This window comes from Festucalex cinctus, chromosome 6 (assembly GCF_051991245.1).
Source record: "Festucalex cinctus isolate MCC-2025b chromosome 6, RoL_Fcin_1.0, whole genome shotgun sequence".
In the NCBI taxonomy this organism is placed as follows: Eukaryota; Metazoa; Chordata; class Actinopteri; order Syngnathiformes; family Syngnathidae; genus Festucalex; species Festucalex cinctus.
Genome location: NC_135416.1, coordinates 22296807 through 22360349, shown reverse-complemented (window position 1 = coordinate 22360349; position 63543 = coordinate 22296807). Strand labels below are relative to the sequence as shown.

At 38.5% G+C, this 63543-nt stretch overlaps 4 protein-coding genes across 17 annotated transcripts in view; 2 read left to right on the top strand and 2 right to left on the bottom strand.

The window, feature by feature from the left end:
• Positions 1-17656: 17656 nt before the first annotated feature.
• Positions 17657-32256, bottom strand: fbxo8 (F-box protein 8). 2 transcript variants are annotated; one of them, XM_077524984.1, is made up of 8 exons: positions 31839-32256; positions 30313-30415; positions 28982-29065; positions 27508-27652; positions 27258-27384; positions 26984-27102; positions 22750-22946; positions 17657-19492 (listed from the first exon to the last, which is right to left on the bottom strand). In XM_077524984.1, exons 2-8 carry the CDS (start codon positions 30413-30415, stop codon positions 19305-19307), a joined length of 963 nt encoding a protein of 320 aa, XP_077381110.1. In that variant the 5' UTR covers positions 31839-32256; the 3' UTR covers positions 17657-19304. The 2 variants fall into 2 exon arrangements, with proteins under 2 accessions (XP_077381110.1, XP_077381109.1); XM_077524983.1 differs by lacking the exon at positions 31839-32256 and adding an exon at positions 31445-31576.
• cep44 (centrosomal protein 44) lies at positions 31702-39009 on the top strand. The gene is made up of 5 exons (XM_077524985.1): positions 31702-31720; positions 32487-32584; positions 33643-33790; positions 36094-36233; positions 38114-39009. Exons 2-5 carry the CDS (start codon positions 32493-32495, stop codon positions 38136-38138), a joined length of 405 nt encoding a protein of 134 aa, XP_077381111.1. The 5' UTR covers positions 31702-31720; positions 32487-32492; the 3' UTR covers positions 38139-39009.
• A 5356-nt stretch (positions 39010-44365) lies between these two features.
• dctd (dCMP deaminase) lies at positions 44366-58503 on the top strand. 3 transcript variants are annotated; one of them, XM_077524657.1, is made up of 6 exons: positions 44366-44507; positions 44676-44775; positions 47739-47874; positions 51524-51640; positions 52874-52970; positions 57995-58503. In XM_077524657.1, exons 1-6 carry the CDS (start codon positions 44473-44475, stop codon positions 58077-58079), a joined length of 570 nt encoding a protein of 189 aa, XP_077380783.1. In that variant the 5' UTR covers positions 44366-44472; the 3' UTR covers positions 58080-58503. The 3 variants fall into 3 exon arrangements, with proteins under 3 accessions (XP_077380783.1, XP_077380782.1, XP_077380784.1); XM_077524656.1 differs by lacking the exon at positions 57995-58503 and adding an exon at positions 56053-56384; XM_077524658.1 differs by lacking the exons at positions 44366-44507; positions 57995-58503 and adding exons at positions 44517-44598; positions 56053-57221.
• A 2245-nt stretch (positions 58504-60748) lies between these two features.
• Positions 60749-63543, bottom strand: part of tenm3 (teneurin transmembrane protein 3) — a 289706-nt gene continuing 286911 nt past the window's right edge. For all 11 annotated transcript variants that reach the window (XM_077525263.1, XM_077525258.1, XM_077525259.1 and 8 more), the window contains one exon: positions 60749-63153. In XM_077525263.1, coding sequence (XP_077381389.1) covers positions 62398-63153 — 756 coding nt within the window. In that variant the 3' untranslated portion in view covers positions 60749-62397. The remainder of the gene's footprint in view (positions 63154-63543) is intronic.

The window sequence follows — 63543 nt, the reverse complement described above, 5'->3', positions numbered from 1 at the left end:
TAAAAAATTGCAGTATAAGCCCATTTCTAAAATAAATTTCATACAAACAATTGTAAGGATTTATACACTTGCTGTAATTTAAATTCAAATACAACTTTCTATCGAGTCCAGGCTCCAGCCTTCCTGGGTGGAGTTTGCATGTTCTCCCCGTGCCCGCGTGGGTCTTCTCCGGGTACTCCGGTCTCCTCCCACATTCCAAAGACATGCATGGCAGGTTAATTGGGCGCTCCGAATTGTCCCTAGGTGTGCTTGTGAGTGTGGGTGGTTGTTTGTCTCTGTCATGGCCTGGGTCGCATGCAACAGAGTCGCGCCAGAGTTCATGACTTGTCTGTTTAGGTACTGATGTAACAAGTGTCTGTTTACAAAACATGATGTCCGTGATGTCAACCTTTAATCCTTTAGGTGATGTCGGAACCTATGTGATGTCGTTCTTTCGTCCTTTACGATTCACTGTCTGTGGGGGCAGTCTGAGGATTGTGGATGGTTTGCCGGATTATTGTCCAACTGTCCTGGGTATAGCGTCCCTGAGTTTCTGCCTCTCGATGTGAATAAATGGAGAAAATCTTATTTGTGTCTGCATTTGGGATCAAAACCTTTCAATACACAACAGTCTCTGTGTGCCCTGCGATTGGCTGGCAACCAGATCAGGGTGTACCCCATACTGACCAAAGCCAGCTGGGATAGGCTCCAGCACTCCTGTGAGCCTTGTGAGGACAAGTGGTTAAGAAAATGGATGGATGGATGGACGGATGGATGGATGGATGGATGGATGGATGGATGGATGGATGGATGCAACTTCCTGCGTGCTTGAGTCAATTCAAAATCAAATTCATCCATTGAATTGAATTGAATTGAATATAGATGTGTAGGAATGCACGCAAACTTAAGCTAACAAACCTCTCTTTAACTGAGAAGTCATTCTTCGTCACACCATCTGCAGTCAGGGCCTCATGAAATAAAATACACACATAGCCAGAACCTTGCTCAACACATTCATGACACAAGCAGTCTATAAAGTCTAATTAGAAAGTACTGTTTTGCTAGGCTTATATTAAGAGATAATACCATTTTATTTGCCGTTGCTTTGCTTATGATATGGTGATGGCCTACTTCTGTCTCATGCATTCGCTAGCTAACAGCCAAAAACAATTCGAGCCAGACACGGGGCTCCGCATACGCACTGCGCGTAGGGCACCAACTGCCTAAGGGGGCACCAAAAAACAAATCAAGCCCGTAAAAATAATCATATTAGTAATTATAATATCAGTGTCTAATATTTAAAATAAAAGCTTGTAAAGCATGTTAATAAATACAAAAAATAACGTAGCATTATTTACTCGACAAGCGGTATCGCTGGTTTACGTTGGTGCCCCCCCCTCCCCTAGTAGTTTGTTCCTATTAGGGAGAGGGGGAGGGGGGCGGGGTGCACTTTTGCTCCAACGGAGCAAACTACTAGGGAAAGGGGGAGCGGGGTGGGGTGCACGTTATGCTTCAATCGCAAATTTGGCAGAAGTTTATTCTTGGATATCTGGACATGTCATCAAAAAGGCATCTAGAATTGGGGGCGGAAAAGAAAAAACAATGAGATGATGCTCGCGCGTCACTTGCAGGTATGACAATGACAATTTGTTTATTTTGTAGCAGCTACGTTTACATGACCACAGTTAGCAAAACAAAACAAAAACACTCCAAACCGCCGCAGTGGAATGGTTGTGACCAGCACGTTCATTATACGGTATGTTAAATGAAATGTGACGAGACAATATTGTTTCATATAGAACGGCCAAGAGCGGCATGTACTGGTGAAAGTGTAATTTGAAAATAATAATAATCATCACGTTAAGGCTAAGTAGATTTCCTCATTTCATATTCATAGTTTTAACATTATGTCCAGAATTTTTACATAGTGCCCTATCAGTCCTTCTCTAAAAAGGTAGATTATTAAAATTTTAATGTACCTGTGTTTTAAATATAGGCCTGCACAATACCATAATCCTAATCAATTTAGAAAATGTTTGTACCATGGTTGGTTCAAAACCATATTTCATTGTAGAATCCCTGAATATTGTCTTGTATTTCTGAATACAGGATCAATGCTTCAATATGTTCAAGGAGCATTTCATACCCTAACATAAATGCGGAAATTGCACAAAAGCTGTCATATGATGACCTGATAGCCAATTTTGCAGCCCAGAAATGTAGACATGTGCCTCTGTAGGGCCTCTACTAACTTGCTTGCACTTTGTTTATTTCCAGATGTTTATTTTTTAATAGTAGTGGCATTGAGTTTTATTTTAATTCATTTAGCTTTATTTATTTGAGTATTTGGTGTCATTGTTAGTTTTATAAAGACTTATTATTTCTCACTTATTTTTGTGAACATTTTTAAAACTTCAATATTGACACTTAGAAGTAGGGCTGGGTATCGATTCAGATTTCCAGAATCGATTTAATTCGATTCACAAGGGCCCGATTCAATTCATGATTCACAACGATTCTCGATTCAGTTGAGGAATTCATGCAGCACATATTTTAGACAGTCAAAAGTACCAATGCTGCAAAGAGTAGAAACTTCTTGCTCTAATTTAATGCATTAGTAAGAATATGAATATTTACATTAGGAATTGAATCCATTGCAGTTACATTAATCTGTTTCATTTAACATGGCCTTATAAAAACAATAAATAATAATTTAAATAAATTACAACCACAGCACCGGCTGTGTAAATAAATTGACAAAAATGGGGGGGTTGATATATTGATACATGGTTTTATGTATCGATATTGGGATATGAAAAGGTGTATCGATATGATAGCGTTATATCAATATTTCAAACCCAGCCCTACTTACAAGTTATTTTGTTTAATAAAGCAAAACTGACAAATACTCAGATATTGTTCATTTCTACCAGGGGACGGGTGATGGGGTGTGCAGACAGTGTTTTTTACCACAAAACATTTATGCTTAGGGCACCAAAATGGCTAGCTGATTAGAGCCAACGCAGTTTTGCGTACTGCGAATATTGACCCATTCATTCAATTCATATCTTAAAAGCAAAGACACAAAAGTCAGTTAATATCTTCATTAATTTAACAATGTTTTTTTGTTTTTTTGACTTAGACTTGGTCCTCCTTGTACTGAATTATGAATGTGTGTGGGAAAGGTTATGGATACGTCAGCATTTTATTTCATTGACTGTGGATGACATGATACACAATAACTTCTCAGTCATGTTGTTTGCTTTCGATGGTGTGAAAATAATGGATATAATTGATATTGACTGCAAGAATCAAAAGCACAATACTGAAGACCAATTCTTACCAAATTTGGATTCAGACGTCACTCTTGACCACCCCTGGCTATCGCATAGCTCTGTCACTGATGTTGATTGATTCACTTTGCTTTCTGTAAGTAGATTAATTGATTACTCCCTCTAAATTGTGGCCTGTTCTCTTGGGGTAATATGCAGTAAAATAAAAACAATTCAATTAAATGAAATAGCCCCACATGGGACCCAAAAGACGCCAGTCCACCAGGCATCTGTCCGATATGCCACATGGCATGACAGTCCAGTCCTGTCATAGCCAAATTGCATTCTTCTATTGAAAACACAAACATTCTGACAAAAAAATAATAATCATGAATGAGGAAATAAAATAAACTCAATAGTTTACTGATAATTTTAAATGTGAGACAAGTGCTGCTTACATCCAGCCCATCAAACAAGTAGGAATGTTTCAGTTTGACAGACTTCTACTGTGAGGGGTTGGGGTTGACCAACAGGAGAATCGGGTGTCCTACTCCATCATACGAGGTGAACACGTTCCAAAATATTGAAGCAAGGGTTTACAGTGAGTAAGTGTAAAATCTATTGCCAAACACTCTAAGGTTAAATTGGATTTTCTTCAATTTGAGCAGAAATACAGTAACATGTCGTGAGACCATGTTTTAAAAAAACAGGCTTGGGAGGACTTCTACAAGAGAAGTATTCTCCTATAAGCAATGAAAGATGCAAAAATACATTGTCATGAATAGGGATCCAAAGATAAGCGCAATATCGTGATATTAAATTTGCCACAATATCGTCATTGTCATGTTCACAATATTTAAATGCAACACATCTGTTAAAAAAAAAGTCAGGTTGATTTACATTTGTGCAGTTCTAGCACCCTGTGGTGGCTACTTTTTTTAGTGCAATGTAATTTTCATTAGGGATGTTTTGGCCCTTCTATGTTTAAAATCTGTGCTAATTGTCAGATGAAGGGGAACGTAATATACCTGTGAAGCAGATCAATATGTGGAGGAACACAATGTGTGCGTGCATTAACAACCTAACATAATAACATAATAACAAAACAATTATAACATAAGATTACAGTTATGTACAAAAGCACAATATTGTGCTTTTTTTTTTTTTTTTTTTTACAATATTGTGACCTTTTTTAAATATTGCCAACCTCCCCACAATATCGTGATAATTATTGTATCGTGACCTTCATATTATGATAATATCTTATCGTGTTGTTTGGATATCGTTACATCCCTAGTCTTGAATGGCTGAGGTAGAAAAATTGTTAGGAGACCTACCAAACATGGCTATATTCGGCAATGGGTTGATATGTATTCCAAACAGGTCTGAGATTCATCCAAAAATGACCTCCAATAATTAACTAATTTAGGGCAGGTCCAGAACATGTGAGTCAGGGTTTTGCGTACACCTACCATAGTATTCATCACCACAGTATCTAGAAATATCCTATGAAGCAGGGGCGGACTGACCCACGGGGGTACAGGGGATTTCCCCGTTGGGCCGCAGGTCCGGAGGGCTAGTGAGCCGGGCCACGAAAAAAAAAAATGCGCCCCTTGTGTTTTACAATTCACATAGCCATCGTTTAAGAGAATATATGTACAGCCAGCCCACTATTTTATAAGTACAGGCAGACTCGCCGACACCATGTAAACAAAGCCACAACAAGACCCCAACAGCCGTGCAACCGTGCTCACCGGCCACCACTTGTGAGGAGGACACACACGGCTGGCGCCTGGTGGAGTGAGTTGCCCAAGTCCGTGTCAAACACAAACTCAGAACAATTCTGGCCAACTGATCGTTTATATTTCGTCGCATTGTCGCTTTGTGACCAATAATAAGCAGCGCTACAGCAGTAAATTAACTACAAACGAGCGCGTCAGCCCACAGGAGTGCACGATCGCACCAGCCCCCCCAAAGTTGTACAAGCTTGTTACTAGCAAGATATAGCGAGGGAGAAAAGAGAGAAAAATGTTGAAAAGAAAGAAGGCAGGTGAGAAGGAAATTAGTGGTGTTGAAAAAATAAGATGGAAGAAAATAAAAACTGCAACATGAAAGTGCAGCCAAATGCTTTTTAGTGAAGGAAGGGGCGCAAAGACGCTGAGACAGGTTCCAGCAGCACGTCGACAGGTGGGCCCGGTGGAAAGCACATTCAATATGGCTCAATATTAGACAAGTAGTCCATACATTTAATGCAAATGATTTGGTAATGGAGCATCATTGATTGGTTGTTGTTTAGTTTAGTTTAGTTTAGTTTCACATCACAGTTTGCAGTTAAGGAATGCTTCCAAATTAAGTTATGTGGAGAAATTAGCTGGATTATTTTCGTAAGCGTGGGAGAGAGATATTTACGTGTTTTTTTTCTTCCATCGATTGCTATGTGTATTAAAACATTATATATACATTATCATTAGCAGCAGAAACATCAGCTATTAAGGCCACTAGTGGAGGAAGTACTGAAGGAAAACATACGCATTAATCATGGAAACGTCATTGAACTGATTATCCTGCTGAGCAAATTTGATGTGACTCTCAAAGAGCATGTTAATCATGAGTGTAGTCAGAAAAGCAAAAGCCAACATGAGACCGGGACTAAAGGCAGAGGATCACTTGTTACGTTGTGCTCGAAGACATATGTCAACAAAGTCATTGACGTAATCAACAAATTCATTAAAACAAAAACAAAAGAAATATCAATTTTTAAAGAAGTAAGGGAGACAGGAATGTTTCTGTGCAGATTGACACCACACAAGATATTACCTCCACAGTGTGCTGTGATCGTACAATATGTCACTGATATGATCCATGAGAGGCTCAGGTGGGTCATCAAGCGGGTACTATTTCGTTGGGCTACTCAGAATGGGATATGGATGTTTTGTTTTGTTTTTGTTTTGTTTTGTTTTGTTTTTTTTGGGGGGGGGGTTGTCTCAATATTTTTGATTCTTCTTTTTCTTTCCCTCTTTTATTGATTACTTACTCTATTATTGATTATTGGTTAATAGTTGTATGTTTTGTTCATTGCATGTTCAGTTTTGAAGATTTTGTCCTGGTTATCTGACTAAACTAAACTAAACTAAACTAAACTAAACTAAACTAAACTAAACTAAACTAAACTAAACTAAAACATTGACAGTTTTGTTGACTAAAACTAAAATTACGTTTTCTTGGACAATAATAAAGACTAAAATGCTAGATTTAGTCAACGAAAAAATGGACTAAATAAAAATGGGATGAGGTTGACTAACTGTGATAAAAACTAATAAGCGTGACAGAAATTGGACTAAAACTGAGACTAAAATGGCAGACAAAATTAACACTACTACAGAGCATGCTGATGATAATTTGATTCAGGGGAGGAGGGGGTCATGGAAAACAGGTTGGATAGGGGCTCCCGAGGACCAGACTTAGGCACCCCTGTAAGTCTTTAAGCGTGTATCCGCCATTGGCAGGCTGTCTGCAGAGGTCACTGAACCAGCTACAAGCTTCATCACGCTATCCAATTACAAAAAAAAAACAAAAAAAAAAACAAAAACACTGTTCTGTCGTTCACTGCATTCACATTATTTTACTTACCACAATACACACTTTACTAGGTATTTTAACAAGCTATGTAGTAGATTTGGGCTGATAAATCTGTTGCTGGTGCAGATGGCTGCTTTAATTAGATGTTTCTTTACCTGGAGGCTCCGTATCCAGACATAGAGTAGGATATTATGATCCCCCCCCCCCCTCCCCCCCCAACCCCAACCCCCCCATTCCACCTCCCTAACTTGTATGTTCGCGTGTGTGTGCGTGTGCATGTTTGTCTGTGCTCCTGTCGTTGTAAGTGGCGGGAGTTGCTTTTGGAAGTTTTATGTACACACACACACACACACACATACACACACACACAAAATAAAGCAGAATAAAGCAGATCACTTAAAGGGATACTTGACTCATTGAACAATTTTCTGTTACGTTCTGAGGTTGGATCCCAAAAAGCGCAGACACAAATAAGATTTTAACTCTTTATTCGCATAACATCGAGAGGCGTAGAACAAACTTGACCAGACGAGAAACAACAAGAATGCATCAAGAATCACAAGACACCAAACCCCTTTGGGCTGTGGAGATGCACACAGGGACAGAGGTAATAATCCGACAAACATACACTTCTCGATTTGGCTTAAATAGACAGTGAATTGATCGGATTGGCTGTGGCTAGACATTAGGGATGTAACGATGTCCAAACATCACGATACGATATTATCACGATATGAAGGTCACGATACGATAATTATCATGATATTGTGGGGGCGTTGGCGATATTTAAAAAAGATCACAATATTGTAATAAAGAGAGCTCATACTAAAAAAAAGCACAATCTTGTACTTTTGTACCTAACAGCAATGCATATAAACCACCTACAATCTCTAATAACAATATTGAGGCACTTACTTGCTAATGCAAGCACACATTGATCGCTTCACAAGCAAATTAGGTTCCCCTTCATCTGACAATTAGCATAGATTTTAAACATAGAAGGCCAAAACATCCCTAATGAACATTAAATTGCACTAATAAACTAGATACTAGAGGGTGCTAGAACTGCACAAATGCAAATCAACCTGACTTTTTTTAACAGATGTGTTCCTTTTAAATATTGTGAACATGATGACAATATTTTGGCAGTTTTAATATCACAATATCACGATATTGCCCTTATCGTGACATCCCTAGTAGACATGTGGGTAACAGGACTGACATGGAATTATCTGATTGGCTGTTGACCAGAAAAAGAGATTAACGATTCTTGACATCACATAGCTCATGACATCACATAGCTGAAACCAGTTGAAACTAGATGCCGATTACATCAGTTCAAAACATCAGTTCACAACAGACACTTGACCTCACGGTCATGACCCAAACATGACCTTTGCACGACCCAAACTTAACCCTGGCGTGACCCAGTCATGATATTTTCAGCAGTGAAAAGTTAATATTTTTTCTGTAATTAATGTGGTAACTTCATTATTTTTCATGTACAATTAGTACCTTTTAAAAAGTAATTTTTCTACTTGCTGCCGACTGATGATGATCATCTGTGCTGAGGAAGTAGGTAACGACCAATCATGGCTCAGTTTCCTGACCAAACCCTGAAAACAGGTGAGCCATGATTAGCCGTTGCCTATTTCCTCATCACAGTCGACAACAAGGAAAAAAAAAAAAAAACTTTTAAAGGTAGTAATTGTACATGAAAAATAATGAAGTTACCACTTTAATTATAGACAAAATATTAACTTTTCACTGCTGAAAATGGCTCAATGAGTCAATTTAATACTACGCCCTACATGAACTATATTTACAAACATTTTACAATCGTGTGAGTGTGAAGATGAATGTGACATCTTCCAGCCCTGAGGTACTGCGGTACTGACGGTCATGTGGAGTAATGTTCAGAAGCAGAAGTCATACTAACCAGGTAAAATATATTACTACTTTCCTATTAACCAGGTTTTGGCACCATCTTTTGCTATTACAAAAGAAAGAGATCAAAATATACTGAGATTCTGCGAATAGATGTTGATAGGTTCCACCATTTGGTCACAAAGAGATGAATTTGTGAATTGTGAACCACAAAAAGGCGGGAGTTCACCATTTAATCTTTTGTTATGCAGAGTTTTGCGCTCTGGCTTCCATTTCTCAACGCATGTCAGATGTTGTGCAACACTTAGCAGCAGATGGCAGAGCCACACAGCACAAGCACAGGCGTTGTCATTCATGATTTATTAGTTTAAAAGAAGTGCAAAGACACAACGTTGTAAGACGACTTTTTTCTCTGTCCTGTGTTCATCTGCTAGGAGATTTAGTGCAGTGAGAGCAGCTTCAGACAGCTAAGAGTGGGGAGCTTGTGTTTTCATCACAGACAGGAAAGAAGGAGGAAATTGAACGAGGTGATGACTGAGCAATATGGAAATGCAAAAAATATGTTACTGGCGATGAGACAGACAAGAAAAAAATGAGATGAAGAATACACTTCATCATATACGAGTGACAAAGACTTGAAATACAGTAGAGTGAAAAACCTAGGCCTACAAAAAAAAATCTAAAAACTAAATATGACTTTTATCATTACATATAGATAATGTAAAAACAAAAATACAGTTGAGCGTCACAGATCTGCACTTAGTACATGAGCTCGGGGCCAGAGTGAGCACAAAGCGGGATAAGATGAAAAAGCCCTTGTTTCCACTCGAGAGACGCTTTTCTGGCAGATCCACTCTCGACGGTTCTTTTCCATCACAGAAAGTGAGTTGAGACACTTCAAAAGCTGACGTGATGGCTCATTGCAGCACTTTCTTCCCTAATACAGCCTGCTTTACAGATGCCAATCAGGCAGTTAACTCTCAAGGGGCATTTGAACACTTCAGTTCTGATGTGGTGCTTGAATGGATTTGGCAGAAAAGGAATGCCATTATACATTAAAAGAAAAAAAAGGGGAAAAAAAGCATGTTCCATATATGGTAATATCTTTTCAAGATATCAGTAACAAAGGAATAATAATACAGTGAAGAGTTACAAAATGTTCACCTCCTGGAGGTTGGCTATATTTAAAAATAAATACATACATAAATAAATAAATGAAAAAAAATAACTTTAGGTGGCAAAGGAAAATTAAAAAAAAAAAATTATTCCATAGCCAAGCTGCATTAATTAAAGTATTGAATTTGGGTTTGTTTGATAGTTTTTGTAATCATTGAAATTGAGCTGTGAACTACACCATTGTACTGTATGTATCTCTGTATGAATAAAATATTGAATATAATAAGTATAGCTTGAGTAAAAGCTGCAGAGCTGTCAAACTATTACGTAATCACAATTAATCACCTAATTAAAAAGTTTATTCATCAGCATTTTTTGCCATCCAAATTTGAAGAGCACCTGTTATGTGTTAATTCTTTCAACATTTAATGTTATGAGGACATCTTCAACATTTTTTGATCCACTGCACACTCTCATCCTCTTCTTTTTCTAATCAGTAAATTACTTGCATAATTTAAAATGAATTACAATTAATTATTAAAATTAAAAAAAGATCCCAGTCGTTTAACATGAACAAATATTCTGAATGTTATACGCAAACATTTATTAAATGCTTTACTTTAATGCATGCTGTCAAGCTAAAGGATCATCTACGGTCAAAATTTAAAGTGTGATTAATCTGCATTAATAAATGATTAATTTTCATGCTCTTATCTGACATAAGTAATTTTTTTTTAACTTTGCCTTTAAAAAAATTTTTGTTGAGTTTAAAAAAATGTTTAAAAGCAAAGTTCAAAAAAATTACTTATGTCATATAAGAGCATGAAAATTGTATATATGAGTATGAGATATGATTCATATATGTATTATGGTATATGTCTAGGAATTTCATGTACATATATTGCTGGCAAATGTACACATGTCTGTGCATTTGTATTCAAACCAGGTTTATACATTTTATTTTTAAAAATATTAACCTAGTATTGTATTAATAAAGAAATAAGTCTAAATATATAACGTATAAGGAAAAAAAAAAAAAAACTGGACTAGATAATTTTTTAACTTCTTCCTACTCCCTTTTGAACATGTAAACTGTGATTGATTTTATGGGTTTTTTTCTTTTCCTTTTTATTTTTTGTTTCTCTGCTGTTTGTATGTTTATATATTCAATAAAACAAATCGAATCAATTAATATGATCATTTTTGGGATTAATCAATGAGTTAACGCTTTAACTTTGACAGCACTAATAAAAGGACTCCTCACAATGATCGTGCAGCATTTAACAAGTTCAGAGGGCGTTTACTGATTCCAGTCACCTTCAAAATGAGTAGCTACTGAACATAAAAGTTTAAAAACTCTAAATTGTTGATTCGATATTACATAATTCAGAGAACACACCGGCATGCTGAGGGAGGATGATATTTTACTGAGCATAATGTTTTGTGTACAGTGAATGGTTGGTTGTCACAAACACTATGCATAATACTTTTTGAACAAGCCTAGATTTGATATTTCTGTATATATTTCTATTATAGACTCCTTGTGCATCTTTGCACTGTACATAAAATTTTGTTGTGCAATGTGCAAAGTATTACAATCTAATCTGTAGTAGACTACAATATTTCAAAACTCTATTTACACATTAAATTGAACTCATTTGCTCCCAATAACGTGTAAATACGTTTTTTTTTTATGTTTGAAGTGTCCCAAAGACGTATTAAATGATTTTTTTATTTTTATTTTTATGCGAGAGCATACAGAAGGCTTTGATGCAGCCTCTCAACTGCAAAGAACGGTTGCAGAAATGGTAGTTATTACACAAACGGCCAGCAGGTGGCAGCAGAGCAAAGGAGATCAACCAGGGCCATGTAGAAAAAAAGCTCAATTACTTACAATTTTAAATAGATTTGTGAAAACTGATGAGACTTAGCTCTCTTCTAATGCTAAGTGCTGCAAAACGGAAACAGATAGAAACATACTTTTTTTTCCTGATGAAAGAAGAGACTTTAATCTTTCTTTTGATAGGTTCCATGCTTTTATAGCAATTGAACACAATATTCTGTTGGCCTTGCAAAATGAGTCAAAATTCAGTAAAACAGCCGGGAGCAAACGGGATTGCTTCTGTGAAAATGGCTGGGAGTGAATGAGTTAAGTATTAGTAATTAACTACATTTATGTGAAAAACAGTTCAGGGAATACATTATATTCTTAATGAAGTAAATTTAAAAATATATATGTTGTAAGGGCCCTCACTAGTTTATACACAGCATTCTGATAAATATCCTGTTTGTGGAATATGATGATAAGTTAAGCAGCAAAATTCACCCGTTTTTATACATTGCATGGTGTCGACTGAAAATGACATCACAGGGGTCAACCAATCACGGCTCATCTTCAGAAAGCAGGTGATCCGTGATTGGTCGTTACCTGAGCCCTACGCACTCCTTTGATTATCACATTTTCTTTTCTTTTTTTACTTTCAGTGTTGAGTCTGCTTTTGGATCTGAGAAACAGCTAACCGCCGAGCATAACACTGACCTTGAAACTTAGCTAATCTTGGTTGTTCGAGTGCCGTCAAAACTTTGCCAAAGTTTCATGGTCTTCTCAGGGAGTTGAAAGAACTCATGATGGACTTTGATGTCATGACCAAGAAAGCCAGATGTTCCATCTCAATGATCGTCATGTTCAGCACAGTTGACAAGGTTGTTATCTGCTTCCACAGTCTGGTGTGAATTGGAGATAAGTTTGTACCATGAAGTTTGCATCACAAAAAGGCAGTCTCAACCTTGTGCATGTGTCATGGCTGCCGGTCTTGCAAAGATGTATAGAACGCCACATGGATATTTCTGCTAAACAAGGAGTTGTAATGCACAACACATTTTTGGCGTCAGGCCACTTGAAACTGGCGGGCCAAGTTCTCCCCTGATGGTAATCCTTGCGTGTCTTCAGTTTTTTTTTTTTTTCACATTTGCCACTTTTTAATATAACGAAGGTCATATTGACCCTGCCCTCTAAAAAAAAAAATATATATATATTTGTACATGGCCCTAATACGCCTTCGTAGAGAGGCACTAAGATTGAATGTGGTCGGTTAATTCTAAACAAACACAGCCAAATTATTTCATTTTTCTATTTTTACTTTCTGTAAAACGCTTTGCGACAGCTAAGGCTGTTTGAAAGCGCTATATAATAAATAAAAATTACTTGACTTGACCCCAAAAAGGCATTTTATAAAAATCAATCAATCAATCAATGTCTCTCAAATTAACGATGGAAATAGTTTTGAAATGACTTAAAAAAAAACAAAAAAACCTGGCATTTGAATATGTTGTGCTGACTTTAAAACCGCTATGTTAATGTATGTACGTAGGCCTATGTATGTGTATGTATGTATGTATGTATGTATGTATGTATTTATGTACATATACATACAATATACGTTACATGCATTTGTTAAATATTTATTTAAATGTTTGTATTTATTTATGTATTTATTTATTTATTTATTTATTGGTTCAGCTGTAGCTCCGTCTGAAAGAACTTGGTACATCCGTCCATCCATATTCTTGACCGCTTATTCCTCACAAGGGCCATGAGGGGTGCTGGAGCCTATCTCAGCTGGCTTTGGGCTGTAGTTGGGGGACACCCTGGACTGGTTGCCAGCCAATCGCAGGGCACACAGAGACGAACAACCATCCACACTCACAAGCACACCCTAGGGACAATTCGGAACACCCAATTAATCTGCTATGCATGTCTTTGAGATGTGGGAGGAGACCGGAGTACCCGGAGAAGACCCATGCAGGCAAGGGGTGAAATATGCAAACTCCACCCAGGAACGCCGGAGCCTGCACTTGAACCAGAGTCCTTAGAACTGGGAGGCAGACGTGCTAACCACTCAGTCACCGTGCCGCCAGAACTTGGTCCAATTTAAAAAAAAAAAACAAAAAAAAAAAAACACAATGTATACACTGGAGCGTGAGTGGAATTTTCACTTGAGGGACAAAACTTATTAGTCAACAACTTACACTCAACGCCTTCCACTCAAGAAGCAAAACACTGGACTAGATTTTCACCACTATAAGCACAAAGTAAGCCTCAAACTTTTTGTAAAACAATAGTCACAGTGATTTGCGAAGCATGAAACACACTTAATATACATTAGACACAGAAGTATATCATAATGTCACTTCCTTGCGATCCCAAAACACTGACTGACAAATCACACTCACTTATGATGAGTTGATGAAACTACACACACTTTAAGTGTGTAAACACAAGATTGCTTTATTGTAGACAAAAACCAATCAACCAAAATGGAAGAAGTCAGAGGAAGAAAAGCGAAGGTAAGAGGTTGGAGGACGAGCAGGTGGTAAAGGTCAAGGAAGACCTGAAATTGGAGGAGAATGACCTCAAAGAAGAAGTGGATCACATTTGTTCAATAAAAAAAATTGTGCAACACTATCCATCCAATATGGATTGACACTGAGGGAGGCTCGATTAAAAGTTCAGCCAAATCGTACCAGATTTACACTGGCATCCGTCAGGATATTTCCAACAAGAATAAAGGTTAATGGTTAAAAAAAAAAAAAAAAAATGCCAGTGAGGATATGGCCTACGATGTTGATGAAATTCTCTGGTCAGTTCCAACTAGACCAATAGATGTGTAATATTCAAATAATTTTATTCAGATTTTTTTTTTTTTTTTTTTTTGTACTGGTACTACAGTATGTTTGTCTACTTTCTGGGCTTACAGTGTTGGGACATGTTTTGTTGTGATTGTTTACATTGCCTGATTTTGGTTATATGCAGAGAAATAAATCCCATTTTCAATAACGTGTATCGTTCATCTTGGATTTTATTAAATTCCCCTGTTGTATATTTGTACTTTCTTTGTGTACTTTGCTTACAGGTACCGCTAACAATTTTTTATTTATTTTTATTAAGACAAACAGCAGAGTGTAACTGGTTCAATTAGGATTAAACTTCACAAAACCGGTGTATTTCAACATAAGATGGCTTATATACATGTATTTATAGTTGTTATGACTGATTAATTTTGCACAGGATGTGAGATGTTCTGCATCTCGTGCTTGTGCTAATTGTGTGTAGTACAGGGATGGGCAAACTCGGTCCTCGAGGGCCGGAGTCCTGCAGGTTTTGCTCATCAGCAAGCTCTGCATAAGCCTGATAACGATCCTGGTGATTGGAATCAGCTTGCGTTAGAAGAGGGAAACCTCCAAAACCGGTCGGACTCCAGCCCTCGAGGACCAAGTTTTCCCACCCCTGCTGTCATGTTTTCAAAATCCGAGCCCTGTTTTCTAATTCATGTTTAAGCAATCGTAAAAACCGCAATATATACACTAATAGTGTATTACAGTGATACACACAGTAAGAGTACAGTAGAGTGTAGTGTAACATGAAGTGAAAACAAAAATTACTGATATCATTAAAGGCCCGGTCTGCCATTTTCACTCAGGAAAAGGCACTTTTTAAATACAGGATTTAAACAAACAAACTACTTCTCAATTTACAGCTATGGGATTCTCTTAATGTCTGGTGGTGATTTTTTTCTTAAAAACCTGTATTTTGCCATTTTGTGTTTGTTTCGTAAACAGCGGGACGTTTCTGTGTTTATACACCTTCAGCCAATCGCAGAGCGGGGGGTGGCGAGTCGCAAACGGGGCCGGGCAAATTTGTCGGCTGCGTGACGCCACTCCAGGAGTAACTTGACAGCACGCACGGATTTTTTTTTTTCTCACTCACTCACTCACTCACTCACTCACTCACTCACTCACTCACTCACTCACTCACTCACTCACTCACTCACAGAAGCTTACGTGTGAATGAGTGAGTGAAAAAAAAATCCGTGCGTGGTGTCAAGTTGCCGCGGAAGTGACGTCACGCAGCTGACAAATTCGCCTGGCCCCGTTTGCGACCCCCCCCCCCCCCCCCCCCCCCCCGCCACCCCTGCTCTGCGATTGGCTGGAGGGGTATAAACACTGTCTTTCCACAGAAACATCCCGCTGTTTACAAAACAAACACAAAATGGCAAAATACAGGCGGGTGTTAGGACAAAATCACCACCAGACATTAAGAGAAGCCCAGAGCTGTAAATTGAGAAGACGTTTGTGTGTTTAAATCCTGTATTTAAAAAGTGCCTTTTCCTGAGTGAAAACGTCAGACCGGGCTTTTAATAATACTTTTAAAAATCATTCACAAAACCTGTATGCACAATGAAGACACACTGTGTTAATAAAGTGTTAATAACAAAGTTGGGTTTTAACTGTAGTGACAGTAGCAGCAGTGCCAGTCCAAGCACTGTTAGTGTATGTAAAGGCAGGACATATGTGAACAAGAATTAATGGTGTGAGTGTGTGTGTCAAGTGTCATGCGTGTATGTGCATGTTTTTGCCTCAGTGTCAGCCCATGCTGATGTAGTGCAGAGGCTTTGAGCTCGGGAGGCCATCCATCATCTCTTTCAGGCTTAAGTGTGCCTCTCCGGACCAAGACGCCACCAGACGGTGACCCGAGTTCACCGTTCTGGGCTGGCCTAAATAAACATCAGCCGCCGTCGTCATTATCATCATGATCATTATAATTGGGTCAACATCATCATCAGAAAAGATAGAGTAAACAGTGCTAATTGCTAATGTTACTTGTGAGATATACTCGTGAATTCAGAATGCACCAGGTGACATTAAAATATCGTCCTGAATTATATATCATTTCTAAGTGCATTCATCTCTGATATGAGTGCGATTTGACACCCAAAAGCACACCTTTTTCCTGGGTATCTTGCACTCCATTCATATTATTTAATAAAATTCTCTACTGCCTAGGTTGTATTTTACTGTATACTATATGATTTTTTTTTTTAATCACAAGCATACCATTGTGAAAAATAATGAAAGTCAGTGAATAAGATATCCACAAAAAAATTTGGATGCTGCTGCCCTAATGATCAAAGCTTCCAAACTTCTGTAAGTATAAACAAGCATTAGGTAGTTTTTAACCCTAATCCTCCTTTTTATTCGGGATGATTATCATCGGGGTTTTTTTCCCTCTTTCAAATGGTCGTTTTTTTCTTTTCAGTTGTCATTTCTTTTCTATTTCTAAAATAAATTAACCAAGGGAAAAGGTGTGTCTGCATGATGCAAGGGCACATAACCTTGCCCTCTACTTGCTTCTCATTTGCTGTGCATAAAACCATATATTCCCTCCCCACTTACTCTCTCTCTCACACACATACACACATGCACACGCACACACAGAGGTCAAGTGTCAGAGGTCATATTGTGTCTGGAGAGGATTTAGTTTTTGGCTGCTTGATCTAGAACACACACACACGCACACTGATAAATACAGGCCTACCATGGGGGCGCACAATGTTGGAGTATTCAGTCTCACTGAGAATTTATTTACTGGAGAATTGAGGTGCAACGATTAAGGACTGGTATGTCACCCTCTCATTTTTGTGATTATTTATGTTTTCATTTATAGTTACTGTATATACATCAAGTAAATTTTGATGATATACTGGGGAAAACAAAAACACTAAATACTGCAAGGTTAAGTGTGAGTGATGTCTAGCTTCACAGTATTAATACTACTATTTATATTCCACTGGGATACATTGAATTTACTACTTCAGAGATTTTAGGGCAGGGTTAGGTTTAGGGACTACCCAGAAAATTGCCTTGTGACGGTTTATCATCCACCAGACATTTCCAGTTTAAAAACAGTTCAACGTATCATGTACAATATTTTCACATGGTACATATCTTAGCTAAAGTATAAAAGCACAGAAACTACAAACATGTTAGCAAAGACAAGATTTAATAATAACTAGTCACAAATTTGTGTGATACATTGTGTCAGTTACAAAGCATTCTAAACACAAAGGAAATAAAACACACCACATAAATGGCTTCCATAATTTAGAAAAGCTATACTTCATGAAGTGTTCATGTTTAATGGATCGTCAACACAATGTATATAATGGCAGATATGCCTCAATTTATCATCAAACTAGGACGTTCTTGACTTCAATGACTCTGAAGAGAGGGGAAATAAAATACAGTTGAAGAAAAAAAAAAGGCATTGGCCATTAATGTAAAAGGTTAAATAAGCACAAATACTTCTCAACAACATAGCAATGAAAAATGCTAACGCATTTCTGACAATGGCCATTTTTAAAGTTTTGATTTTTGAGGCGGACATTTTTGATTACCTAACAAAGTCTACACCCACTTCTTGCCTCCCAAAAAATACCTTATTGACTTACAATTTTTTTCTTTTTATTGTAGTGTTGCCCTGCAGAAGTCATTTTCCTCTAGCTAAAAAAAATAAATAAATCAATCAATTTTTAAAAAGTACATAACATTACTACCCTGCAAACACTTTCTAATGTTCTCTGTGGTGTCAGTTACACTGTTATTTTATCTATACTGTAATTGAAAGTGTTTTTTTTTTTAAAGATACTTATGGCATGAAAGTGAGCTACACTATATGGCTGGATTTCAGCAGCAATATTTCCAGACAAACTGAAAGAGAAGGATTATGCTATACTTAAATTACCCACATGGCAGCAAAAAGCTTCTCACTGAACCATATGCACCAATAACTACTGCAGAAAATCCATCCATCCATTTTATATACCACTTGAAATCAGAGTCACGGGTGTGCTGGCGACTATTCCAGCTGACTTTAGCTGAGAAGTCGGGTACAGCCTGGAGTGGTGTACTAAGGAAACATCAGCATTAAAGTAAACAACTAAAGTCTTCATGTTCTGTGTATTTGCCTTGTGCATTAAAGTAATGACCCGGCCATTCATTTTCTTAACCCTCACAACACAAGGGTCGCGGAGGTGCTGGAGCCTATCCCAGCTGGCTTCGGGCAGTAGGTGGGGTACACCCTGAACTGGTTGCCAGCCTAAAGTGAAGACATTTTTAATATATATATATATATATATATATATATATATATATATATATATATATATATATATATATATATATATATATATATATATATATATATATATATATATATATGAAAAAAAAAAACTAGTTGCTCATATTTTTGGGTTAAATAGAATATAATTGTCCAACTGGTTACCATGATGCACTCGGAAACAGTCTGAGGGCAGCTCTCCAGTTCAACTTTCCACCACTTAGTAGTAGTACTTCATCAGTGCAGTGTCAGAGCTTAACTTCATGATTTAAATTCAAACCATCCTCCTCTGTTACAATAACAGCAGAATAGTCAGATAGTTTTGGTGGCAGCATCTCTCTCACAGTACAGTGGTATATTGTTTTTGTTTGTAAATCGTGTAGAACTACCCAAAACATTATATATATATATATATATTTATATTAATATATATATATATAAATATGAACCCAAATCACAGATTCCTCTTCTTCAGTGCATTGTGATTATTTCTATTAGACAGCTGGTGAGATGAGTTACGCAGCCACGTGGCCAATCAAGTAGATGTTGTCATAAAGATGGCCCACAAAGTCGTCCGAGACATTATGGGCCGCTCTGCGAGTGTTCCTGATGAACTCCCTCTTTGACATCTTGTTTTTGACGTGAGGACTGGTCAGATCAATGGACAACAGGATGAGACTGTAGCACAGCACATATACAGCATCTGCAAAGAACAAAACGGTATATTGTAATCTCAGGCTAAATAAATAAATAAAAAAACTTAGTCGTCTTAAATGTTGTTCAGAAGAGAGAACATTGCAGACCATAAATATCAAATTTGCTACATGCACAATCACTCGCAAGAGGAAGCACTATAATGCTAGGAAATTTAGAAGGCAACAACACGCCAGTAAATATCGGACTGCACAACACAAGTACATGAAATGGTAAATGGTACTTCATTTATATAGTTAAATATTAAATAGTAGGGAAGTAACAATATCCAAACATCACAATACGATACTACTATCACGATATGAAGGTCACGATACGATAATTATCATGATATTGTGTGTGTGTGTGTGTGTGTGGGGGGGGGGGGGGGTATTTAAAAAAGGTCACAATATTGTAGAAAAAAAAAAAGAGCTCACACTAAAAAAAAGCTGTTTTTTTTTTTACATAACAGCAATGCATATAAACCACCTCCATTCTCTAATAACAATATTAAGGCACTTACACACATTGAGTACCTCCAAATATTGAATCGCTTCACAAGCAAATTAGGTTCCCCTTCATCTCACAATTAGCACAGATTTAAAATATAGAAGGCCAAAACATCCCTTACGAAAATTAAAATGCCACCAGAGGGTGCTAGAACTGCACAAATGGAAATCATCCTGACTTTTTTCACAGATGCGTTCCCTTTAAACATTGTGAACATGACGACGACGATATTGTGGCAGTTTTAATATCACTATATCACGATATTGGCCTTATCGTTACATCCCTATTAAATAGTGCTGTCAAAGTGAAGAGCCCAGTCTTTAATATACAGGTCTGAAACTCCAGTCCTCGAGGGCCGCAGTCCTGCATGTTTTAGAGGTTTCTCTCCTCAAACACAGCTGAATCATATAATGAGGATCATTATCAGGTTCCTGCGGAGCTTGCTGATGAATCAGGTGTGTTTGAGGAGAGACGACTCTAAAACATGCAGGACTGCGGCTCTCGAGAACTGGAGTTTGAGACCTGTGGTTTAATATAAGAAAACCCACAATATATATGATTAATGACACAAAAAAATAGCACATTAATCATGTATTCACGCAGATTAATGACACTTTGAATTTTGACCGCAGATGATCCTTTAGCTTGACAGTGGATGGTTACGTTAAAGGTAGCACCGGTGCGCAACAAACATAACTACATGCATTAAAGTAAAGCATTTCATAAATGTTTGCGTATGACATTCAGAATATTTGTTCACGTCAAACTATTCAACTTTTTATTTTTTTTTAATTATGCAAGTAATTAACTGATTAGAAAAAGAGGAGGATGAGAACGTGAAGTGGATCAAAAAATGTTGATGTCCTCATAACATAAAATGTCGAAAGAATTAACACATAACAGGTGCTCATCAAATTTGACAGGAAAAAAAAATGTTAAGAAGCCTTTTAAATTAAGCGATTAATCACAATTCTAAGATGTGATTAATTTGATTAAAAATGTAATCGTTTGATAGCTCTACTGTAATATTAAAATAACTGGAATTTGATTGAAAAAAACTAGAATTTGCTAAGGTTTTTATATATGGGTTTTTATTTTTACATTTTGTTCTCTTTGCTTTAAATACACGTGTTCCTAAACTTAGTAAAAACAATCATTTTCATTTTTGAAAGGAACAAGTATGGGGACAAGTTTTAAAATGGGTAGAAACTCGGCAGATAACTCCAATCAACTACAAGTAAGTACTAAAGAAAGAGTATAATATGAATGCATTGCTTGCTGAATGCTGGAATTTTGTTCCTCGACATGATGACATTTGAATATCCTCCTGAAGCAAAGGACGGGGAAACATAACAGAAAAGTTGAGAGACATCTGTGAGGACCAACCATCCATCCATGATCCAGGACCATTACACTAATCCCACTAATCACACAAGTAAGTCCAGGCAGTATTAGAGCAAATTTCAGTATGTGCTGGTGAGAATAGTAGTACATTAGGTATATACATGGTCCACTGACAATACTGAAACTAGGGATTTGTTGCTGATGCTGTTAATTTCTGCCATTTTGTGCCCCTAACCAGAAAATTAAAATTTACACAGCCAGATAATTTAGTGTTCTTAGTAACATCTGCTTTTAGTATCCACCAAACTTAAAGTCACAATGTTGCCAGAATTTACTTTGTATATTTACACACTACAATATTCTCAACACAAATGCCATTTCCACTTCAAATTATGAATGTATTCATATTCACAAGGCTTTGCAAATTTTAAATTTAGAACCCATATTCAAAGCAGTCTAGGACATCAGTGAATGTCTAATTTCAATACCAAGGGTGCCTCATGTTTTAGCAAAAGTCATAATTTAGACTTAGACTTATACTTGACTTTATTTAACTAAGGCTGTCAAAGTTAAAGCTAGTTTAATAGTGCAATTTTGCCGAAAATGCCTAAAAAGGTGTACCCAAAGTAAGTTTGAAGCTGTTCCTGAACCATTTAGAGTATCAGCATAGTATTTTTTTGTTGTTGTTTTTAAAGATGACCCTTTGAATTTTTGCCACTGGTGGGGCTTTAACTGAGGAGTTAAGATTTAACTTTGACAGCACTAAATTTACAATTTTTTTCAAGTGTTATTTTATTTAAGTGTAAAGAGAGGCTGTGTTGTATTGCTTTTTTTGTTTGTTTTTTTAACTAAAATTCCATACATTAAATTACATTTGCATTATAATATACATTTCATATACTATTTTGTTTTTGTTATTATTATTATTATTTTAGAGGCTACAAAGCAACAAAATCATCCAGCGATAAACATATTGCAAAAGTTGTATTTATTTTTATTTATTATTTTGTGCACTTCTGATGGCACCCCCCAAAATTACTGGGATGGTTTTGTTCAAATTGAAAAAAATAAATAAATTTGGAAGGACATCCCTAACTGATATGTATATGTAACATTTTAAAATGTATAGTAATAATAATAATAATAATAATACTAATAATAATAATAATAATAATAATATACAATGTTTAAAATCCTCAAAATATTGACAAGGATCTTTCTTAGCCGTAAACATTTAGTTTGTAGGCATGGAATATATTCTGAGTTCAGACGCTTATTATTTAATGTATGTTAAAAAGGTTAATAACAACTGAGTAAGACATAACGTTCAATAGCACATGTATTTATTAACATACAATTTTCCATATTTATATAGCACTGAATGGTGTTGTTTGATAGTGTGTGTACACTTACCAGGACTGAGACCCAGCTCTCGGACAAGACCAGGGTTACAGGTACAAAACCTGTGGCTAAATTTGGTGATGAGAGTTTCCAGATACTCTCCTCTCTCCTCTGGAGCATGAATGTGTCTGAAGAAATCCCTCAGGGCATTGGGGAGGAACTGATTGCTGAAATTGTGAAGCGTCACCAGCTCATCCAAAACATCACGCCTGCACACATGCACAAGATAAAGGTCGAGTTTGAAGGATGTGCATGTAGTTTTCACTTGCAAACATGCAGAAAACAGGCATGAAAACGGGTCAGGGACGAAAAAGGTGAGAAACATGGACGCACTGGGACCAAAACTTTGACCATTAATATTTGTTCACTATACATTGATATTGCTATTGTTATTACTGTACTGTATATTCGTTTGGTTTCTACCACCTTAGTCTGGCATCAGCTGACAAAACATCAAAAGACTCCATTTGACGTTAGGGTCGTGCAATTAATTGAAATTCAATTACTATTTCAATTATTACATGCCACAATTAAAAAATCTGCATAATCGTCACAAAAAGATTATTAATACTAATTTTGACTTGTTTGAATTGTTTAAATTTATACATTTGCACCTTTTTTAAATTTAAAAATAACTAATTAAATTAATTTTGTTTCATCCACAAGGAACTTGATATTTGTCTTAATAATTTTTACGTTTAATGTAACATTAAGCCTTGATATTTTATTTCAATGCTGTTCAAACAAGAACCAGATTACAACCTGTTTGTTAAATACAGCGGCTCACAATTATAAGGCTGAAATTTCAGATAAATAATACATTTTCATACAAATCTTACAGTGTAGTTATTTGTACAAGTTTACTGATTAGTATTTTCAAAATTTTAGTAAAAAAAAAAAAAAAATTCAACAATTTTTATTGGGATTTATCGGTATCGAATCGAATCGTGATACGATTCGAATCGTCAGGTACTAGGCAATTCACACCCCTAGCGTATATCATGCAAAATCAACCTTTTAGCCTTCTTCACTAAAAACTAGGGATGTTCGATACCACTTTTTTTCAGACCGATACCGATACTCAGACCCTCAGTACTCACCGATACCGATACCAGTAGTACATTTTGACAAATAAAAAAAATCACTAAAAGATATTTTTAAACAAATATATTTCCTTTAATTTTGACCAAAAAAAAAAAAAAAAAGCACAGTCACTCTTCATTAGTCTTAACGCTCAAAATGCTCTTTTAGTTTAAGATTTAAAATTTTGAACTATTTCCAAACCGGTGCTAGCGCCAGTTGCAGGCAAGGAGGACTCACTTAACGTCTTCCCCCTCTGCCATCTGTCGCTTGTACTCGTCTGCGTCACGAGTACTTGAAAAAAGGCTGGTATCGGCCCAATACCTGGTATCGGTACTCGCCCATCCCTACTAAAAACACTGCCAAAGTGGTGGTTTCCTCCATTCAGCCATCTCTGACCATTCCTGCTCATTCTTCCCCTCAAAGCACGAGCCCCTCCCAACCCAAGAAAATGAGTGGGCCCTCACTTATCTACGTACATAAGTGCGGATCCACGTTGTACCACCGGTGCAGACATGCCCATGCAAACTAAACACACTCCCACTTTCTCCAAGCAGCTTGCGGGACGCCCGACAACGCATCCATCCAGGAAAGAGGCACAATGAAGGAGGCACCTTTGCTGCAGTGTCTGCCTCCCGGGCTGGAGCTCCACTCATTCGAAAGTATACTCACTGGCGGGACGTCATACAAGCGTATCCGGGGAAAAAAGCGCTTTGAAAGCGGCCGAGGTGCCGACCTCCCTGGCTGGAGCTTACGCTTTCTAATTTTTTCTAAGTCAGCAAGTGTAACTGGAAGAGGCACTTTGACCCGGGAACCTCGGCGACAGACCACCCAGCAGCTGTTTGTCTGTGTTCGTTATTTCTCAGAGGACTGTCTGGTTCACCTTGGTCAGTACCAAAGTGGTTTGACCAGGAGATTAAACCTTAAAACTTGCACAATTCCCACAATCAAACCTGATGGAGATGCCAGAGCTGTAAGTAAACCGCAAACTAAATAATGACATAATACAAGCATAAGTTCTTCAAGTAACATTAACTTTGTTGTCAAGCACAATATGTCGGACATATTTTGTTGTATAATAAAATAAACATAAGTTGTTGTACACTATGTGTACGGGTGAATAGTGCATCAATGCTGTATAAAGATTGCCATGGACGTGAAGCTCTACAATCCTTGTTCGAGGCTTCTGTGGTTTCCCATGGTCTGGAGGGGGCCATGAAGGCAACATGAGACTTTTCGTAAGATTTAGTGGGTTGTTGTGGTTTTGGCACGTTTAAGGGAGACAGCAATTGTTCCAAATTGGCAAGAAAGAGTTGTTGCTAGCTCACCATTTGGCCTGATCCTTTCTTGAACGCTACAATATGATCTTGCATATTTAATGTTTCCTGGGCAATGCATGAATGGGGCGCGGCAGCCACACACGCTGAGATGGGGGATTGGAAATATAGCGACCAAAATAATATTTCATAACAAATCACATCATCACGGTATCAAAGGCAAGATAAAATCATATTTATGCTTATAGTTAACTGTGGGGGAGCTTAAAATACCGTGATATAGGTCCTTTAAAATTGTGGTTTGGTAATGTATGGGATTCTTTTTATTTATGCTATATTTCCATTATGTTTTTGTCATTTTATTGTTTCTTATTCTGTTGAATGTACAGGCCAGCATCATATGATCATTGGCAGTAACTAAAACATTTCATATAAAAAACAATGATAAAATCAACAGATTTACTATTTGCATGAGTGGATGAAAAATTCACCCATGTTGTCCCATATTTTAGGAGTAAAATTAGACCATTTAGAGGTATAGGGGTTTTCGAGGATGCGTATCACAAGTTATTTTATTTTCAACTTGTAAATTTTCAGAGAAATCTCTACTATGCCCAGTGCAGTCAAAGCATTAATACTGTAGCGTTTGTGAAATGATCAAGCCAAGCAGTGAACTAACTGTTTAATGCCAGTTACTGTCGGCCGTAACCAAGCCACAACACAACACACTAATGTGAGCAGCTTATTTATTTATTTATTTTTTATTATTATCATTATTGTTATTTTCAAGTTTGTGTTGCCTTCACGGCCCGTCCAGACCACGGGAAACTACATAACCAGCCGCGGACCCACAAGGGTTGCTGCAATACCAGTTTTGTCTATTTCTCTTGATTAATTTTTATTATTTTTTTAATTAAGGTTGACAAATGTCAATGCATATAATTTTATCAAACGTTCACCTCATCCTCATGCACTATTACACTTAGGGTTGAATAAATGCATCCCTATTGCATAATGCATACATACATGAATGTTTTGTCTTTCCAGATAAACAAGTTGTAGTTCTGTATTAATGTTAAAATTAAATTTTTATTTTGTGTGTTTATCTGTTAGCCATTTCATATAGAAAATAAATACACATTTGAAAGCGACACTTTTGTTTGCTGTCATAATCAGAGCTACTAAAATATCAGTTTTTCCATTCCAGGATGCACAAATTGCAGATTATATGAAGGCTATATTAAATATATATTAAAAAAAAAAATATCGGTTATCTGTATCGACCATACAAGGCAGGAATTATCAGTTATCGGTATCGGTTAATATTTTTCACATCATGCATCACTAAAAACAAGCTTTTTAAATGTTCATGGTAAATGGACTACTTTTTATACAGTGCTTTAGCTACACCATATAGTGCCCAAAGCGCTTACAAAGCCTCACATTCACCCATTCACACACACTTTATACACCAGCTGTTGAGGTTAGAGATGTACAAGATGATTTTTTTTTAGTTTTCTTCAGTTGTCAATTTATATTTGTGATGATGAGACAATTTAACAATAAACACATTTGAAAAAATATATTATGTTGCCTTCTGAAATTACTGCCCAGCAAATACATGTAACGCTGTTCATGTCATGTTAATGTTGATTTTGGGTTGTGATTTTTATAATTAATGTCTGCCATAAAATTATGACCAAAATATATTATTATATTTAATTCAATGTGTGTGTGTAAGATGCATGGTCTACTTTGCAGATAAAATGAGTGTTGTATTGACATATGTATTTATGTACAGGAAATTGAAAAAGAGATAGATGATAGATGGATGCAATTAACTATTGCACAAGCAAATTTCAAAAGTATGTATAAATCTCTATGCTTACCTCTCATCCAGGTAAATTCTTAGCATCTTCCAGTTGAGCCGTCTAGTGTAAAAGATGAACTTCGCCTGCTCTGTGGGGTGATCCACTAGTATGCCTTTAGACATGAAATAAGAAATTCCCTGTTGAGGGGGAGGGGAGAGGGGCACAGAGAGTGAGAGAGAGAGATCATACACAAGCTTGAGCACTTCCGAAGATCTAGACACACACATACATGCGTGCACACTGTGGTGGGGGTCTGTGGGACTCATGATCTTTGATGTTTGGCATGCATTACCTCCTGCGGGTTTGCGTTGAATGTAAGGCTGCCTTCATCTAGCTGTAGATACAGTCTTCTATATGAGAAACCAGCAGGCAGCCTTCTGTTGTAGATGGAGCAGTGACCCCAAGTGGACTTGCAGAGCCTGGAAAATCAACACAGGTAAGTGGGTTCTCAAAAAGACTTATTTAGGAAAAAAGCAAAAAAGACATTTACTGCAAACACATGGCAAGATGCCATCGCAGAAACCAGACTGAAATCTCCTTACCCCTGCCACAGATATTCATCATTTCCTAGGCCCTGCCACACACACCCGGCCAGACACAGGTCAGTAGCATTCAGATACGACAATATGGTGATGCCCAGCTCTGGTGGGAGCATCTCCAAATCTATAAAACCATTTTGTTCTTTACCTACAACAACAAAGAATCACAGAGCAAGTATAAATAAACAAAATACATATAATGAAAATGATAGCCTACTGTTGTTTCAAAGCAGGAATCCTGAACAGTGTGGAGCCTTGAAACAAGACCTTGCTAAGTCTCATGACATTCAGCTCGGCAAGCGACAAAGGATACAATCTGGGAGTAGGCTGTAAATTTCCTTTGGACAACAAATGATATCATACAAATCGTGTCAATGTACATCGAGAGTTAAAGGGACATAATCTTTTCAATAGTTATGTGTATGGAGACCAGTCCAGGGTGTACCCCGCCTACTGCCCAGAGCCAGCTGAGATAGGCGCCAGCACCCCCCTTGTGAGGAATAAGCAGTCAAGAAAATGGATGGATGGATGGATGTGTATGGAGTGCCCACCACCAACCCATCCCATGTAAACTTATTAAATCTTTAGACAGAATAGTGATAACTGATGACGTTAGTCGTTTACTTGCTTACTTGATTTTTCAGGGATGTCAACGCGGTGGCAGTACAGAGGCGTTCATGTTTGGTGACATGTCCATGTGCCACATACATACATACATACAAGCTAAAATGCTTAACTCTGGGCACTGCTTCCACTAGTTAGAAGCACACAGAAAGCCATCTCTAACATTCACCGCCTCGCGATGCCAAAAAGGAGATGCCCAAACATGGGTGAGATGCACCCCATTGTCACTCTAATGAAAACTGGCTCAATAATACTGTTGGTGGGGCAGGACGAGGGGTGGTGCACTGCATGAGTGAAATAAATAAAAAAAGATGAATATGCATCGCAAGTTAAGTGGACTCGCAATGAAAGCAACACGACTCCCATAGTGTCACAATACTGTACATCTGTTTTGAGTGTCCTCATATGTTGCCAATTGTTGAAAAGGGGAGATTTTCAGTGTTTTTACAGAAACTTTTTTTTTTTAATGTTTAATTTAATTTAAGAAGCACATGTTGAATTTGTGCTGCGGATGACGCTGGTCTTAAACCTCCAATTGCCATTAAAATTAGATTTGAGTTTTTTGTTTGTTCATTTTTCATCTAAATTATACAACTTCATAATTGCCTGTGCAGTAACCAAAGGTTTGATGAGCGTAATGCTGGAATGTACTGGTCTCAGAGGTTCCACAGCATTTTAACAATGAAGGAACAAATGCTTCTTCCGCTAGACAAAGTACACTATCCTTTCTTGTGTTTCTCAGTGTATGCAAACCATCAGTCAAAATGGAAAGCATAGGATTGCTTAACATTAAGACAAATAAAATGAATGAGCAGCATTTCTAAAATTCTAAAACAAAATATTTTCATCTTACCTCCTCTGCGAGTTTTCAGCAGATGGTAGATGTCTGGGCCATAACAATGTTGAGGGACTCTTCGAAGTGTCCCTCCATCCCTCCCTGAGAACATTATTTATTATTATTTATTACATGACATTATTTATTTTGATCTGACTTGTTAAGTAACAATGACATGCATGACTTACTAACATGCATACACCACAAAAAGTGGACCCAAATGAGACAAACTACACAAAGCAAAGTAAACATCGGTTACATATATAGTTATTTTTGAACTTTTTTATAGATTAGATAACACAAATACGTATTTTGTAAAATGTAAATAAAATCAGAATACAATATTTGAAAAACATTTTCAACCTATATAGCCAGTCAACCGCAGGGCACACTTAGACGAACAACCATTCACACCTACGAGTAATTTGTGAAGAGTGTTCCAACAGGTACATTTTGAGCGTTTCTCTAGTTTCCCAGTTTTGTGTTACCCCTGTCCCAGGTTTTTGGAACATGTTTCAAGCATCAAGTTACAAACTAAGAATATTTGCAACAAAAAAAAAAGCCTGAACATTAAATATCTCATCTTGGTAGTGTATTTAACACAATATAAGTTGAAAAGGATTTGCAAATCATTGTATTTTTATTCATTCACATTTTACACAGTTGTTCCATATTAATTGGAATTGGGTTTAGTACATCTCTAGCACTGTTTTTATGTTTTCCCCCAGAGTTAACCTGAATTTCTAAACGGGGTTTTCTCCAGCGTTTTATTACCCTGCCGCTTTTCTTTTCTCCTGTTTTCTAACGTGTATCAAACAATAATAACCCAATTCGCTACAGTGTACTAGTATAAAATAATTATAATAGCAGTAATGTTATTTGCTTGTTCTCACAATAGAGCCCTGGATTTTGATTTTGACTACTTCTAGACAGGAAAATACAGTTTGCTGCCTTACACAATGTGAATTTAAGACATAAAAACTGTTGATTATATAAAGAAAAAGACAAAAACAAATGCTTATTTGCTATACTGTATTGTTTGTTTTTATTTTCAATATTATTATTGTTTACTAATACCCTTTTATTTATGTCCCTGGAATTAACTGGGTGCGGGGGAAAAAATTGTCCTGCAAAATTACAAATTTGCTATGCAAATGAAGTCATTGATTCACAAAACTGAACCGCAAAGAAAAAATAATAATTGCAAACCTTGTGCGCACTGACTTCCCCTGTTAACGAACGACAAACAGTAATCGCTCGGCTTAGCAAGTTTTCTGAGGGAAACCCTACAATATCCATTTGCTGGCACCAGCAGGTACACTACACTGTAAGTGTCAAGACAAGAGTACCTTGCTCTTGTCTGGCTCCTCTTGTATCAGCCAGTCGGTCAACAAGCTCTTCTTGAAGCTGCTGCTGTTGTCTGGGTGGCAGCCTCCACAGTGCCTGACCCATCTGCATGGTAGCAGTACAAGCCAAGTAAGTTCCAGTCCATGACACAAAGTAGTATGTGCCATAAATATAACTCAATTCAATTCAATTTTATTTATAAAGCGCTTTAAAAACAGGCATTGCTGTAAACAAAGTGCTGAACATGAAACAGAAAATCGGTTGTGCAGTAAAGCATGCGCTAACAAAAACAAGAACAAAGCAAACATTTTGAAGTGAGTATACAGAGTTTTTTGTTGATTTTTTTTTTTTAACAAGTAAATCAATTTTACATCAGTAAATTAATAAGAAGTAGGCGAGTGAATACAGAAATAAAGGGTCGCTGGGGTGCTGGAGCCTATCTCAGCTGGCTTCGGGCAGCAGGCGGGGTACACCCTGAACTGGTTGCCAGCCAATCGCAGGGCACACAGAGACGAACAACCACTCATACTCACATTCACAAGCACACTTAGGGACAATTTAGAGTGCACAATTAACCTGCTATACATGTCTTTGGAATGTGGGAGGAGACCGGAGTACCCGGAGAAGACCCACGCAGGCACGGGGAGAACATGCAAACTCCACCCAGGACGGCCGAAGGCTGGACTCGAACTTGCGTCCTCAGTACTGGGAGGCAGACGTGCTAACTAGTCATCTACTAATTGTTGAACTCATAACTCACTTATTGTGATTATCATCTTTGGCCATGTAAATTTTTTCAACTGTTCCGAAATACACTATACTGACCATTTTAATTTAAATAATAACAATGAAACCCATTCTATACTATCATAAATGCAACTATTTTTAGGTTTGTTATTAGGATTATGAACAAAAAAAGATCTCCAGTTTCATACAGTATTATGTTTTACTGGCAGAAGAATGAGATTGTTTTCAAAATTGCAACTGTAATCTATTAATAACGCCGGTGTAAATATACACCCGTTTACACATGACAGAAGTTTCACAGAATGGCCACCATACTGTAACTACTGCAACGAGAAAATTTATGTTGGCAATTTTGTGGGCATTTGAGAATAAGCAACAACCAAATACCCAATCGTCTTTCCACTGCCGTGCCCGTGGCTGTCCCACCTTCGCCAGAAACGTCAGCTGTGTTGCATAAACAACCCCGACTATTGTAAACAAGAACGTTCCAAGTTCCAGCATCATCGGTAGGTAGACGCGTAGTCCCAACCTCCGTCCAATGAAAATCGACGTACAGGTCACATGTAGATTGTAGTTCTAATGCTATTGGTTATAGATGCTATCACTCGCTCTCAATTTTGATTACTTAGCACTGCAAGCTATCTCTCCAGTGATGAAGATTGGGTCAGTTATTAAGCAGTTGATTAAGACGTTAAGGTGATTTAGTTTGTAAAACGTATTTAATGGGTATGAGGAAGTTTTTAGATTATTAGCGGATGACATTAAAACATGAGGCACCTACCTGAGTTCAAAGATTCCTGTGACAGCTCGGCTTGCACACGAGCACAGCTGCAAATTTAGTTTTCCTTGAAGAGAGGTTTACTCATTTGTCATTTCATTCAGTTTTTAGCTCTAAACAGACCCACGAGTCCACGATTAAAGCAACGCTTCCTCAGTTCTGGAGAAGTCCCCCATTCTGTCGATAACACATTCGAGTAAACCCTCCTTCTCTCCCTGTCATTCCTGCCCTCCCACTTTCCAACCCTCTCTTATCGCAACGACACAAACAACATAACGCAACTACGCTTTCAACTACAATATTAAGTTTCCATAACTATTTCTTTTTTGAATACACATTATTCAACTAAAACGTCTTAAAACCACGATGCAAATATTTGATTTAAGAGATACGTCACTAAACACCACGTGACAAACGAAGCCAATCCTGTTTTGTTGTGTTGACACCCCGGTAGAAACAAAAGTTCAAATTCGTGGTTGCCATGCAGACACGTTTTTCAAAGGAGTCGATTAACTGACTTAAAAAAGCTGGTTTAGGTAAGCACAGTGGTTGATAATCTTATCGTTTGTCCTATTTTTATTAGCAGCTGTCAAAATCGTTATAGTAGTTGCAGAAAATGACAGATATGCTTTTATTTGGCGTTGTACTTAGGCGAGAATGTTGCCCACTGGCGATGTACAAGGCTGTCTTCGTAAACTGGATACTCTCTTACGAATCATAAAGTACCCTGGACATGTCGACTACAGTGGGTAAGATGTTAACTCTTAATCCTGTCTTGAGGACAACAAGGGCAATGCAACTACAGCATAGACAATAAAACATAATTTGCTAAATTCTCAACCAATTTCCGTTTACTTGATTGTCAACGTAAAAATACTACTGTATAGATGTTTTGATTTCAAAATCAAACAGATAAATGCGTTCTAATATAGCCTGTAATTTTACTTATATTTTTATTTCAGTGAATTGCAATTCTGATGTAAAATCGCCACAATAGATACAGCAGCACTCAAAGGTGAAAATAACAGTGGTGGATGAAGTACTCACTTTTTTTTACTTCAGTACAGACACACGTGCAAAAAAAAATACTTAAGTACAGTATTTGTGTAAAAATATACTTAAGTAGAAGTACAAACAAGTACAAGTTTGAGATGCACTTAAAATAAAAGGAATTGATCCCAATTCAATCATACTTGTTAAAGTAAATCCATCCATTTTCTTAGCCGCTTATCCTCACAAGCAAATATCAATTTAAAATGATGTAATCATAGAACTGAAAAATTATACAAAGAAAGTAGCATGAAATGACTGCACAAATTTATTTCGAACTGAGCGCAGTAAACAATAGGATGGGGGTGGGGGGGGTTTCATTTGCTATTTTTTTTTTTTTTTGACGGCAGGTTTTTGAATGCAAGCACTTCAGTTTGTCAACGGTGCAGTACTATGGGTGAATGTAGCATGGATGACAATATTTGGAAAAACGGTGAAATAAAGTAGCATGTTATGTAATGTAAACACAATTAGAAAAGTAGCGGAGTAAAAAGTACAGACTACATATACACACTTTCAAATTAAGTAAAGTAAAAAGTATCCTTTCGTAGTTACTCAAGTAAAGTAAAAGATACATGAAAAATGTACTTAAGTACAGCAACAAAGAACTTTTACTTTGCTACATTCCATCCCTGAAACTTAATGCCTCTTTTAATAACTTAAAATTAAATTAGCTCGTTGCTTTATGGTGTGGTCTACGTATGTCATTTCTTCCTGATAATTCTCTTTTATAACGTCTAATTCTATTTCACATTAGCCTTTCCAAAGGAGACCCCTCAGCTTTTCTGCCAATTTTGAGCTTCAGTCTCACCACATTCTCTCCACCTTTTGCTGAGCAACTTGTGGCAGCTGGACTGGTGCTGACAAGCAAAACTGACCTGAGATTCACTGACACACTCTATAAGGTACCCCACTTGGAAACAGAAATTTTTGGGTGCTTATGTTCCAGGGCTCTTTTCACCTGATATATATGAAACCAAACTGTTGGCCACAAATACTAATGTCTGGCCTGAGTTTATCTTCTACTACTCATTCCCATAACTTCATTGTGTGCTCATCAACTTTATTCCTCTATAGTTATTAATAGTCTGCACATCGCCCTAGTTCTTAAAAATGAGCACCAACACACTTTTCCTCCATTCGTCCAGCATCTTCTTACTCTCTAATGACCATTTGCCTTACTATTTTTCATTCTCTTATAGGCTAATCACTGCTACTTCCTGGTCCACCACAATTGCCCCTCTTCTCTCATTTTTGTCATTCATCAACTTCTCAACATATTCCTACCATCTATCCAGGGCCCTGCTGGTACAAGTCAACACATTTCTGTCTCTGTCCTTCCTATTATCCTCAAATATTACTAACTCGTTTTACCATTCGGGATATTTGCATCCATAAAAGTAGTACATAAATTTGGTGACCCAGTTTTTGTGTCAGGTACTTGATCTGTTGAATACGTAAATATCCCCTTGATAATGAAACGTATTGTCCTGTCCTGTAGCGTCACCATCAGGCCAAACTTTTAAATTACAATTAATTTATCTTAAAAAGTTTTCATACAAAGACAACTAATTACCATTCCTGTAGCGCTAATAGCAGGTCAAACTTTCGGTTTTAGAGTAGGTTATCTTGAAAATCTTTCATACAATTTTTTTCTTATTCATTCATTCTAAGGCTTGCTGTTGCTTCACCTTTAGATTTGTAAACTAACAAAATAGCAAGCCAATGTAGGCTTCCAAATCAACTACATCCATGTCTTTCCAACGGTCCCCATAAACTTATTTCTCCTCTAAATTGGTCATTCCCAGTACAATATTTTCCATTAATGGTGTAATGAAGAGCTTAAATGATGACTTGATGTCTTCCACATGGCTAATTGCATATCTGGCGGGGCCTGGAACCATTTTGATAATATTAGCAATAATTGTTATCCTTCTCCAAGTTCCTTTCCTGGATACCAATTTACCCATTACTGTTTCCTTCACCAACATGTCCATTAAAAGCTGCACCAATCATGACTCTCTCTGCCGAGGATGCTCGGAACAATGTTACCTAGATCTTTCTCTTCTAGTTCACGTCTTCTTACCTATGGGACATAACCACTAAATTAAACATCACACCTTCAATTTCAATTTTTTAGCCTCATCCAGTCTTATCCTATTTGTCTACATGACACTGCTAGAACTTCAAACACGGCCTGAACTATTCAGATAATATAACACATATTACTCATCCAATCTACGCCATGCTAGAATAATTTGAAACCAACCTAATTTCTAACCTTACAGCCTTTCCATCTGCCCTCCTGGACACACACAATATCATCCTACTAATCTTCATGTCAACCAACTCCCTAACTTCTATCATAACCCCAATGTTTGAAGTAGGCTCTGTGCTTTCCTGTCCTTTTTATGTCTACGAAACTGCATTCCATTTCTCCTTCATCTTAGACCATACAGTATGGGCCAAAAGTTTGGACACACCTTCTCATTCAGTACATTTGCTTTATTTTCATGACTGTGTACATTGCAGATTCTCACTGAAGGTATCAAAACTATGACAACTATAATTTAACAACTAACGAACACATGGAGTTATGTACATAAATAAATAGACACCCTCTGATTACTAAAGTTAGTCGCCTGAAAGGGTTTTCCAACAGTGTTTAAGGAGTTCCCAGAGATAAAAATGCCAAGAGTATGCAAAAAAAGTAACCTTAGCAAAGGGTGGCTATTTTGAAGAATCTATAATATAAAACGTGTTTTCAGTTATTTCACCAATTTTTTTTCAAGTGCATAACTCCAAATCAGTTCATACATAGTTTTGATGTCTTCACTAAGAATGTACAAAGTAACCAACCATGACAATAAAGCAAATGCATTGAATAAGAAAGTGTGTCCAAACTTTTGGCCTGTGCTGTAGGACTGCGGCCCTCGATGACTGGAGTTTGAGACCTATGAGAGTAGTTGAAGTAGTAGTTGAATTTCCACCAGCACTGTGAAAGTCAGACGCGCCATTGCCGCTTGTTATTAACCCACACAACCGATCAAGTATGAAATTCTACAGTAGATGAACTTCATTTGTTTGGTATAGCTGGATGCCCTTCCAAGTAATAACGTATGTAAAACCCAACAACAGTAATGTTCTGTTCCCAATTTTCATTTTTCACAAGTCATGTTTTTTTTAACTTGACAATGTCTTTATCAAGGTTCTACGAGACGTCTTCCACTATAAGCCAGTAATTTCCAAGCAACAGTTCCTTCAGAGGGGGTTTGTGCAAAGAAAAATTTCCACCCTTTGTGACATCATTGACTTGGTCTTGCAGAGACACAAGGAACTAAAAAGAAGGTATAGCATACATTTGAATCAAATGTGTTGTTAATTGTTCTAATTTTGTCAAACTGCATCATTTGCTGTGTGTTGCATATTAATGGTTAACATCGGGTATCCTAGTTGCTCTAGGCTACCTCATTTTAACCATATGCAATTTTATAATGCATTTTAGAGCTAGATGGATCCTGAGAAAGCAAAATCCCATGTAATATTTTATAGAGAATGCTGAAAATTTACAATGCCTTTTAAAGATTCTGTCCAAATTAATCCAAAGCAATAAGTTATCTTTTACGTTTGCATTACCAAAGTGCAATGACAATTGGCTGTCTTAAAATCCCAGAAAGGTTCTGGCTGACACTTGTGTAAACTACAAGTAAAACTTTTGCATTGTTGAACCTAACTGAACAAATAGTATTGTGGTTAGTGTGCTCACTGTGTAAGGAGTAATTCCCCGGTTCGAGACCAGCTCAGTTTTTTTTCCTCCTCCTTTCCTCTTTCTTCTTCCCTCTCCTCCCCTCCTCCTCCACAAATTCTTGCGGAAAGGAGCCGTTTTGTTTCAAATGTTTATTGAAGAATTGGCTTGCGTCAAGTAAATTACGTGGCCATTCAGAGGAATGCTCAAACTCGGAGCTCCAACAGCAGATTGCAGTCGGCCCGCCAGGGGCGCAGCAATTACACGGGGAGAGGTGGGGTTTTACTGAATGCAGTTTTACTTCCGCGTTAGAAGAGTAACCAGCAAAACACCTAATATTTCATAAAAAATTACATCGCCATAGTGTCAAAGGTAAGATTTAATAATTATATGCCTATTTGGAAGGGCTTAATACCGTGGTGTTGAGGTTTTCCTTGCAACAACAACAAAAAAACAAACAAACAAAAAACGTTAAAACACTCATTAGTAAAGCAAATCATTGCCGGTCAGTGGGATACGGGATTTAACTTAAAGTCCCTTTAACACAGTGATCACAGGGATTCTTAACCTTTTTGGAGGTACTGGGCCCTACTAGTTTCTTATGCACATTCACCGAACCCTTCTTTATTGAAAAATAGAATGATTTTTTTTTTTTTCAAATTCAAGACATAAGTATAGCCTTATAGCAGAGTTTCCGTTGATATTAAGTTAGCTCTCCTAAATCTGAGCCGTTGCTTCTTCGAGCCAGCAAAAAAATAAAATAAAATAAAAAAAACAAAAAAACCTTCACGCTGAGCCAAACAGCATTCCGGGCTGCGGGAACCAGCTATTCGGAATGCACTCGGAATGTGTCGTGCTCTTGTATTCCCCATCTCCATACAGCTTAAGTGTTCTTTCCTTTATTTTTGCTAGATATCTGGTTCTGATGTGCTAAAATTGTTCTACTTGGCATTATAAATCATGCAGTTGGGATGCTGACTCCCATCACTCAACTAAACTCTGTGTGTGTCAGAATGTGCAAACTACTCCCTATAGGGCACTACTCGGGTACTCAGGGCTCACCATTTTGTAGGGGTGTCTGAATGGCCAGAGAGCAAAAATGTAGTGCACTCAAAGTTACTCACAATGCACTTTGAAAAGTAGTGAACATTGATGCTCATTCAACCAGGATGATATATACCACAATGCATTGCTAGTATGAGAAAAGAATGGTGCGAACGACAGAAGTGCGAGAATAAAAGCGATACATTAACTAGATACTACGGAAATAAATAGTTTTAGTTGAATATATGACAACGGAAAGAAAATACAGTTTTAGAACATTTTTTATCACAATGAATAGTCAGAGATTTATTCGCTGTTGCGTCGTGACAAGTACGGTGGCTACGTGATGTGCAAGAAGTAGCTGTGCAACATGACAGGTCTAGGAAAAAGCAATTCTGTTATTTTAAGATTGCTGTGTCCTTTCATTTATTTTTTACAGAACCACGAAATTTCCAGTTTCTTAGGTAGTATCAGAGGTGGGACGGCAGCTGTGTTAAAAGCCAAAAGAGAGGAATACACGTTGTGCATTTAACAAACCACCTGTGACTTCCCACTCGGATCTCTCGACCTCAAAGTCAAGTGAAAGGCGTAACGGCACCGTGTTTGTGGAACGCTGTGACTCATTGAGGAGCTGTCGCTGGAGAGTTGGATACAACTTACCAAGCACCGTGTGTGCCACATTTCCTGGACAGGCCATGAGGCCCAAGAAGGCATCGACAGCCGAGGAGGGAGACAACATCAAGAAGTTGTTGTTGGAGTTTCTGTCGGAGGAGATGTCTACTATCACAATGCAGCAAAAAGCCATCCTCTTGCTGGTGGAGGAGGTGGATTCCTATAAATGCAAAACACTGAGAAAGGCCAGTGCCTGGAGTGGAGGGTGGAGGAGGGAGCAACCCTCCAACATCAATGATGTGATAGTGATCGGGTTCCATATTAAACCCCGGTCATACGCTCATGCGCCGGTGACCATTGCCAACAGGGAGGAACATGTCGAGACTCGAGGCATTTTACCGCAAAAGTGACAACACGCCAGCAATAATATTGAGATTTGTTAACAAACTACAAAAAAAGCACTGCTAAAACAAGGAAGAAAATTGAAGGGAACCAATGTTTACATGAATGATCATTGAACCAAACGCAATGCTGACAAAGCTCGGGCCCTCTCAACCCGGGCCACGTTGGGGTACTTGCATGTCGGGGTACTGGCACGTTGGGGTAATGTTACATAGGACAAGGACCAAATGAAAATGTTCTTGCCATGCCTTGTGTGTGAAAAGTTTCATTAAAAGGCCAAATATGATGCGCAATTAACAAAATAAAATCAAAATTGGTGGACTTTCTTTCTCTCTCTTTTATTTTTTTTATTTATTTATTATTTTTTTTTTAAGCCTGATAGGTATGCCTCCCAATATTCACAAATCTAGCTGAATCATATAATTGGAAAGGCTTCATAAAAATGTCTAGAGGGCGCTATTGAGCCATTTATTGCAAATTGCACAACAAATCTAAAATATTCATTTTCGTGACAGGTTTGATGTGTGCAAAGTTTGGTGAGTTTTCGCCCATGTTTAGACTAACAAAAAAAAAAAAAAAAAGCAGCATTTTTCTTTGCAAACAATACATCCCTACAGCAAATGCTTGCGACAAAAACATTTTGGTAACTTAATCTCTTAAAAATGTTAAGAGGAAACGCGCTAAGTTGAAGACGATCGGATAAGTTTTGTAGGAGTTTGTTAAATCATGACCCCTATAAAAGGCCCGCAAAAATGGCTACAAATTCCAAAGTAAATCAAAATGGCAGACTTCCTGTTTGGTTTAGCACAGAGGATCTCCATGTTCGGTCCTCGAGAGCCCCTATCCAGCCTGTTTTCCATGTCTCCGTCATTCAGCACAGCTGAAGAGAGACCCCTGGTTTAGCATATGGCTACATCATGCTTTTTTTGTAGGTCATGGGCTGATAGGTATCTGTCCCAATTTTCACAAATCTAGCTGAATCATACAATCGGAAAAGCTTTTTTTATTTATTTTTATTTTTTTATTTTTTATTTTTTTGCCCTATGTGTATATTTACAAAGTGTATAGTGCAAGCTAGTGAAGTGAGTAAGAGGAGCGACCAGCGGGGCCTCACCCAACCCGGCGGGTGTAGGTGGCACGCCCGCCCCCCAGCACCCCCACCCCCCGCCGCCCCCCACCTCATCCACCCGGCACCACAATGGGCGGACAGCCAGCGCAGCAGGGCTACCGGACAGCCCACCGGCCACCGGAGCCCGCCCGGGGCGCCAGGAGTTATACCGGAGTGGGGCAGGCCCCAAACCCTCGCCCGGCCCCCGGAGCCCGACGCCCGGGCCGGGGAGGGAGCCCCAGGCCCAGGGAGAGGGAGGGGGAGGGGCCGCAGGGCAGACAGGGAAGGGGGGGGGGGGGGGGGGGGAAGCGGGGAGAAGACGACAAGAAGGCGAAAGGGCGGCTGCAGGGCAGGAGGCGGGGGGGGAGAGGAGGAGGGAGGGTGACAAGGGAAAAGGGACCGGGAGGCAGAGGAGGATGGGCGGGAGGAGGCGAGGAGGGAGAGGCGACGGGGGGGAGGAAGGGGGAGGGGAGAGGGAACCACGGGGCACACCGGAGGCCCACCCACCCCGAACCGCGCCGCCGGGCACGGAGCAGCGGACCGCGCCGGGACGGCACCGCCCCGGGCACCAGGGGAAGCACCCCAACACCGCACCCCACAGGGGGCCCAGGGAGCGGCCAAGACGCAACCGCCACCGAGCAGACAACGGGGGGGGGGCAGAACCACCCCCGCCCGACCACAGGGGACGGCGTCAAGAAAATTGACTAATTAGCATGCAGTAACACCAAGTGTTGATGCTTAGTGCCCACTAGAAATAGATCTTAAGGAGTTATTGAGTATAGTGTCGTATAGTGTGGTATGCTCGAGCCCACTAGCAGCAACTAGGTTCCTGACTATATAAAAATAAAAACAATCAGATACAAAATACCAAATACAGAAGCAGCGAAAACAGAAGTTGTAACGATGTGGTGGCTCTCGTTAACAGGCAGAATCTTGGCAGGATTAAGTTGCCAAATTGAGATTAAAATATTCTATGTACATAGACCATATTTGTTTAAATCTTGATACTTGATTTTTATTTAAGGCAGAGATTTTTTCCATTGAGATATAATTTATTAGTAAGTTTAACCAGTGGTCGATATTTAGAGATTGTTTATTTTTCCAATTGACAAGGATTATTTTTTTAGCAATAGTAAGGGCTATAAATATAGATTGAGATTGTTTACAATTTTCACAAATCTAGCTGAATCATACAATCGGAAAAGCTTAATAAAAATGTCTAGAGGGCGCCATTGCGCCTTTATGGGAGAATGCATATCCCACACACACACAAGATCAATATTTATTCTACAAAAGAGGATTTGGTAAATTATACAATTGTATTTATAATGTATAATTTGTGTTATAAACAGCTACGTAGTCACATAGAGAATATGTTTAAGAAAAAAAGAACATAAATACGACCTCCGAGGGAAGAAACATCTTGACAGAATAAAATCTAGGACTAAATTAAAAGATCAGTGTATTTTTATAAGTGCTGTGAAAATATGGAATCATTTTAATGATGACTTGAAAGGGTGTCAGACAATTTTCAAGTTGTTTAAAAGTAAAGTTATTGAAAATTTGAGAATGTAAGTTGTTTTGATCTTTTAGTTTTTCTTTTAGTAGTTCTTTTTTACATTTTAGTTAATCGCTTAAGTGGTCTGATCTTGTTAAAGGGGTAGGCGAAAATAAGCGTGAGCTTATGCCTATACCTTTTCGGTCTGTATGCGTTTTCTTTTCTTTTTTTTCTTCTTATGACGGACCTGTTTGTGCGTGTGTTTTTTTTGTTTTTGTTTTCCCTCTGCTCCGACTCACCTGCTCCCAATTTTAATGCACCACACGCACACAAAAAAAAAATAATAATAATAATAATTTAGTCTCTCCATATAAACTCTATAAAAAAAAGTGTTGAAATCAACTCTGTGACTGTCAATTCAGCACTGGGCTGATTCGTGCTGTGCACGATTAAGCACACTAAATAATATGGACATGGAACAGGACATTGACCCGGACAAAAACTTCTTTACCAATATTAACAATACTTGCTGCTATCATAGTAGTGATCAATACAGCAATATGTTTTTTTTTTTTTTTTAAAAAGGACAAATTACCAGTTATCCACATTAGCAGTCAGAGTTTATACACAAACTTTATCAGCATCACAGATTATCTACAGACATTCTCACAACCATTCAACAGCATTCATTGTCATCTCTGAAACCTGGATCGATGCAGAAAAGGGAATCAGTTTAGAGCTTGATGATTATGAACTTTCATACAACAGAATAAACTAAACTGGTGGGGGGAATGGAGAAATATAAAGTGGTGGAAGCTATGACACGGGTGGCTGATAACCTGCTTGTGTGTGTCACAATGCAGCTGTTGTTATAGTTGCATAGGTATATACAGCGCCTGGCTCAAGTATTGACCACTTTGGGGAGTGGATGGAAGCAGGACCGGCTCTTGGCATCGGCAAACTCGGTGGTTGCCTAGAGCGCTACCTGTTGGCCGGGGTGCTGCAGGTAGCAGCTAGCGGTGGTGTAAACAATGATCCTGAGACGAGAGATGCATTCAAATGCAGTCCAACATTTCAAACTCAGGACAAATATTTTAATACATTAAACGTTCAAATTTGCACATATCTAAACAATGTGGTTTTTCTAACAATGTATACAAACTCACATATTAAGAAGAATGATGAGGATGAAATATCCCATGCAAGTCATCTGCCCCTTTCTTACTCTTTCAGCTCAGTATCTGATGCTTTCATGGTGAGACCATAAAGCAATCACATCAATGTGCTGTGGAAAACTATCAATTTCTCATTTAAGTACGGAGATCGTAGAAGAGCTGAATCTGTGGATAATACATTCATAATACATTCATTCCATTTTCAACTGGCAATCAGAAATTGGCCCCAAAAGATGTAAAAGTAACCAATTTATTATTTTTACAATTTACTTAATCTAAAACAAGCAGACGTAAAAATGCAGCTTTTGTATCTCATTAGGTGGTGCAGCGATATTTGTTACCGATTGTCATTTTCTGTGTGAGAGAACGTAACTCAGTGATTTGTATGGTTTCTGTGACTGTTTGCAAGACTGAACAATAGTTTGTGACCCAAATAAATATTGTCCAAAATATTCTTAAACTGATTTATTCTAGAAGAGGGGTGTTCATGAACTAAGGTTCTACTGTGTATGTAAATATACTTCACTGTTTTGAGTGTGTCTTTGTCTTGTTATAGGTTGAAAAGTACCTCAATTCTAATAAAGGTACAGACTCAACCTGGTCAAAGCACTGGTTTGAGAATTTAAAGGTGGAATTGTTAGGCAAGCAAATATTTTTTTTAACTAACCAGGAAGAGAACAGTTTGCAATCCCTTGTCCAGTAATGATAGTGTAGGAAAAGTTGCTTGAGATTTTTATTTATTTATTAATTCATTCATTTATTTTTAACCCTCATCTGGACCGGTGTCAGAGGCCACAGAAACTAACACACACCTTGCACCAGTTACAAAAATTAAAAGGTTTATTTGGAAATACAGTTGAGTTGACAGTTGAGAAAGGGTTAATTAATATATGACCAACTGGCCATATTACTCTGCATGAGAGGCTCTACCACAGGGGGGGATGACCTGGCCGAGGCAGCCAACAGCCACCCTCAAACACTCAGGTGAGTAAACAATCGCCTTAAAAAGCCCTGTACGCTTGAGACGCAGCAGTCACTGTACAGCACATTTACACAGAAATAATTACAGGCAATGTGAATCATTGCGCGCCACACCTAGTCAAGAATAAAACTTGTCAAACCACTCTAATCACTAGGGGGAAGCAGAAGGCTGCCTCAACAATAAATAAATAAATAAATAAATAGACTGTAGTCAGTGCTTCTGTAGAGAATGCTTTGCAGGCCCATAGATTGTTCACCACTGCCCATAGAAAACCTGTTATAGCAGGGTGATTTGCTTGCATATTATAATGGGTCTAAAATTTCAAAACAAATGGTCTTCACAGAAAAATACAGAGATGAGAAACTGTTCAACTGGTCCGGCTGGCAGCCACCAACACCTACACAGTATCAATGTGACACAATGTAGTTTAAGTCTTCAAAATGTTAAGTGTCAAGTCAGTGATTTTTCTCACATTGGTTTGCTATGTAATGATCTTTGCATCCACCCTTGTGTATTTGGACATATGAATGCTTGCAATATATTTGATGTTGGATTTTATTTGCTTCCTGTAAATCATCAATTTTAGATACAGCATTGTAGCATAGTCGTTAGATGAAACAACTATAGCTGATGCATCATTAATATTACTGTATTTAACAGTAAGCCATTTGATTAGCCACTAGATGGCAACGTTAGAACGGAGGGAAGTTTGTTGGTTCCTCTTACTGGACTGACAGGTACCACTGTGCAACGAAACGGCTGATATGATTAAAGGTTGCACATTTATTTTACACTTTTGATTGTAATAGCGATGGGTTAATGTCATTGAACAAGTTTTTGACGTACGAACAAGTTCAAAAATATGAACAAATGCCCCTTATTCGTTTGCCTGCATAACAAAGTCCGGGGTAAAAAAAAAAAAATAACAGCGCGGGAAATCTCTTCCGGTTAATGTTAGTTCGAGGAGGGAGTCAACAAGCTGGCAGAACAAGTGGCAACGTCAAGTTCGGGTTTAACTATTATGGAACGCGTTCCAGGGCAGAAACCTGACAGTGGGTAAGATGTGTTTCTTTTGACGAGACACAGCAACTTTCGAAAAGTTTTTATACATAGGATATACTACAACTATACCGCCGTCAGTTGACAAGTTACTGTCATTTCTGGATTACATAGTTTTCCTACTTTATAAAGCCGAATCTTGTTAATGGGCTTCTATCTTTGCAGCTGCTCAACCAAGAAGAGGGAAGACTACCTGGAGTGGCCCGACTACTTCATGGCTGTTGCCTTTTTGTCAGCTCAGAGGAGCAAAGACCCGAGCTCACAGGTGTGTATAGACCTTTCCAGAGTGACGTTTTAGTGCGCCCCTTGCGGTGGAGGGCAGGCCGTCGATGCGAGTGATATAGAAAACAATAAGCGTGAACTAGAAAATAGGTCAAACAGTTGATAAATCAGAGACCAACGCTATGGTGAACTTGCGCGCAGCTGACAAATGCTCTAATGGCTCAAAGAGAGATGAGATCATTCTTTCGGCTGCCAGCAGCGATTCTAAACCATGCAGAAGACAGTGAGGAGTGAAAGACGAGCACGGTGGCTCGCGCGACTGCAAGCGAAACTACGACGCAACTGCTTTGCAACCATTTTATTCAATTTATATCAGTTAGTTTTTCTCTTTTTCATATACAGTTGGTCATAAAATTAACCTCTGATTGTAAAGTTGAGGCAGACGTGATGAATGTGCTATATTATCTTTAGTGAAACAATCATTCATGCTTTTTTTTTTTTGCATAAGTATTCAATAAGGGTGTCACGATTTCGATTTTTTATCGAAATCGATCGAAATTACGTCACGATTTCGAGCATCGAAATAGAAGAGAGGACACACGATTCGATGCCCCCCCCCCGCGCCCGCCGCCACCGCCGCCACCGCCACCGCCACCTCCCAGGAAAGCAAATGAGACGCAGCCATTCAGCTACTAGCTAACGGCACTTGTTAGCTGACTTCTCCTGCAGTCATGATGGCAAGCGCGGACAGACACAGCAATGGTGCTTCAAGCCGCTCCCGCTTCTCTCGTCACCAGTTTGGAAACATTTTGCGTTCCCGGTGAGTTATGTCGACAACGTTCACGTTGTCGATAAAAAGACCACAGTTGCAAGATATGCTATGTGCGCGTACTGTACTCGGCCACGGTGTTACGCCCGGCTCGTCAAGGGGAAGGGAAGTAACACAATAACAGAAAATATAGAGTAGATAAACACGGGTCGACTTTAACATCTGAGTAGTTTTAATTGAAATTTCAGGCAGGGGTTTGACAAGGGAGTGAAAGTGGAAGGTGAACAAATAATAACCGCATTTGACAGAACTGACAGAACGGAGGAGAAACAACAATAACCAATAGGGGTATAATACACGGATACACAATAGCGTCGCGCTGGCACAGTCGTCCAATCGGAGTGTCGCGCTGGCACAGTCGTCCAATCGGAGTGTCGCGCTGGCACAGTCCTCCAATCAGAGTGTCGCGCTGGCGCATTCAAACTGAAGTACCATTATACGGGCACCAGCCGACACAAACACACACATACATACTAGGGGAGCGGCCGCCAGCCGTAACAACGGGAAACACGACAAACATGACGGGACATTTACGCAGGCATCACAAAGATTTAGATTTATCAAATTCAACTAGAAGTGGGAAAACAACGGTCCAACCAACTATTTCATCCTCATTTACAGTGAAACTTCCACACACTTCAGCTCGCGCGAAACGCCAGATCCATAGGTCTATTTATAGCAGCAGACCTGCAGCCTTGGAAAACGCTGGATTCAAACATTTAATTAGTGTACTTGAACCACGCTACAGTATGCCCAGCAACTGTAAATGTTGGGATATAGTTTGTTCAGGCTGTATTTGTTCCATGACTTTGGATACAATATATTTTTTGTTGTTGTTGCACATTGCACATTATTTTAAGAGGAACGCACAGCACACTGTTGTAACCAAAAACAGTCAATAGATGGCAGGCACCCACTGTGACTTTTTGTTTTTGTTTTTTTATTTTTTATTTTACACTTCAGTAAGAACAAGACGGTTAACTTTATATTGTAAATAAATTCTTTGAATTTGATCATTCCTGCCTAATGTCAATTATCATATATTACATAAATTTACACAAAAATAATATGGAAATTGCATCACCTATATGTAGCCGATCTTTTGAAATAAGATTTACTGTACAATGAATAGAACCAATGATCATAGACTAGCCTTAGCCTACAGAAGCATATGCCTCTGTGTTATAAAGTGGGGGAGCGGAGAAAAAAAAAAAAAAAAAAAAAAAAAATCGAAAAAAAAATCGAATCGTGACCCCAAAATCGAAATTTAAATCGAATCGTGGAGTTGGCGAATCGTGACACCCCTAGTATTCAAGTAATTTTTTACAAAAAGTTAAACTTTTTAACACGATTATCACACTTAACACTAACTCGGGCTTGATTTCTGCTGAGGAATGTGTAGTAAACATGTGGTCTGTTTGTTAGCAGCTAGTAAGCTAAGATAGCTCGAAGACTTCGATATACAGCAAGACGACTATATCCGGACACAAACGATTTAATGACTGACAATTTACATCTGAAAGTAGTGATCGACGTAACGTTTCAACCAAAAAACAACATACCTTAAAGTGATGGTTCTGATTTTTTTACATGAATCTCTATTTCATCCTCGCCTCCAGTGTGTGCGATCAGTACTGACTTACCCTTGACAGTGTTCTGTGAGACGAGTTCTAGTCCGGTGTTGGACGAGAAGAAAATAGTCCGGCGAGTTGGCTGGGGTCACCTAAATAAACAGTTTTTCTTCTAAAACAATTTGTATTCAAAAGAGTGATACATTTGCATCACAATACTCTCTCCTGGGAAAAAAAAAGTCAGACGCCATAACCGCCAGGCATTACTTTTCTGTTCGTTCGTTTCACTGCGCATCGCCCTGTAGACAGCTGATAGATGCGCTGCAGACAGATAGTCGCGCCTTCGAAAAGTCAAACAACTTGTAGATTAGTGCGCGTCTATCAGCTGCATGCGAGACACCGCGCACTGATACGAACGAACAGAAAAGTAGTAGCAAACTCCGGGTGCAAAAGAAGAGTAATTTATGGCGCTGTCAGCGGCCACATTGCATTCTTAGTGGATTTGGCCCTAAGTGTTTTGCAACTTTTGGGCGTATTTTTGTTTCCTTTGCTGTCTCAAGTGTGAGGGTGTAAAATTATAATTTAAAGTTATTTTCTTCATTACAGGTGGGCGCCTGTATAGTGAACCAGGAGAATAAGATTGTTGGTATCGGCTACAACGGAATGCCTAATGGCTGTGATGATGACCAGTTACCTTGGGCTCGGTCAGCAGATGACCGCCTGGACACTAAATATCCCTATGGTGAGAATGTGTTTCTTAAAGAAAAAAATGACTTGTCTTAATGGCATGAACCATTACACGCCTTTGGTCCAAATGATCACTCATAAATAATATTACACTTCAGGCTATAGATGGTGTTTAGAACAGTAATATGCAGGGTTTCTTTTTTTCTTTCTAAGATACCACTTCACCAAAAGACACCTTAACTTCCTGGTAGAAACAGAAGACCTGACTGATTAGGTGTCAGTCATTTGCGTCACTTCTCCCTTTGCTTGACAATGCATGTTTACAGATCAAACCTGTAATTGAATCATAATATATATTGCATATGGATGCATTTTCTGCACTGTGAATTTGAAATAATGTCCTGTTTTCTATAATAATAGGATGGAAGTTTGGCTTGTTACAGTAAAATTTGTCCATTTTCTCCCCATTCCACATTATATACCATTATATATATACAACAATACCTTTGTTAGCAAACAAAGCTTTACCTCATTGGATGTCTATCTGTCTGTGCACCCGCTCGCCCGCTCCCTGTGACAGTACCAAATAGCATATGGCCTTCAATCAATCAATCAATCAATCAATCAATCAATCTGTTGATGCATTTTAATGGATGTCACTACAAAGGTTTTGGCTATTTGTATGCTACCCAGGTCCCTATCACACTCAAATAGCAAGGGCAAACTGTATAGAAATATATATTGTCAGGGCTCAACACTAACTTTTGCACTGGTCGCACGGTGCTTCCAACTTTTTAATTTGGTTGCACCACATAGGTTTTGGTCGCACCCTTTTTGGGGGAGATACAACATGATCGTATTTGCCGATGTATTGTTGTCTCAAATTTGAATAGCATAATTTCAGATGACATAAATATTGACAGTGGCTCAACATATAGCTGCAAAATATTTTACTGTAACACAATTTGTCTGCAATAAAACCAGTCAATTATTTTATATTACTTTAAAAGAAAAGTCTTTGCTTTTGTGAACATTAACCCCGGGTTTTCACTGGATGCGGTTGCGGTGCGGTTGCGGTGCGGTGCGTCTTGACTGCGTGCTCCGGACGGGTCAATTTTTTTGTCAATCCACACCGGCTCCGCACAGCTGCGGTCCGGCAGCTCCGTCGCCGCCCACTTCCCAACGTGTCTCGCGGGACCGCGCGCGCGCGATCATGTGGCATTTCACAACGAGAGGTGGACTTCTTTTGATTTAACCTTTTCTTCTTCTTCTGCTATGAGATTCCATGCAGCATCCTTTTTTTGGTTGTCCTTGTAAAGTATATTAATAACGAGAGTCGGGTCAGTGCGGGTCCACTCTTTATTTCTGTCTTCCCCGTCCGGCTGCCGCTCAGTACGGCAAGCGAGACGGGCACAACAAGCAATCGCGAACATCAAACTCACAATACATTACAGTCCTTATAAAAAGGATGTGCCGTGTCATATATTATTTTGTGGTTTTCCACCTCCAATATAAACCTCTCCTCGTCCATGTTCGCTGGTGTCTAAACCGTGAATGAGCACATGGCCCGGCGACGCCCACGTCACGTTTTGCTGAAAAGCTTGCGAAATAGGAGCTGGCGAATGTTTTATTCTGAAAGGTAACCGGAAATTTATTTTGAAACTGCGTCGGTCTTCCTGGCCCGCTCGATGTGTTTTGTGCTAGCTTGCCATTTGCCGGAGGCCTACCGCTGCGGCGTCCGGCAAAAATAGAAAATAGGTCTATCCTTGCGGAAGGCTTGCGGCACGCCGCAGGCCTTCCGCAGTCGACACGCAACGCACCCGCAAGCGGTGTAAACTGCACCATTCGAATGAATGGAATCTAATTGCTTGCGTCGCCGGACCGCACCGCAACCGCACCGCAACCGCACCGCAACCGCAATCGGTGAAAACCCGGGGTAAGACATGCAGTCGTGCCATGCAACTGGTTTAAAAAAATTTTTACCAGCACAGGCTGCACAGTTGCCTTTTTTGCGGGTGAACTGTAAGAAAAAAAAAAAAAAAAAAATTGTACGTAAAAAAATTGTACGTATAAAAAAATTGTACCCGTAGAAAGAAGTGTAAATTTGTATCTGTAAAAATCATGATTGTACCTGTAAAAAATAAAATAAAATAAAAATAAGTGTACGTAAATAAAGTTGTACCTGTAAAAAAAAATTGTACCCGTAAAATTGAAAATGTGTACAATAAAAAAATTGTACAAAAAAAAAACTTATTATTGACTTATTATGATAGAGTACAGATACTATATAATGTTACTCAAGTACAATAAAAAAAGTACTCTAGTTTCTTCAAAAGTTACTCAAATACAAGTAGCTGAGTACTGCCCACTTCTGGTCATAAGTTTAGGTTATCTTGTAAAACATCCAATAGGGTTCTACAGTGCTATAGCAATTTTCATAGTGAAGCACTAAGCAGTAGTTGTCTCCGTACGTAAACTAATCTATTTCACGAGGTCTGTTAAGTTTTTTTTGTTTTTGTTTTTTGTTTTTTGTTTTTTACAGGTACAAGTTACTTTTGCACCATATATGCCTCCATAAAATTACTATGTTTATTATTATTCAAGAAAGAAAGTCATAGTCCAAACGTGTAGGCTTCATATCTTGAAATGAAAATTGTAACTTCAATGTGTTCAGTTTTCGTGACAATTAACAACACGAGATGAGCTAGCTAGCATCGGATTACGAGCTATAATTGTACAATAAATCTTACTTACCTTCATTCTAAAACTGCTTTCTTTTTGCCCACTTTGAGGTCTCTGCATGTCAACCAACGTTTAAGCTGCTCCACACTGTGTTGGTATATTGAAGCATGTTGAAATTTAATGCCTGCGACGTCCTCTTCTTCCAAAATGAAGCATATGCTGGTGTCGCTACTCTATTTCGGATTGCGGACCTCGTGCATACTAATGAGAGTAACGTGACCTCTTTTGAGATCAACTCACTGTCGTTTGCTGAACCAATGAGGTTCAGCTACAGCCCGTTCCCAAATCCTCTAGAGCCCGCCCCCTTCCCATCACATGCAAATCCCGAAGCTCTACGAGTATGAATCTTTCTGCTACATCTGTAGTGCAAAATTTGGAGCAAAAGTCACGTGGCTGGATAGCAGCAGAAAAAACACTTGTGACTCATAGTGGTGACTTCTTTGACTACAAGTTGTCATTTTTAGAGATACAAATCATGATTTTTACAGATACAAATTTACACTTCTTTCTACCGGCACAAAACATTTTTTTACGTACAATTATTTTAACAGTCAAATTGTTTTTTACGTACATTTTTTTTTAAACGTATAATTTTTTTTAGTACACTTTTTATTTTTTATTTTTTTACAGGTACAGATTTTTTTTTTACAGGTGCAAATCACGTCTTTTTCAGAAACAAATTTATATTTTTTTTCTACAGGCGCAATTTTTTATTTTTTTTTACAAGTTACTTATGCACCATATTTAACTCCATAATTTTTATTTTGTCTTCATGAGCATACTTGGTATTGGAGTAAACCATTACTTTAATATCATGGTACTTGGATTACGTTACTAAGTAATTTTTTTTTTTTTTTTTTTTTAGCAGTTAACTTGTAACTGTAACGGAATACATTTTAAAAGTAACCCTCCCAACCCTGCAGGTGGAGTGTATGTACTAATGACCAGTTTGTGTCCCACAGTGTGCCATGCAGAGCTAAATGCAATCATGAACAAGAACAGTGCTGATGTCAAGGGCTGCACCATGTATGTAGCACTGTTCCCCTGCAACGAGTGTGCTAAACTCATCATCCAAGCAGGTTAGGCGGCACACATTACACAACAGTAAACGCTTCTCATGCTATTATTACTATTGGATGGCAGATGTTGATCCTATTCATTTATGTTAGTGATTAATGTAATTAAGTTGAAATGCTGGGGGAAAATGCAGAGTGACTTGTTCTATTCCGTCTATCACCAAACGTCAAGAGGTGGTGCCCAACAGCACGGAAAGTGCCTTCACGCACATGCAGATGCGAATGCATACCAATATTAGAGATGACGGGGGACCTAAAGTTGAATATGGGCCCAAATGAAAATGTTCAATGATGCAAAATCTACTTTGAGTTTGATATTATTTTAAATACTCAACTTGAACTTTATTTCATTTTGATGAACTTTCCCAATGGGATATCTTAGTTACACCTCAGTCTAACACTGTTCGCAGGTGTGTCGCGAGATGTTTTCTTCTTACTAGGGGGGGGGGGAACGTTAGAAAATAATTGAGAAGCACTGCTCTACACTAACTTTTGCACCGGTAGCACTGGTGCTACCAACTTTTTCAGTTGGTCGCACGACACAGGTTTTGGTCGCACTTCTTTGGAGGGAGATACAGCTTGACCGTATTTGCTGATGTACAGTTGTCTCAATTTGCATAGCATAATTTCAGATGACGGAAAGATTGACAGCGACTCAAAATATGAAACTTGAAGATGAAAAATTATTGTGATGGTCCTCCAAAAGCGAGTCTCCCCGGCGCAAAATGCACGCAGCGCATACGGAGTGACTTGTAAATACAGTACTATACAGTAGTGTTGTTACTTAGGTATTATAGTGGGGAAAAACTGTGTTGAACCATCATAAGAATTTTAATTTTCTTTATGTGACCAAATGCATGTGAGATATAACATCCATGATAAATTATCAATAATCTTACTTGTCACAGACCACACATCAAATGGCAAATAATCTTTTAATTCACACAGAAATTTTAAATCAAATTCCCAAATGCGGTAATATATGCTCATTTAAGAAGAAAAACACCACAAGGGGCAACAATAAAATAAACAAACTTTGGCTGATGACTCAGAAGATTAACTATAAGCTCATTGTGATCTTCAAAGTTGAGGCTGATTTCATATCTTTTTGTGGCACTAATCCTGAAATTTTTATGGCATACTTTTACAAATGGTGTATATTAAGAAAGCATGCAAATAAATTGTCTAATTTACTTTTTGTTTATTATTGCTTTATCGAACTTACCATCTGTCCAGGAATTAAGGAGGTCGTTTATCTTTCTGATAAATATCATCACACACCGGAGATGACTGCCTCAAGAAGATTACTGAACATGGCAGGAGTACAGTTCCAGTGAGTAACTGTTTCATGTGTTGAACTTCATGTTGTCAATCCAAATTTGAGTTTTGCTGGTCCCATCTTTCTTCCTCTCGAGCATTTCTTAAGGTCTTGAGGTCTCTATTTTAATTTCCCAACAGCACAAAAGTTAAAATTAAAGTTGAAGTGTATGAAAGTAAATAATTATTAGAAGTTCTTGCCTCTAAATTCACTTCACAAATGATTTGTAACCCGCTCCAGCAAAAGCGCATGTTGGGAGGCTCAATCTAGAGATATGGGCGATATTAGACAGTTGGCCATTTTTTGTCCATTTTGAGATTCCTTGAGGTCTCTAGTTTTATTTCCAAGCAGCACAAAAGTCAAAATTGTTATAGAAGTGTATGAAAATAAGCAATTATTAGACAGTATGCCTCGTAACTAGGGGGTGTGTTTTTAGCCTGCTAGCTAGCTACTAGGGGTGTTAAAAAAAATCGATTCGGCGATATATCGCGATACTACATCGCGCGATTCTCGAATCGATTCAATAAAAAAAAAAATTGATTTTTTATTTATTTATTTATTTTTTTTATTTTTATTTTTTTTATTTTTTTTAAAGAGCTCAGAATTGTTCATTCGGTAGTCTTACCGATTCAACGTCTTATCATCATTGCCTTTTTTTGTGTGTGTGTGTGTGTGAATCGATTTTTAAACTTCCATTTTTAATGGAAAAATATTCAACAAAACGTCTGACTTCGGGTTAGGATTCACACCTTGAGCATGGAAGAATGTTATATGAACGGAACATTAAGCCTTAATATTTTATTTTAATGCTGTTCAAACATGAAACAGATTACAACCTCTATAAGACTGAAATTTCAGATAAATAAATAATACATTTTCATATAAATCTTACACTCTACAAGCTTACTGATTAGTATTTTCTAAATTTGAATGAAAAAAAATCGCAACAATCGACTCATAAATTCATATCGGGATTAATCGGTATCGAATCGAATCGTGACTTGTGAATCGTGATACGAATCGAATCGTCAGGTACTAGGCAATTCACACCCCTACTAGCTACCATTGCCTCTTGCGCACTTTTTTAAAAATAACCCGACTTTCCTAGCCTCAGACGTAATTCACTACTGATTTATGTAAATATTGTGCGGATAAGCGAATCTGATAATGGATGGATGAATGGATGGACATAGCAACCAAAAAAAGTTGAAACACAATTCAGCATGAACGTGAACAGAAGTCATCCTACTTTATGGAGCATAAGCTGTTGTCATTGGTCCGGTTACCGGCGAATTGTCATCCAAACAGACAGATATATTCTCCAGGATTGTTTTCTTAATGAATTGTTGTCTACTTTTAATTCAAATGACTACATTCACACACTTGACTAAACCATGTCGAACTCGAGCGAGGGATGCAGCCGCGATACCCCCACGGAGCAATCTGCTCCTTTACTCAGACCACGTCGGTTAAAAGTTGTGACATGCATCAGTGCCTTGTACACTGAAAAAACGGGGATTGATATTTACTTGAAAAAATCTAGTAAATTACTTGAAAAAAGCTAGTAAAGTTTTTTCACATCAGAAATTCTAATTAAACTTCTTATCAAATTTACGTAGAATTTCTGAGTGCAACAACCTTTCTAAACTTTTTCAAGTAAATATCACTTCCCATTTTTTCAGTGTATGCAATGTAGACGAATGTAATAATGTATCGTAAATACTAATGGAATGGTTTGATCGCTTGTTGATGTTGTGCATTTCATACGACGCCGGACACGCTCCTTCTTCGATGCGTCAAAAAAAAAAAAAAAAGACAAAAAAAAAAAACTTCCTGCATACGTCGCAAATATCGCCACACATTTTCACTTTATGCTCTTTTAAATGGGATGACATGAACATAAAAATGAGCTATGAAATATTTAACTTGAAGAAAAATGGTCCTCTCAAAAATCATGGTATGACAGCCCGACCCAAAATTCACACAGACTATATTGACTTGTAAATACAATAGTATACTTTAGTGGTGGGACAAAACCAAACAAACAAAAAAATCATTTTCAAAAGCATTTGAGACATCACATCCATGATAAGTTATCAATTAAGCACTTTTCACAGCCCACATCAAATGGCAAATAATCTTTTAATTGACACAAAATTATGAAATCAAATTTCCCACTGTGGTAATATGACCTAATTTATGCAAGAAAATACCACAAGGAGCAACAATAAAATAAGCAAAGTTTGGCTGATGCCTCAGCAAATAAATTGTATGCTGAGTGTCATCTTCAAAGTTGAGGCTGATTTCATCTCTTGAGAGGTCAAACTTCCAAAACGTTTAGGGTCCAAATCTCGGACGATGACCTTGCCTGCTGTTGGAATTGACTTTCCACTGATATTTTAACACTTCCTGAAAATTTCAGGTTCATATCTTTTTCCTAAGGTACTGGTTGCTATGGACATTTAAAAGATGCACGTTCCAAAACTCTTCTTCTTTGCTAGGAAATCACACCCACCATCTTACGTGTGAGCTCTTAAAGCTGTTATTTATTTAGCGATTTTGACGCGGATTGTTTTGTCACAAACACAAGACATGTAGCAATGTTAATTTTCTCCCTTTTCAGTCTAAAGAGACCACAGACAAATCCTAAGAAGCATCTTAGTTAGTAGTGGTGAATCGGAGTCCGTCAGCAATAAGTGTACGTGCGAAACCAAAATATTTGTTCCGGGCGTCCCGGCAACGTCCAGGTGACGCAAATATGGTTTTTATTTTTTAATTGTTAAAATAGCTTTGACTCATTCATTTTTGCGTCGACCGCTTTTTGTTGTCGACCAAACCGACTTGGTCAACTTTTATTCCCAGCCCTAATAGCAACCAATAAAAGTCGAAATACACTATAATGTGACCATGCAGCATGAAATTGAACAGAAGGCGCACATCACTACTGCATAGTACCTTATAGCAGAAGGAGAATGTCATCATTGGTCTGGACACCGTGGCGAACGTTTGTAATCCAAAGGGAAATCATAAATTACAGCATATCTTTCTTTATTGAGTATTTTTCTATTAATTTAATTTTATGTATTCTTGCACTAAGGCATGTGACACTGACGAGGGTGAAACACTCATGCGAGCACTGTGGCACCAAGCGTTCAGATGGAGACACTACAGTTTGTGTGGAAACCGGTTCAATGGAAGCTACTCTTGGAGGCACGCTGTTGGATTGAATTTTATTATATGCACTTGCCATGAAAAAAAACTTGTACAACCACATATTTTGAATGGGACTTTTATGACCGCTAGATATTTTTATTTTATTTATGTATTTAGTTTTTCAAATTTATTTTGTTGTGTGTTGTACAGGGTGTCTGTACGGCCCTAGAAATTTGATCAATAAAAGTGATGAAATCAACACTTTAATATATAATATACAATGGTTTAGAGTTATGTTTTACTAATTGTGAATTACTTTATCTCATATTAGGAATTATTAAAATATTTATTCCCATTTTTTTTTCTCTTATTATTACAACTGTCATTTTTATTTTACCAAGTGGTGTCGTGCTTACGGTGATGAAGTGACGAGTTCTGGTGATGTGCTGTGTTGCCGTCATCCTCAAAAACGGATCGTTTGTTCAATCATTGATATTGCATCATCAAAGAACACAAGCGATTTTGAACACTCAAGATTGGTGAATCATTTGTAAAATAAATAACATGCGGGGGACAATTAATAGTATTGATTTTTGGGAAAAATGTTAACTTGACCAAATTGTAATGTGAGATATCGGCCCATGGCTAGCGATATACAGGGCCGTTGCTGGTTCTGGCAGGCCCACCACCCGAAAAGGCTTAACGTAGAACCCTGCATTAGCTAAAGCATTATAGCACAGTGTCGGCCACTTGACTGCAATGTTGAAACCTTTTTTTTTTTTTTTTTCCCCTGAGAGGAGTTTTGCCATAGTGGAAGTGGCTACGATAAGTGAAGCAAAGCAAAGCCCATTTCTCCAGTGTGTGCAAATGAAGCACCCGTGTACACTCCGGCAGTAAAACGCTAGTGAGTAAGGCGAGGCCAAAAGCCCTTCACTTTCGGTGTGAATGTAGCATTATAATTGGGTGGCTCAGTGTGTCCACTACCGCGTACCTTTCAATTTTTCGTTTATGCAGTTAGTCAGAATGGGTAGTGTGGACAACATGTTTCTGTAAAATGAGTATATATCGAATCATAATAATAATAATAAAAAAAAAATAAAATAAAAAAAAAGCAGCACTGATTTATTTAAATGTTCAGTGCAATACCTGTTGATGCTGTGTTGGAGGGTCAGAATCAAGATCCAAGTTTCTGTCTATTTACTTGGTTTTTTTTTAGTTTTTTTTGGGGGGGGTAATGGCACCAAGACGCTATTCTATGGGTGGGATGAAATTCAAACTTTTTAAAGGTATAGTGTGTATTATTTAGCACCATCTAGTGGTGAACTAATTCATTCATTAAAAAATCAAAACAAAACACTATTGGCCAAAAAAATAAAAATAAAATCTTAAACTATAGGTCTAGTGATAGCTATATTACATAGGTCACGCCACCATCACAAACGTAGTTAGCCTGGTGGTAGATGCAGCTCATGTTGTTGACCCAGTGGGTCGACCGCTGCTGACCTTCCACACCTGGGTCCTGCAGGTGGATCTCGCCGAATTCCGTGATTCGGGATCCCGCAACTTGCCTCTTGCTAGCTTCTCCCGCTAGTCGCTCGTGTTAGCCGTTCGAGGCTAGTTCCTGCTTAACGGGTTGGTCGCTTGCTTGCTTGCTCACTCCAAATGATAATTGGTAGTAATTGGTGGTGCGTTTGCAAGGAGTGGTCTGTCAGAGTTGCCGTAGTGTGTGTGCTTGAAAATGGTTGCATTCTATTTGTTTATCACTAGATGACAGTAAATTCTCCCCACTGTACTTTTAAGAAAATACTGCTACAGTTAGTCTGTGACATTGGTTTGTTTTAGTGTGCATGTGTATTCTTCAATTTCCTCTTTCTTCTTGTTTTTAGGCAATTCAAGCCAAAAAGAACTGCGATTACCATTGATTTTAATTCCATAAATCACACAACAATACTGGACAACTCAACAAAGTGACCATGTGAATTTGTGCTCTTGGGCAGCCAAGATGATGGAGCATGAAACACAGTGTGGCTTTCTTTCTTTTCTTTTCTTTTTCTTTTTTCTTTTTTTTTTGAGCCCCATATGTTTTTGTTTGACAATCTATGATTACGGTATACTCGCTTTTTCATACTGATTAACCAGAAGAAATATAGATGTTTTTTTCCTCACATTTTTCATTGAAAATGAAATTGACTGGCACCTACAGGTCTACAGTTTTTAAGTTCGAAGATCCTTTAAATGGTACATCTTTTTTCTTTTAATATACAGTATTTGTCTTTGTTTTAGTCCAATGATGTTCCCAGTCGAGGGCAAAGGAGATGAATTGTGGTTCAGGTCCTTAACGTCTCACTTTTTGTCATGGAAGTTGACATTAAACTGTCATGTTTTATAACCCGGAGCTGTGTCCTGTCTTATTTTGAACTCTCAGGCTGTCCTGTCACTATTGTGAAGACTGATTGTCCATGGTGCAAATAAAAGACATTTATTTTGTTTAGACATTTTGAGGCCACTGAAATTATGGCCCATGCCCAGTTGCTTTAGTACTGTTAAAGTTCAGTCTTTTGAACACAAATTGTTTTTAGAAGAAAAACACTTTATTTCTGTGATCCCAGCCAACTTGCCGGACTACTTTCCTTTCGACCAAAACCGGACCAGAACTCGTGTCACAGAACGCTGCCAGGGGTAAGTCAGTGCTGATTGCGCACAACTGGAGGTGAAGATGGAATACAGATTCATGTCCAAAAACCCGAACTATCCCTTTAAATGAAAAGAAAATCAACTTCAGTTGTTGCGCTTTTTTTTAGGCATTGCATTGAGGAGAATCACCATCATGAGAGTCGCAAACCGAGTGGATATTCAAGTATGGAAAAGTACAAAGGTTCATTTGATAAATATAAATATGCAGGTCTGAAAAGCAAGGTGAAAGGAAAAGCCAAAAATATTTGCATTGACTCTTAGTATTTTTTTTCTCAGCACAATTACTTTAGTAGAGAATATACAACACTACACAAATTTGTCAGCACGTGTGTGCACTGCACCAGTGATGTTTTGACTGTCCTAGAACTCACTACTACTTGGTCACGATCACGAATTGTCCGGCAGCAAATCCTCTCCCTCTGCCCCTGCCCAGTTTTCCTCCCGCACTGGTGGTGGTGTTGTACGCCTCCTCTCTTCTTGCTCCACGTGCCGCACTTGTGCTCTAACTTCTGCCATGGCATGCGCAGTGAGCAGTGTCCTCTCTCTCTCTCTCTTTTTTTTTTTTTTGCTTGTTTCAGACTTTAACGAGCCACTTACAAGTTAATTGTTTAATTGATGGTAATGTGAGAAGATGACGCTCCCTCCCTTTCGGCTGGCCTGGAAACGCCTTGGGATCCAGCAGGGAGGAGTTGGTTGAAGTGGCTGGGGAGGGGAAGTCTGCGCTTCCCTGCTAAAGCTGCTGTCCCTGCGACCTGACATCGGATTAAGCGGTAGATGATGGATGGATATTGGATAGTGAGTATAATGTTGCACAGTGAGTCGTGATTCTGCTGGGTCTGGTGATCCTGGGACAGAGGTTGAGACATTTCGTTTGGTGACAGCATCTGCGATGTTTTTACTGAATGACAATAAATCTGAGTTGGATTACAGCAAGTGGAATTGAATTCAATGCAATTCAGAGAAACTAATTGTCATCACATTATCAGTGACAATGAGACAAAATATTCAACATATTTGGGCAGCCATTTTAAAGACTTAGAATTCGCCTCTCCCTCCCACTGCTCGTTGAATCAGTGGGTGCTGGTGTCTGGACCTCACTCTGCTTCATCTATCCTTCCTCTTTAGTTTTTCCTCTGGTCTCTTGAGATATCCTTAATTTGTTGGAATTTAGAGGTTTCTGGGGTTGGTCTAAGACTCTGGTTTTGTAACCATGTGGGTGGCATGAGGTGTTTTGTTGGTGCTGGATTTCACTTTGATTTATCTTTCTTTTCTTTGACCTTTCCTCTGGTCTCCTGACCTCAACTTCACGACTTTGGCGAGACTCTGAAGTATCTGGTTAAGGAGAAGGGTAATAGGATATTTATTAGGTTTTAGGTGAATTAATGAGTATAAATTTACACGTATTTACACGCACGCACACATACATGATACACATGATAAGATGTTGAATCAGTAAGACTGCTGAATGAACAATTCTGAGCTCTCTCTTAAAAATAAAAAAAATTAAATAAATAAATACATTTAAAAAATCAACAGATAGACAGATATTCTGGGAAATGAAATGCTGTTCGTTTGACACTATCTGAACTAAATATGTAACCTTGATCTCATCAGACCACCTAACATGGTTCCAGTCATCCGTGTCCTTAGTATGCTTGTTCCAGCAAACTGTTTGCAGGCTTTGTTGTGCATCAACTTTAGAAGAGGCTTCTTTCTGAGAAGATGGCCATACAGACCCAATTTGATGCAGTGTATGGTAAATTGCCTGAGAATTATTAAAAAGTAGTCTTTAAATAGCACCACATTGTCCCCATAGATGCTGGCCCATCGGGCATCTGCCCTCTATATGCGAGATGGCCAGTCCAGCACTCGGTTGGAGCATTTTCATACGTGACCATCAGTATTAAAACTAAGATGAGCTAAAACCACACAAAACAGCAAACATGTAGGAGTTTCAAATATTTTATTGTTTACTGTAGAAACACTGTACATAAATTACTTTCTCTGAGACTAGTACTGTTGTACAGTTAAGTGGAATCCTGAACCTTCAACATAAAGATGATGTTAACACATCAACCTGTCTCAATTGTCTGTCGACAAAACAATAGTGCTATGTGATGTAAATGCTCTGTTACATGTATACCGTACTGTCTTTAAAAATGATTTAGATTGCCTTCCCACCCTTGAAAACAAACACACACAAGGAAAACTCTCTAAGAGTACAAAGACCCACAGTCAATGGAAAAACATACACACCGATTCTTGATTTATTACTGTTACTCAAAGTCACTGATGGCAATACACTCTCCTCTTAAAGGGAGACAAGCAAAAATGTTGAGAGAAGCAACAGTAGTTACTACTCACAGCAACACTACCCCCAAAAGCCAAGACAACATGTTTCTATTGCAAGCAATACTACCAACTTTGACCGATAAAAGCACAAATTCTATGCATTATAAAACTGAGTCGCATTTTGCAGAATTGCAGGACTCTTGGACTGAGAAGGGGACCAGTGTTATACAGAACCACTGAGACAACCGTGCCCACACAGTCTATCCAAAGAGAACCATAACACACTATCCTATCTTCTTAATGGAGCAGTTGATGTAGAGGGGATGCAAAGGAATTATGTGAATCATAGATAGGCTATCGATAATAAAATAAAATAAAAATTATAATGTCAGTTTTTGTTAGGTTAAGAGGTCATAGTTCCTGTGGTGGTAGTTACAGCAATAGTGGTATCTGTAAGAGTATGTAAACACTTTTTTAATTCATTTACCCCCCCCCCCCCCCTTTTTTTTTTTTTTTTTTTTAAAGCAAATGCAATACAATGTTTCGATACAATACAAAACAAAAATATTCAAACAGATTGATCCTTTACTTTCCTTTATACAAATCAGTCATTTTATGTGCTTTTCTCTTGGAGAGAGTCCACAACAGTTCTGTTTGATTGCTCCAGCCATGAAAAAATAAAAGATCCTAAACATTGGCCCATGGGGATCAAAAAGCAACGGTGAAAGTTACATCTGGCTCCATGGTTAAATGACACTGATACCATCCGTGAGGGACCCACAGCCGATTTGTTTTGATCCCTGCTCAGACAGTTTGGAACAGTTGAAATGCTTGGCGACTCATTTAGCCGTGACAGCTGTTGAAATGCTCTTTTGGCTATCCTAAACCAGTCTTTACTTCCGCTGTAATAACAGCATGACAAACAGTATTCAGGTTAGTCCTGCACTTCCAAGGTGGGGCATGCATGCATAATGCTGTTTGTTCAAAGGCAGTTCAAAGGAACAAAAAAGAAAGAACAAAAGAAAAGGCATTGGTCGATAGACTGAAGGTTCTCTTGTTTCTTGAAATGTAAATTTGTTATCAGTTGTATTGACCTGATGGTTTCATCATCATTGTGGCTGGCGCCGTATTGTCCTCAGAGAAAAATATATTTGCAATCATGGAGCTCTTCAACGTATACATTTGACTCTGAAGACAGTTCAGTCTGTGACATCCATTTATTGTTAAAATGAGACTTTCTTTTCATCTTTTCGGAGTCTCCGACAGTCCTCGGTGTACAAATAGAACTTGTGCTGATGCCCTGTTACCTCCTCCCGATCTCACTCTGACGTAAGAACTGGATGTTGTTGGCACTGTCAGCTAGCTCCGGGTACTGCTCTATGGACAAGACGTAATAACCGTCGTAACCCAAAACCTTCCCGCTGCTCAGGAGCTGCCTTTTCTCTCCCTCTGTCCACAGTCGAACGCCCTCCTCGCCATCTCTCACGCGCTGCTGTTCACGGGTCCAGGCACTCGTGAAGGCCCTCTGCCTGGCGTGCTCCAAGACCCGAGCCTTCTCCTCGTCCAGCGTTGTCCCGTAACGCACGTGGAGTGACAGAGCACCATACTGCAGCTCCACATCAGCGAAGCGCCGTGTTCGGCCATTCATCACCGTTGTGGACTGCGACACGGTCACGTTCACACCGTTTTCCAGCGATTTGCGTCCCGAGGTGAGCCGCAGTGCACTGAGATCATTTTCGGGCAGGCTCGTCTTGATGAAGTAGTGCGTGTCCCGTCCTTCTACTGTAAAATGCAAATCCTCAAGGTAAAATGCGTTGTTTAAGACTGCGGCCACTTTGATGCAGTCCTCGTTGGCAATGTTGAGAGCGCTGGTCACCACGCGGCCTTGGATAACAGCAAGCATCACTCCTTTCCCGACGAGAGACTTGATTGTCGCAAACCAGAGCCACGGTTTGGTGTGGTCCGTATGGCGTCGGCTTAGCTGGATTTCTGGCATCCGCTCGAAAGACAGGAAGGCCCGAGATTGTCGAGTCACCTCCTGCTGGACACCTGAGATTGACTGTCAAAGATGAGACATACAGCACAAAGTTAACTTAAACACATTGCAGCTTCCAAGGGGTGGGTGAGACCAATGGTTCAGCTTTTGGTTGAAATAACAGAATGAACTAGTGATGTGTCGGTCGCGAACGAGCCGGTACGAAGTGAACGATGAGAGCCGGCACCCTCCTTCCGTCATTTTCCCTCGCTCTCTCTACCAATGTCGCGCTCTCTTTTTCACATGTCTGAAGCGAGGTTTGGTAGTGTCTCAGCTGCCGTGCTTGGGGGGGGGGGGGGGGGGGGGGGGGGGGTTCAGCTTGTGAATGTCATATGACCAAACTTAGAAAGCAAGTGAGCTGTGGTTGGTTACCTCAGCCCTTGTGATGTCATTTTCAGTCGACAGCAAGTTGCA

Bases quoted from the DNA above. Each gene is read 5' to 3' on its own strand.
- cep44 (XM_077524985.1), top strand. From the start codon at position 32,493: ATGTTGCCCACTGGCGATGTACAAGGCTGTCTTCGTAAACTGGATACT. The intron at 33,791-36,093 runs GTACCCCACTTG...GTCTTTATCAAG, and splicing joins TCACTGACACACTCTATAAG to GTTCTACGAGACGTCTTCCA. The intron at 36,234-38,113 runs GTATAGCATACA...TATTTTTTACAG, and splicing joins CACAAGGAACTAAAAAGAAG to AACCACGAAATTTCCAGTTT.
- dctd (XM_077524656.1), top strand. From the start codon at position 44,473: ATGGAACGCGTTCCAGGGCAGAAACCTGACAGTGG. The intron at 44,776-47,738 runs GTGTGTATAGAC...TCTTCATTACAG, and splicing joins GCAAAGACCCGAGCTCACAG to GTGGGCGCCTGTATAGTGAA. The intron at 47,875-51,523 runs GTGAGAATGTGT...TGTGTCCCACAG, and splicing joins GGACACTAAATATCCCTATG to TGTGCCATGCAGAGCTAAAT.
- fbxo8 (XM_077524983.1), bottom strand. From the start codon at position 31,561: ATGATGCTGGAACTTGGAACGTTCTTGTTTACAATAGTCGGGGTTGTT. The intron at 30,416-31,444 runs GTATTTGGTTGT...GCTACCATGCAG, and splicing joins GGCAGTGGAAAGACGATTGG to ATGGGTCAGGCACTGTGGAG. The intron at 27,103-27,257 runs GTAATGCATGCC...CCCCCTCAACAG, and splicing joins TCAACGCAAACCCGCAGGAG to GGAATTTCTTATTTCATGTC.